The sequence below is a fragment of the Callionymus lyra genome, chromosome 3 (assembly GCF_982586985.1).
Source record: "Callionymus lyra chromosome 3, fCalLyr1.hap1.1, whole genome shotgun sequence".
Lineage (NCBI taxonomy): Eukaryota > Metazoa > Chordata > Actinopteri > Syngnathiformes > Callionymidae > Callionymus > Callionymus lyra.
Genome location: NC_141820.1, coordinates 13,574,738 through 13,646,826, shown reverse-complemented (window position 1 = coordinate 13,646,826; position 72,089 = coordinate 13,574,738).

Below are 72,089 nucleotides of genomic sequence, written 5' to 3'. Positions count from 1 at the left end.
AAAGGATGGAGTGATGGCGGCGGGAAGGAAGACAGGAAGCGGTTTCCCACGGCGACAAGAGCGGCGCGAGCGTCTGAGCGACTCCCGACTCTGATGTACTAATGCCAAGGCATTATCTCACCCGCTCTTATCTCATTGCATTCCCTTCCCTCTATTCTGCTACACCCCCCCCCCCCCCCCACCCCCCTGATCTTTCACAAAGCTATCAGCTTCGTGGACTTTTCTGACTATTTATGTCGGACAAGGTCAGGATCGTTTAAACCGCTCTGCCTCTCTCAGCCACTGCTGATGAGATAGCGTGGATAGGAGGGAGAAACGATCGATTCCCAGCGTCCACGCAGATTTATACCCCCTTACCGCCGTCCTTTATGCCCCCCCCCCAACTCCCTAACTTCTTCCTCACCCCCCCCCCCCCCCCCCCAAAGGGTTACCCAATGAAGGCTTCTGTTAGTGCCGTCCTCATCAGTCTCTTTAACACCCCGGGTGTTTAAAATACCGCAGCAGCCCTTAACCGGCCACTTTTCTCTGCGCCCACAATGAGATCCCGCCGGCCTCATCAATCCTCGGGGGCCGGGTTTCTGAGTCGATGGTCGCACCCCCCCCCCCCCACGATTTAGGTTGATGACGCCCTGCTCCGTATCAGTCACGGTAATGTTTTACCAATTAAGTGAGGCCGTCGCTCAAACGCTAGACTTGATTGCGGTGGAACAAGTCGGAGAAGAATTTATCAGAGGGCCGAGGAAAAATCTGCTTCAAAGGCCGATTCACATCGAGGCATTCATTCTGGTGTCCAAGTGTTTTCTGGGGGGAGGCTCGACTGCTGCGTCCGGTTTAAAGACCTCCACTGGATTTGCCGTTTAATTCAAGAGTGTTAGGCTGGATTTTTTCATTTCATGAAACAGTTGATGAGGTATCGTGATACAGTGTCTTCATTTTGAAAGAACTGCTTCTTTAATGAAGCCTGGCATCATTTTTAAACTGAGAGTGACATCTGATGGTTTGTCAAAATGAAGACACTGTATCATGATACCTCATCAGCTGTTTCATGAAGCCTCGTCAACACATCACTTTAGGATTTAGCAATGCCTGTTAATGTAAAGAAAAGCTACATTTTGTGGGAGTAAGGGGCTGTGGGAAACCATGTCTAGTTTTGCAGCAGGCTTCATGAAACAGTCGATGAGGCTTCATGATACAGTGTTTTCATTTTGAAAGACCACTAGATGTCACTCTCGGTTTTGAAAATGACGGCAGGTTTCATTGAATTAGTAGATCTAGAGCCAAAGATTATAGATCTAGTGGTCTTTTAAAATAAAGACACTGTATCATGATACCTCTCTAACTTTTTCATGAAGCCTCATTAATCCATCATTCATTTTTACTAAAAAAAACAAAACTTTACAGAAAATAACGACAAATGCAGGAGTTCCTTTCAAAGAAAATACAGAATGTAAGTTCGGTTTCTGAAGCTTCGTGAAGCATCATTATCGTAGCTCAGCAACAGAATGAGATAAGAATGGACGACCAGAGGTTATAGAACATCTTGTGAAGCCTGTTAGAAAAACAGATTTTAAGATTGAATTGACTTCACTGTGTCGAAAAAAAAACAATGCACAAGTTAATCTACATTATGACTCGTATAGAAGAAGACTTTGATTGATAAAACACAAATTATGACATTGTTTGAAGCTGGTCTCATGTTCCAAACTACTGTTTCCTCTGTGCGTGTGTGTATATGTGTGTGTGTGTGTGATATCCTGCCACTCATGTCTTGGGTTACTATGTCTTTGGCTGTATGATAGATGGCTTAGCTCAACCTCGGAGCACCCGACCTGAGCTGCCGGACAGCATGTCACTGACGGTTTCCGCCGTCTTAGTGTGTGTGTGTGTGTGTGTAAAAGTGCCGGTGCATTGTGTGTGTCTGTGTGTGTGTGGCTGGCCAGTTCCGACCCCCACAGTGCAACAGGATAGGTGGGTGAGGAAGGCAGCGTTGCGGTGTGTGTGTGTGATGCAAGGTGCCGCGGGTCTGCCTCCTGCTGAGCGTGGCGGCCTCGACCCTTTCCTGTCCAGACCACATGTTCAACCCAGAACTAAATAGGTGTGTGTGTGTGTGTGTGTGTGTGTGTTTCTAACAGCAGCAGTCGTGTTTGTTCACTATTTAAAAAAAACCTGAAAATGATTAGTTTGCAATTTGAGTTTACTACTATTACATGTGAATTAATTTATAATTTAAATTTGAATTAGGATCTAGAGATTCAGTTGGTTCATAGTATCCCAGCTAGTCAGGGTCATGAGACCAGTTTTGTGAATCCCAGCTACACAGGGCAGGAGTTAAGGGTCACCCTGAACTGATCTTCATCAAAATCTAAGATGCATTTGTTTAAACCGCGAAGAACTTTTCTGTCACGTATTTTCTTTTGTCGTCGGCTTTATCCGAGGTCAGATTTGGTGTTTTCTTAAATTGTTTTTTTTGTATGTTTATCTCCCTTTTGATAAACTTTTCACATGATTTTTTTCTTTAATAGTAAAGTAAAATATTTAGATTTCTTGTAGATTTTTTTTTTTCATGGAGGCTTTTGAGCACTTTAGTTAAACTAGTTCAATGTGTAAAACTACATAAAAATGTATCAATAGATGTGCCAAAATGACAGTGAAAACTACACAAAGCATCAAATGATCAATAACATTAATACCATTAACATAAGCAACACTATATAAGAATACATGACACACTTACTTTTTGAAAAAAGTATCATGTTCAGTGAGATTAAAAGCAAAAGTAAGACTTAAGGGCTGACATAAAAACAATAGTACTCGTCTGATCAGCTAAATATTGTTTGATTTATTAGAAAATTAGTGCAATTTTACATGTATGATGTATATGAAATGACAATGGAACTAATTTAAAGGACAAGATGAGATTGAAAGATAAGGAAAAGGGAAAATATATTTATCTTGCCTTCCTACTGGTTTATTTAAAAATTAAAAATTACATGAGAAAACAAATTCTAATCGTTAAACAAGCTTTTAAACATCCATTAACAGTTCTTTTGTTTGAACAAAATACACCCAAACTTTTTATTTCTTCAACATCAAAACGTTTTTCCTGTTTAATAGTTTAAAACATGTATATGTAGAAAAGTTTTACCTTGTAATATTAAACGACATATACGGATATAAATGATTTCCTGTTTAACAAGTGGCAAATAATAACATTGCTAACCATTATTTCTTGTGTTACAGGTCTTTTATTTCGATTATTTTATTTATTTTTTTTTAAAATTTAAACTCATGAAGTAAAACCTGAAACTATAATTTACTTAATGTTTCTCTCTTCGTCAGGATCCACAAATTCACAAACATACTTGTATGTTTATATGATTCAAGCTTCCATCAATGGACTGACCGGGTTGTCCTCCGCCTCTCCCCCTAGGTAGCTGGGCCAGCCTCCTGACCATGGTCCGGTAAATCGCCTAAGGAAGTGTGAGTGACGAACACCTTTTAGATAAAGAAAAATTTCAAGTGTTCATCCTTCAATTATACTTCAACCAAGATGGAGTGGATTTTAAATCGTCCAGGTGTGCTATAATCAGCTATAATCAGTTATAATCAGTTATAACAACCGTCGTCGATTCTTCACTCCCAACGAGTGGCCTCCATCTGACCTTTGACCCGCCTTGTTTCCTATAGATTATCGGGATGGGAAGACGAACGGACGCCACCTTTTTTCGAAAGAGAAGCGAGAAATAAGTAGTTGAATCCTCCCTCCCCTCCCTCTCCTCCCTACATCCTCACCCTTCTTTCCTCCCTCTCTCCAGCGCTGCCAGCAGACAGTGTGTTTCTCAGCGTTGGGGAGATTATAGCCGGGAATGACAAGCACGCCGTCTGATACCATATCCGCTCTGAATTACAGATCAGCCCTTTTTAAATGATATTTTAAATACTTGCTGCAGGCTGCGAGTTTTCACAGGGTCTTATTTCATTGTTATAATACTAGTACCATATTTTTGTTAGAAAATCAGTGTTGGCGCTTATTTAAATGAGGCAGCGAGGAATCCGATACACACTCCAGCGAGCTGAACACTGTGCCACTTTGGAAAAATAGCCTCGCTCCCACACCTACCCCCCCTTTTTCTTTTTTTTTTTTTTTTAATGTGTTCTTGGTGGGAATTAAAAAGCGGGGCCTTGTGAAAAGGACAAAAGAGAAAGGACAAATTGTAATTAGTTTGATTTTTTTTTTTGTGGCACATTAAGGGTTAGATTCTCTCACAGAGAGGCTTTTGATTTTCCCTCTGGTGGGCTTGAAATGAGGCTTTTGCCTTGAATTGTCTCACCGTCACTCATTTTGATCAATGAATTAATAGAATGGGATTTTTTTTTTTTAATGTTGTTGGTTTGAATCGGTTGCAGTTATCGAGTCCGCAAGCTGGGGGGCGCTGTTGCCCAACTGATACCACTGCTTTTTTTTTTTTTTTTTTCAAAATGTGAAAGGTCCCCTGGTTTCAGGCTCAGAGCTCTTTGTGCTTTCATGATGGGATTCTCTGGAGAGCAGAGGATGGAGAACGACACCCCCCCAACCCCTCTAACCCTCTCTGTCTCTCTCCCTTCATCTGCTGCTCCTTCGCTCTCCTCTGGAATACAACCCCAACCTTGACATATTGAGAATAAAAAAAAAGAAAACCTCACAGTTCCACATCTCACGCTCGCTTGTTGACAGCGTTGACACTCCAGTGTGTTTTGATCACAGAAAATCAAGCATATTATTGTGGATTTTTTTTGGGGGGTGAGAAATGAGGTGGTTTTTGAATACACCATCACCACCAGGAAACAAACGCTAATTGTTCGGGGTGTGTTTAAGTCTGAGAGAAGTATGTGAAATACACCCGGGGGAGGAGAATACTACTGCCACTGAACTCGCCATTTTTTTAACCCTTCAAATCTAACCTCTTTAACTACATCCTCTCCCGACGTCCTTCGCCCGTATCGACATCCTGCTGCCTCACCCGTCAAAATATTTTTCTCTTTTACCCCTTAAGCTGATCTCTCACCCCTTTACTGCTGTCTCACCCCCTTGCGTATCCTCTGCGCGACCTTTGGAAAATATCGATTCACGGATGGAGTTTTCCACAAGACTCCGGGCAAAGACGGAAGTTCACGCCGTTCTATTTTTATCGGCGCGTAACACGATGATGTGTACGAGGCTTGAGTCCGACAAAATACCAATAAGGGTCACGATGGAGACCCAGCTGGGTTTGCGTTCAAATTTGAATAGGAATTTCTATTTAAAAATAATCTTATCCTGAAGCAATGTCTGAGATTAGAAACTTTTGTAGTTTTCTGTCAAACCTGACTTTTCAAAGATGAGAAAACGCATTTTCTAGTGTTCTTTACGCATTTAGCAACCATTTATTTGGGAGGGAACTGGTGACCAAATATGTTCTCAAATTAGTCTTCAAGTTTTGTGTGTTGTGTAACCGGTTACACACAGTTGCGCTATATAACCACTACAGGGGTCTCCAGTCAAACACCTCCTAATTCCATTATAACAAAGCCCTTCCAGTAGTTATCAGACAAGTATTTATTCTTGTAAATCCACTTCAAATGGATAATCAATTCTAGCCAACATAACAGATAAATCAAAAAATAGAATTTACTGTATTTTATGGACTATTAGACGCACTTAAAATCCTTAAATTTTCTCAGAAATCAACAGAGAGCCTTGTGAGCCTTATATTTCATTCTGTTTGTAGTTACTAGTTTTTGATAAACTACGAAGTCGCACTGAACGTCGCCATAGCATAAGTACAATAAACAAATATGGTACAACGTACAATTGCTGTACTTCATATATTTAACAATACTTTATAAAAGCTCACGACTCGTTGATTTCAATTAAGTCTTAAAACTTTATCGACACCCCACCAAAACACACGCCTTTGGTCAACAGCAGCTCTGCGACACCTTTTTTTCAAATCTTGAAACTGTACTTGATAATCTTTATCTATTACATACTAATTCAATGAAACCTGGCATCATTTTCAAACAGAGAGCACCATCTATTGGTCTTTCAAATTGAAGACACTGTATCATGATACCTTATCAAATGTTTCATGAAGCCTAATCAACACATCACTAGTAGCAGTCTTTGTTTAAAAGGAATGTAAAGTTTAATCACTGTAAATGTTAATTTATTATGGAGCCCAGTTTACTGTGTCCTACAGAAAATAGACAATACAAAAAAAAAAAAAATTGCTAATTGTTATTGTTATTTTTTTTCCAAGATGTTTTGGACTTAATCTGTGAAAGAACCACATATTCTATAAGTTCTCCTTCTGAGCAGTGACGGCCGTCGAAGCGCAAGTGAGAAGAATTCAGATTTAATGGCTTTCTCTCCTCAGGCCTCGAGGCCATCCATAGCTTTGCTGGGAAAGAAGTCCAGAATGCACTTGCAGGTTCACACCGAGTATAAGTTCCTCAAGTTCTATACATCTCTACACGCTGGCGTCAGAGACCAGGCCGGGTCACACATGAAGAGAGAGGAGGAAATTAAAATAAAACAGATGAAAGAGTGGACGACTTGGTTACATCCTATCATCCAATGAGGAAGTAATTCATCACATTATCTTGTAACTCTGTCGCCTCTCGATTGATTGTGTGTGGGAGGAAACCCGGAGTGCCCAGAGGAGACCCAGTCAAACATCTCACGTCTTCAACTTTTAATAGAAAGCGTTAAGTTGAAACTAGTCAGAAGTCAAATTAAATAAAATAATCATGGAAAAAAAGGGAGGTTATTGTGCTTATATTTTCTTACATAACATACAAATATTAATAAATGATGTTAATCTGTCTGTTTTAGAATAAGGGTCACACACACACGTAACTCCTAAAATATTATTGAATAAATAATAAATAATAATAAAAAACAAGTGTATATACTGTACTTTTTGTTTTAAATATACCAAAAATGTGGATTTTAACTTTAAGGTAACTTTGGCCAATAACAGTTTAGTATCATGAAAATATCATAACTATTACAAGTGTCATAAATACAACACAAACAATTATTGTGTTGTTGACAGTATCGAATACATTTTTAAAAATAAATGTGAATAAAATAAGGTTCATTAAATACAATAAAAATAAATAATACAACCGGAATTAAATTAAAAGTTGAATATGGAATTAAATAAGTAATTCCGAAAATACAATGCATTAAATTAACTTAAATTTCTATGTTCTGAAGAAAAAATGCGTCGAACTGTCTTGAATAATTTATTTCAACATCAAACAATCGAGGAAGCTTCATGAAACGGCTGATGAGGTATCGCGATACAGTGTCTTCATTTAGAACCACTAGATGTCACTCTCTGCTTTATAACCGTCATCATTTTCAAACTGAGAGTGCCATCTAGTGGTCTTTAAAAACAAAGACAATGTGTCATGATACCTCACCAGCTGTTTCATGAAGCCTCATCAAACCATCAGTAATAAACCCATTCTTGTCAAGACTCTTGACTCGACTGAATTCAAAGTTCTCCAGTTTCCTCCACGTCGACGCTTACCTCTTAACAAACTCTACGACGAAAAATCCAGCCCATAAATGAGGCGTCGACTAATTTCTACAGAAGTGGTCATGAACTCCGCTGCTCTTTAGCTCACATCGTGAAGCACAATTTTCATACGTTTGCACGTATAATGGTTCCCATAAGGAAGGAGAGCGGCCAATTCCTAATTCAGGCGGGCAAACGCTGATGGGAAAATGGACTTCACACACACATAAACAAACACGCTTAGATCAGGAGGAAGTGAGCATCATTAGAGCAGGGCCGCGCTGGAGCCGCCGCTTGTAGCTGGCATCGCTTTCTGTCTGGGTTCAGAATCTTTGGACCAAAAAACAACATGAGGAAGGCTCGACCAGCATCTCAGACAAGGATAGATTTAGCAAATATCCATGGATACACAAAAAAACAGTGATAAGGGCCAAGAGTTTTCTTTGGTTATGTAACATGCCAAATGATGTCATTTTGATGAAACACATTGAAAATAAAAGTTTTCAGCTACGGCCATCTTGCTAATCAGGGCTGATTAAAATGGAGTTGGTGACAAGGACTACAAACATGGCCGATGTTGCGGATTCCCAACGATCACACAATCCACTGCTAATTGTTAACTTGAATTAATTGATTCATTTATTGGAACTTTGATATGGGTATCGATGAAAAGGGTCGACTTATGGAAAATTTGAATTGACAAATCATTTTGAGAAGTTTAGTAATAAACTGTAAAAGCAAAAATTATGTTTTTTAACTATAAAGGAAAATGTGAAATCTCCTGACTGAGACATTTAAAGGGCAACTAATGCAAGAACACAACTTTTACTGACTGGCATGTTTCAAATGTCAAAGTCTTCCTCTTGACCATGTTTTAAAGTTATTACTTTATTAAGTTCTGAAATCTGGGCGAACAAGAGGTTACAAGAGCGGAGTCCATTATGACATAATAATGGCTTCACTCCTCCTCCATCCAGCTGTAATCCCGCCCCGCTTTGTTCACACAACGAGTCCCCTGGAGGTGCAGACTTCCGGGATTGATGACGTGCGGTGACAAACCTTGATGCTTGTCCAATCACAGCAGAGTGGGTGTGGTTATGTTAAACAGGATTTCTCTTTTGAAAAATATGTTTGACAAGTTTTTTTGTAATTTAAAAAAGGTTATATAAATAATGAAATAAAGATTTACCTAATCGAAAATATATATTTAATAAAGGTTTTTCCTCAAAGTAATTTCTACTCTACTTGCTCACCTGCAGAGGTATATTTGTGAGTAAATATTCACAGCCTGAATCACTTCGTTCCCACAACCCAACATCCTTTTTTTTTTTTTTTCCCAGCGTCTCGGTGTGCGAAGTTCAAATGAAAGCGAGATATTCATGGCTTTTCTCCTCACATATAAAGACCTGGACCTCCTGCCCCAGTCATTCAATTAGCCGGAGTGGACAGTGTTTGTGTGCGAGCATGTGTGTGTCTATGTGTGTTAGAGTGCAAACTATTGCCCTGTCTGGGCAGCCAACCTCAACTAAGGGCCGGGCTCAAACACCGGCTTAAAGCTAACCAGGTCACAGCTGATGGTGGGAGAATCCAGCGACTGTGTGTGTGTGTGTGTGTGTGTGTGTGTTGAGAAGGAGAAACAGCTCACCTTTTTTTTGGTGTTTTTGCCGTGACGTCACTGACTACACTACCATTAGCCAGCGATACTTGAGGTGTCATAGATGACGTCAGGTAGTTTGTCCTCGTAACATATGTTTCAAGATGTCTCAGAGATAGTCCATGAATTGAAAGTTACATAGATTTTAAAACTGAGAGTGACATCTAGTGGCCATTCAAAATGAATACACTGTATCACGATACATCCTCAGCTGTTTTAATGACGCCTCATCAACACATCGCTAATATTGTCCATTGCTTTGATGCAACTGTTGACTGTAACTAGCGCTGTAAGAAAATATCCATATATTGCGATATTTTTTTTATTCCCAATACGGTATTGATATTATTATACCTTTGAAATAACATTTTATTTTAATTCAACGTTTTTTTATGGTTTATATTTCAATAGTTTGTCTATAAAAAAATAATCATTTGATGTTTTATTTTACAATTAACACACAAATAATCACAGGGTTTATATATTTTGTGTGCTGCAGTTAAACCTCTTGCCACTAGTTGGCAACATTTGTCATTTCCTCCATGACAGAGTAACAACAAAACAGACTTAAAAAGAAAGGACAAATCACGATCGCAAGGATTCTTATGATCACAACGTTTCTTAGGATTACAAAGTTTCTTATGATTACGTTTATTACAATCACAATGTTTTTTACGATCACGTTTCTTACGATCTCAGCGTTTCTCATGATTACGACGTTTCTCATGATTACAACGTTTCTCATGATTACAACGTTTCTCACGATTACAACGTTTCTCACAATTATAACGTTTCTCATGATTACAACGTCTCATGATTACAATGTTTCTCACGATTACAACGTTTCTCACAATTATAACGTTTCTCATGATCACAACGTTTCTCATGATTACAACGTTTCTCATGATTACAACGTCTCTCACGATTACAACGTTTCTCATGATTACAACGTTTCTCACGATTACAACGTTTCTCACAATTATAACGTTTCTCATGATCACAACGTTTCTCATGATTACAACGTTTCTCACAATTATAATGTTTCTCATGATCACAACGTTTCTCATGATTACAACGTTTCTCATGATTACAACGTCTCTCACGATTACAACGTTTCTCATGATTACAACGTCTCTCACGATTACAACATTTCTCATGATTACAACGTCTCTCACGATTACAACGTTTCTCATGATTACAACGTTTCTCATGATTACAACGTTTCTCATGATTACAATGTCTCTCACGATTACAACGTTTCTCATGATTACAACGTCTCTCACGATTACAACGTTTCTCATGATTACAACGTCTCTCACGATTACAACGTTTCTCATGATTACAACGTCTCTCATGATTACAACGTCTCTCATGATTACAACGTCTCTCACGATTACAACGTTTCTCATGATTACAACGTTTCTCATGATTACAACGTCTCTCATGATTACAACGTTTCTCATGATTACAACGTTTCTCATGATTACAACGTTTCTCATGATTACAACGTTTCTCATGATTACAACGTCTCTCATGATTACAACGTCTCTCACGATTACAACGTTTCTCATGATTACAACGTCTCTCATGATTACAACGTCTCTCATGATTACAACGTCTCTCACGATTACAACGTTTCTCATGATTACAACGTTTCTCATGATTACAACGTCTCTCACGATTACAACGTTTCTCATGATTACAACGTCTCTCATGATTACAACGTCTCTCATGATTACAACGTCTCTCACGATTACAACGTTTCTCATGATTACAATGTTTCTCATGATTACAACGTCTCTCATGATTACAACGTTTCTCATGATTACAACGTTTCTCACAATTATAACGTTTCTCATGATTACAACGTTTCTCACGATTACAACGTTTCTCACAATTATAACGTTTCTCATGATTACAACGTTTCTCACGATTACAACGTTTCTCACAATTATAACGTTTCTCATGATTACAACGTTTCTCATGATTACAACGTTTCTCATGATTACAACGTTTCTCATGATTACAACGTTTCTCACGATTACAACGTTTCTCACAATTATAACGTTTCTCATGATTACAACGTTTCTCATGATAACAACGTTTCTCATGATTACAACGTTTCTCACGATTACAACGTTTCTCATGATAACAACGTTTCTCATGATTACAACGTTTCTCACGATTACAACGTTTCTCATGATAACAACGTTTCTCATGATTACAACGTTTCTCATGATTACAACGTTTCTCGTGATTACAACGTTTCTCATGATAACAACGTTTCTCATGATTACAACGTTTCTCATGATTACAACGTTTCTCGTGATTACAACGTTTCTCATGATAACAACGTTTCTCGTGATTACAACGTTTCTCATGATAACAACGTTTCTCATGATTACAACGTTTCTCATGATTACAACGTTTCTCGAGATTGCAAAGTTTCTCACGTTCACATCGTTTCTTACGAACACAATGTTTCTCACAATCACTTTTCCTACAATTAACACGTTTTTCACAATCACAACATTTCTCACGATTATGTTTTCCTACAATTATGTTTCTCACAATCACAACATTTCTCACGGTTACAACATTTTTCACGGTAACAACGTTTCTCCATATATTGCAATATATCATACTTAACTCATGTATCGTGATACGTATGGTATTGCCAGATTGTCAGTTTACACAGCCCTACTCTTAGCGTTCTACTCCACAGACAATCGAGTCGTGAAGTAAAATAAATAGCGTGTGATTAAAACTGTGAAAAGACGTTGAACCCTTTGTATGATTGAGTCCAACCAACCCCTGCTTGTTCACTTTCTGCATAACGTTCTGCAAAAACGATCATTACTTCATGAGCTGTTGAACTACAAAAACAAACTTTTTTACAAGCCATGATAGAACCATCAACTTCTGTCAACAGGGTGTCACGACAGTTCATTCATTAAACGTTGCGTCAGACTCGCCGATATGACGCAAGTCGGCGTCGAGTTCTGGCGAAAAAACTAACTTGCGAGAAGTCGCCAGAGTTCAGCAGCTTCCTCACAGTCCACGTGAGCCGCCGTCTTCTGTGTTTCTATCGTCTGCCATTCCTGAAGTTGGCGGAGTGTGAAGACGTATAATTGCTTCATGAAACCTAACTAGGTGATATGAATAATCTGTCGGTGGAGGAGGCGACGGAGCCTCCATGCCAATCACAGCGGTGTCCCAGAGTAGCGGAGCGTGGCCAAAACCATACCTGTCCATCCGGAAAAACATATCTGTCCCTCACCTTCTTCCCATTCCCCAAACCGTTATCAGACCGCAGGGCTGAGTGTGTTTGGCTGCGTGTGGAGACCCTTTATATGCCCCAATAATCGACTCGGTATCTGATAGAGAGGTGGACAGGGATTGGTGTTTGCAGGTGTGTGTGTGTGTGTGTGTGTGTGTGTGTCCAGGTCAGAGACCAATTCATCACCGGAACCAAACATAACTGCTTTTTATAGTAACTGACTGTTTTATGTGTGCAGTGACATGCGGTGACCATGACAGACTAGCTTTATTTAAACATAAAAATGTAAAAATAGCATGAAGATGAATTGAGTTTGTGAATTATTAAAGCGATAAAAGAGCATTGATATGATATTATATTTATATTAACAATTAGTTTACGATGGAAGATGCAGTCAAAGTTCCTAAATATAATACATATAAAAGCGCAACAAAAAGTAAGACTGTTAATACTAACGGAAGTGACGAAGTGTAGACAATAATCTGATAAATTATGATTAAAAAAATGGATAAAACGAAAGTCCAATGTTGCAAAATATATATTTAATAAGAATTAAAGTAGAGACAAGTACAGAGGAGTATCCTTATTTTCACTTTTTGCCTTTGGATAACAATATAAATATATATTTTACAAGTTATTAACCTCCTGTATTTGATTTCTATTCTATAGTTAGTTAGTAATGAGAACAATAAACACACTTTTTCTTTGTGTAAACAAAAATTAACAATCGATACTATTAATGATTGTTAAATCTTCATACCATGCGAACCAGAGAGACTTTATTTCACACAAATGAACTGACAATTTAAGGGAGCATGTATCTTTTGGTAGCTGCTGTAGAAGTCTTTCGCTGACATTCTTGCCATCTTGATTTTAACAGAATTGGGTTTAATATTTTGATATTACAACAATGGAAACTATGTCAAATAAAGTATTTTTATTTTTATTTATTGTTTTATTGTTTTTAACTTTTGGTCTTCAGATATCAATGAACTCATTTTATTATTATTATTATTATTTCAATAATTATTTAACCTCCTGATTTTAATATGTATTGTTTACTCGGACAAGACTGACCTAATGAAAATATTAAATAAAACGTTTTTCGGCAAGAAATAATCCTTATCGATGCTATTAGTGTTTGTCAATACAGAAGCATATGACTTTATTTTAACGGCTGAAACGAAAAATACAATGTTTCATTTGGTAGCTGCTGTAGAAGTCTTTTGCTGACGTTGCTGCCATTTTCACTGATTTGATTGTAATATTGTGATTTTAACAACAAGATGTAACGAGTAATGTCCCTAAATATGAGTTATAGCAGGAGACTAGTTTGATGTCGGCATTATTTTCGCGGACTGACCAACAATTAAAATAAAAAAAAGCACAACCTACAAAAGGCCATAACAGTACATCTAAGCGTAATGCTCAGTTTCTTTTTTAGAAAACTTGACCGAAATGGCATCTGGAGAAGAGTCACTCTGGAGAAAATCCTTTTAAAAAATAAAACACATTTCATGCAGTTTTTATAAATGAAAAAAAAACTTTCAGTTTCTGTGTGATCTAGTAACAACACTGGTACCAGGTCCAAAGGAAAAATGCACAATAAAGAATGTTTAAATTAAAAAAATATATATATATATTGGGTTAGTTTTTGTACTTATTAAGAAGATTTTATTTGCCGCTTAAAATGTTTTCTTAATATACATGTAATATATGCTTAGTGTTGTTAAAATATTTGTGTATAGCTGGATGTTCCAAAAAAAATATTTACATTAGAGAAATTGTCAAAAATGTAGCATTCTTTGCAATTTAACAGAAACAAAACACATAACCCTTTACAAAACATATATATATATATTATTTTTTAATATCTATTTATTTATTTTACATCTATTTTATCTCTACGTTCATCTAGTGTTTATTAAAGTTTTTTTTGGGGGAACAGTTTTTTGAATTCCGTCACCATCGAAGGACGTCACAATAAATGTGTTTAAGCATATTTTCTTTTCTTAATGTCCTGATGTACCGCATCAAGTCATCAGATGATTGACAGCTGTGTCAACAACAGGAATTCAATAGTTCATCAAGTCTGACATTTGTCAAATTAAAACCAAATGTATTTCTGACGATAGTGAACTGAGAATGTTCTGTTATGGAGGACAACAAGGAAGTGTTCCTCTCGTACAAGTCGTTACATAACGCCACATATCAACAGACTCATCTATATATATACAAAATAGAACGACGTGTTTTGTGTGTCCACAGGATCAGCGACAGATCAGACGCTACACAACAGTACCTGAAGGTCACTGAATACGATTCTTGAAATATCTGCGGGATTATTTGACGTCCAAGTCGTAGGAAATACAACGTTTGTTCTTCTTTAATATCCTCCTTATTAGATTTCACGGTCGTCTTTTGCTAGTTGAAAGTGTACACCTCTTCCCATGATCCCTTGCTTCAACCACGTCCCCCCCCCCCTCACCTTCACCCAGCACATAAACCCCAGTCACAGGCCCGTTTCACCGATCTTATCACCTCTTTTTCATTTACTATGCTGAACCTTTGGTGTCGTTACAGGAGCCCCACGTGAACACACGCTCTTTTCCACATGTGGCGGCAGACGAAAAAAAAATTCTGCATTTTTTTTTCCTCTCAATGTTCGGGTCACAGGATGTGTACGTGTGTTATTGTGCGCCCGTGTGCAGATATGGTGTGTTTGTTTTTATCTGCCATCTTTAAGCTGGGTCATGTGTGTGTTGCTTCACATTTCATCATCCTGCTCTCTTATCTGCGGCTTTCATACACAACTGCTGTAATACTGTTATAACACACAATATTCCCGACTCCCACCGCAGAACGGTAAGCCGGGCGAGAGAAGGAGTTTTTTTTTTTTTTTTTTGTAGGAGGGAGAGCGAGGGGGGAGAAGGAGGACGAGGATCGGTGTTGTTGTTTTTGTTGTTGATGCCGGCGCCTGATGTGGACAGATAGAGGCGGCTAGCTGTCAGCCATGTGAGGAATGAAGTCGCCGCGATCTTGTGATTATTTCGTCCCCAGACGCTCACGCATCCTCCTGCACGCTTCATGAGCTGTTTTGTCTGCGGCGTCCTTAAACGTGGAGGCTTTTGTTTGAGGTTACTGACGGGCCGCGCCGACACGTACGCTAATAGTTTTATATAATGTTTATGTTGTCGTGGAACACCAGGAGCTGAATCCTGACTCGTTTTTACTCCAAAAAATATCATCAAAAGGGGTCAGTATTGGCAAGAATCTTATGATACAGGGTCAATGATATATTGTGATACTGTGGTAACAAGGATATCTTTGTAATATTGTCGAGTACTTGACTCTGGTGTTGCAGTATTTACAGACCACATGACTCTTGACGAAGTCGTAACTGCTTTCATTTGTTGTGAAACCAAAATATGTCCAAACATCAGCTTTAAAAGCTGCTGGAGTCGACTGTATCCTCTTGTCCTCAGTCATCACCGGGATCTCACAGGGTTTAATTGTTCCTTTAGTGGTTAAGGACCTAATGACTGATGCCATCTAGCGGCCAGGAGTTGAATTGCAACACAAAAATGCACAAACGTTGGGAATATTTGCATGTTAATTGTTAACATTCAATTGTGATACGATATGTATCACAATACAGGTGCAACAATACAACATATACCAATACTGTAGTAACAAGGATACATTTGTAGTATTGTCGAGTACTTGACTCTGGTGTTGCAGTATTTACAGACCACATGACTCTTGACAAAGTCGTAACTGCTTTCATTTGTTTTGATACTAAAATATGTCCAAACATTAGCTTTAAAAGCTGCTCAACTGTATCCTCTAGTTCTCAGTCATCTCACAGGATTTCATTGTTCCTTTAGCTGCGGATAATACCTACTGCCATCTAGTGGCCGGAAGTTAAATTGTAACACAAAAAGAAAAGAAAAACGCTGTGAATTATTATTATTAGATTAATACAAATAAATACAATATAATGTTGTTTGTTTCCTCATCAAATTTGACCTTGTGATGACCATATAAACAAACACTTTGCCCAGGACTGGTATAGTATATTGAATTTATAAGTTAGCATCACTTGTGTCGCTCGATGGTTGAACTTTAATCTGCAAGTTCACAAGTGTTCTTACAAAGTTAAATTAAAATCCTGTGTTTTTATGTAACAAGTTTGAATTGTGGATACATTGATGGCAAATGAAGAAAACTGACATAAAGAGAATTTGCACAATAAAGCCCTTGTGGCAAAAGAAAGAAGTATTACATGACAATAACTCTAAGTGATAAACCACTGGAGTCGTGTCAAACTCAACAAATATACATTTAACAAATTATAACAGGAAGTATTTGTCAATCTATCTTGATTATCGCTTTGTTTTTACTACTGCATCAAACACTTCCTTAACACAAGTTAGATCCTATTGGATTTCTTATTATCTCGCTAAGATAAGGGTGTTATCTTAGACACTGTCATCCACATGGAACAACCATCCACCAGGGCCGCATTGAAATCACTTGGCGGGCCAGGTTTGGTCCCTGAAACGGGAGTTTGACACATGATCAAACACAAGTAGAGAACCAAGAACACCCAAAAGATGTTAAGCTCATTTATTTGAAGAAGAATATTTGTAACTTCCTGAAGGTTTAGTTCACAGTATTATTGCAGGTTCAGATTTATATTCAACTAACTTTTGACCGGGGATTTTTACAAGATACAACAACTGCAGAAATATATTTAAATGAAAAATTATAAGGTTGTTTAATTCAGTTTTAAATATTTCATTGTACCTTTAACATGCTTGGATGGACTTGAAAGGGTGCCTGAGTCATTTCTAGGTGATCAGGACAGGTTCGGAAAAATGATGCTAAAGCAGCTAAGGGCTAAAAGAAGGCAAAAGTTTTTTTAAAAGGTTGTAACTTTATTACTATTTGAGCGACGGGGCTCTAATGTAGTTTAAAACATTACTTGGAATGAGTTGAAGAAATTAGCTATTGTAGCACTAATAGAAAGAGACCGTTTCCCGCCTTTGTACCTTTGGCGAAACGAAAATCAACATAGTCGAGACACAGATTAATTCATGGCGGCCATTTTGAGCCCAAGAAGACTTTTGCTGTCACTTTCTTGATTTGGGTTCTGGAAGTGGCAACTGGCCCATAGAGGGCGCTGCCACCGATTTGGCTGTGTTCTTTAATTTCTTTATCTTTAATCTCTTTTATTATTGTTTCTGGAAAAAGCGACCCTGATAGTTGAAATAGAAAATGGTAAAAGTACAGAAAATGTCCCCAGGTCGGTTATCTTACCCAGTACAGTGCACAATTTTTTGTACTTTGTACTTTTTTTGTAAGACGCAAGGCTGGTTCAATCCCCGCCCTTGATATTTTGATTTTCAATTTAAAAAAAAAATAATTTGCAGTGTCTTTGTGTCTGTTTGGGGTACACGAGTAGAAAGTGTCTCTGGTGTGCTGGTGTCCTGGAGCAGAGAACAGGTTGTTAATAGTTTAACTTAAGTTGTTTTTTTTAATAATTTTGTTTATTCTGTATGATGTATGTTCTAGTATTATTATTATGTGTTTTAGTTTGTATATAAACAAGGAGTATAATAAACATAATTATTCATAAATAGCTGTCAAAGTGTTGATTTCTATTTAATATTGTCTCATTTCACTCTCTTACTACTATTTTTGACTGATTCTTTCAAAGTTATAGTGAAGGAAATGAGGTGGAAAAGAACCCCAAAGAGTCCAGGAGATGGTTCGTCCCAAATCCAGACCAGTCGAAAAAAAACCCCACAAGTCCAAAGGTTGAAAAACCAGAATCATAACTTTCATAGTATATTCCGAATCAAAGCTGCTTCTTTAATCATCCATGTTTTTTTCGCGCAGACAACTTGCACAACGCCGACCTTAAAATCAATCCAATCACCATAAAACAAAAGCAATCGTCCTCCGCCGCTGTAATTCGCTCCAGTCAGCTTCCACTTTAGGGTCATTACGGGCTATAAATACACTGGTTACCAGGGCTTGAATGTCAACACTGTTTGCTCTCGTTAAGACACATAATTACCTCATTTACATTTCCTTTCCTCCCTAAAATCGGAAACCATTATCCCCTCCTCCCCCCCCACACTATTTCCCTCCGCCGGCGATTAGGACTCTTCGTCCAATAGGGTTTCTGAGGGAAACACTCCCACGAGTCGCATCGGAACCGGGGGACGGAGGGAGTGGACGAGCGGGGCGGAGGAAGGGACTCATGGGAACTTGGATGCACAGGAAGTGGAAGAGAAAACGGTTCTGGAGAAAGTAAATAATCCAAAGTACGAGACATTTTCAAGAACACGGTTGAGGAGATGAGGTCGTGATGACTTTTGTCTTTGGTCGGTTGGGGAAGTTTGTTTGTCTCGTTCAAATAATAAAACGATTTTAGGTGGTTTTTCATGCCGTTATTATAAACTAGGGATGAACAGATCCGACCTCAACGGTACCGATACCGATAACTGGGCTTTGAGTCTCGGACCAATACCAGTGTTAAAATATGCTTGAAAAAACGAAAGCATAAAAATGACTACAAATGGAAATACAAAGTTGTTTTTCATTCAAATAAAGAAAAAAAAAAAATACAATTTCACTTTGTTCACCCCGTAACCTGCAAACAACAAAGACCTGCCTGTGTAAAAATATACAATAAACAAAGTGACAATTTTATAAGGAACGTTAACAATTCCCAGAATGTGTAAAGCTCTAAAGAAAATATATGCCAAAAACAAAATAATATAAACACTTTTTAAGAATAATTATTATCCTTTACTGAACAAAAATGTCCAAATCAAATAGCCTTTAAATAATATAACATCACTTTTATATACAAATATTTCAGGAGAGCAGATAGTAATGTGGTTCTATATCGTTCTATATGTCAGAGTACAGATTGGAATTCAAGAGTAGAATCTGGAATCCTACTAGTACAGATTTGAATTCCAATTTGTACCAGATCCTACTAGTAGAGATTCAAATTCAAATCTGTACTAGTACAATCCTACTACTGAACTGGGATCTGAATATTGGAATTCCAATCTGTTCTAGGAGGATTCCAGATTCTACTAGTGAATTCCAATCTATACTAGGAGAGATGGGAATCCTACTACTGTATTGTGATCTGAATATTGGAATTCCAATCTGAAGGAGGAATGGGAATTCAACCAGACAACTTCCAATTCTAATAAGAGAAATTTGGATTACATCAAAATAACATTTTCTCAAACCCTAACCATAACCCTAATATTAAGATCCCAGTTCAGTAGTAGGATTCCAATCTGTACTAGTAGGATTCCAGATCCTACTGGATTCCAATCTGTACTCTAATATATATATCGCTCATTTTGAACCACTCCACATGGGATAAGTATTACCTGTAGACCAAAGACGATTTGTAATAATTGTGGAGAATGTCGGAGATTTAATCACGTGTGAATGCTACATTCAGTCTGTGATTTATAATGTAATAAATCCGTCTCACATTATCTACATTATTTGTCCTAACACTGGCGTTATACTAGTCCAGTGCGAATCTGCATCCAAGTGTTTATTATTGTAACTCCGCGCTTTTCCATTTTTCCGTGTATATATAACCTTTCTATTTCTGCATAAAACCTCTCCAACACTGTATGGTTGTGCACCATTGAACATTCATTGGTATCGGGCCTCACCCCATTACAGATATAAAATTTAGTGTCTCGTCTCGAGTCTGGTGCCTACTTTTGGATGTTTATGTTTCGTAGCGCCAGGTACAATGAACGCAGCCATCTTGTCGTGCCAATGTACTTCATATAACACAGAGACCTGGGGGGTAATTTACAAATCACCGAAGGTCAACAGGTAAAACGAATCCCGTGCCAATAGAGCTAATGACTGTCCATCTAAATCAGAGGTCATCAAACTGTGTGATACTCATGTAACCTTTAGGACTAGCATCAGTTTTATTACACACTTCTGAATTAACTTGCCTACCTTTCTACCGTTCTGTTCGTATTCTTTGACATGATGCTTCTTCAGATGCTTTATTAGAATAGTGGTGTTGAATCTCGTGGCGTGACTTCCTGCCATCGAAACATCCATACATAGATCTACATCGCCTAGATCGGCCCCGAGGATTGAACCTTGTTCGCCGATCAAACTTTGACGGAGGCTGGATTGGACCGATACCTGATACCACAGGATCGGATCGTTATACCCTAATATAACCACGTGTATGTACAGAACAGTGGTTGAAATATGTAATCATGTTTTTGGATAAAAAATGCTTGACATGTTTTCCAAAAAAAGAAGTTAGTTCTTGTTTGAAATACATTTCCTGAAGCTGAATTTTTTATTATCTCCAAACGATTAAATAGAATCTTAAAAATAAAGATTTACAATAAAGATTTACAATCTCATTTGAAAATTGAGAGTGCCATCTAATGGTCTTTCAAAATGAAGACACTGTATCATGATACCTCATCAACTGTTTCATGAAGCCTCATCAATCCATCACAAGTCATCTTCATCCTCTTTTTCTGAATTCAAAAAAATAGTCTTAGATCTGTTAAACGAGTGGTTTATTAGACTGATACTTGTACCAGTCCATGAAGTATTTGTTACTAGGTCGCACGGAAAGAAAAAAAAAGTATTATATCTGTTCTATTGATTTTTTAAGCCAAGTTTACTCAAATAAACCTGTGAACTAGTTAAAAAAAAGTGAAAAACAAACACTTTACAATTTCATTTACTGTTTTTATCTGAAGGGCGGTCCGTGACTGTAATGCCGACATAATACCTGTCGGTGGTGCAAAAATCTCTGGGACCCCCCGTGTTAAACAACTAGTAAAACTTGGGGAATGAAGAATGATAGTTTTTATCAGGTAATATCAACAAATGCATTAAGAAAAGGTGGGTTACACTCAAAAGTCATTCAAAACACGCTTAAAAAAATCAAAGGTTAAAATAGAAACCCAACGTAGAAACATGTTTTTACAAGATAATATGTGGAAATATTTTCACGCGCTGATATTTATTCTTTGTTTACTGAAGATGTATTTCAGTCCCGAAAAACACTTGGATTGAGTTTCAGTCGTTCTTGGCTTCTCCGGCAGATTTCAACGATTCCTCTGTTTTGAGAACGTGATAGAAGAGATTAAAATGAATTAACTGAACTGAAGTGCAGTCGAGTCGGACGGAGACGGAGCGAGACTGCGGGCGAAGCCATTGGTGTGGAAATTGTGCCGAGGGCAGCAGAAATGCGTTTTTCTGACAGAGTAAGGGTTTTGGAGTTCACCCCCATTTTCTCTCGTACCTTTATTTCTGTCCGGCGAAGATTAAAAAAAAAAGAGGAGAGAATCCACCAGATGATCCTGCACTGAGGGATTATCATGTAGAGCCTCAGAGGTGATGGTTTGAAACGTTTATTTTCCGTTAACTAACGGTTACTCATGATTCACTAGTGATGGTTTAAAATGTTTTTTCCTGTGAGTAACTAATGGTTACTTCATGATTCAGAGGTGATGGTTTTAAATGTTTATTTTCCTGTGAGTAACTAATGGTTACTTCATGATTCAGAGGTGATGGTTTGAAATGTTACTTTTCCTGTGAGTAACTAATGGTTACTTCATGATTCAGAGGTGATGGTTTAAAATGTTTCTTTTCCTGTGAGTAACTAATGGTTACTTCATGATTCAGAGGTGATGGTTTGAAATGTTACTTTTCCTGTGAGTGACTAATGGTTACTTCATGATTCAGAGGTGATGGTTTGAAATGTTTATTTTCCTGTGAGTAACTAATGGTTACTTCATGATTCAGAGGTGATGGTTTAAAATGTTTCTTTTCCTGTGAGTAACTAATGGTTACTTCATGATTCTGAGGTGATGGTTTAAAATGTTTCTTTTCCTGTGAGTAACTAATGGTTACTTCATGATTCAGAGGTGATGGTTTGAAATGTTACTTTTCCTGTGAGTAACTAATGGTTACTTCATGATTCAGAGGTGATGGTTTGAAATGTTACTTTTCCTGTGAGTAACTAATGGTTACTTCATGATTCAGAGGTTATGGTTTGAAATGTTTCTTTTCCTGTGAGTAACTAATGGTTACTTCATGATTCAGAGGTGATGGTTTGAAATGTTACTTTTCCTGTGAGTAACTAATGGTTACTTCATGATTCAGAGGTGATGGTTTGAAATGTTTATTTTCCTGTGAGTAACTAATGGTTACTTCATGATTCAGAGGTGATGGTTTGAAATGTTACTTTTCCTGCGAGTAACTAATGGTTACTTCATGATTCAGAGGTGATGGTTTGAAATGTTTATTTTCCTGTGAGTAACTAATGGTTACTTCATGATTCACTAGTGATGGTTTAAAATGTTTATTTTCCTGTGAGAAACTAATGGTTACTTCATGATTCAGAGGTGATGGTTTAAAATGTTTATTATCCTGTGAGTAACCAATGGTTACTTCATGATTCAGAGGTGATGGTTTGAAATGTTTCTTTTCCTGTGAGTAACTAATGGTTACTTCATTGATTCACTAGTGATGGTTTGAAATGTTTCTTTTCCTGTGAGTAACTAATGGTTACTTCATGATTCAGAGGTGATGGTTTGAAATGTTTATTTTCCTGTGAGTAACTAATGGTTACTTCATGATTCAGAGGTGATGGTTTGAAATGTTTACTTTCCTGTGAGTAACTAATGGTTACTTCATTTTTCGATGGTTTGAAATGTTTCTTTTCCTGTGAGTAACTAATGGTTACTTCATGATTCACTAGTGATGGTTTGAAATGTTTCTTTTCCTGTGAGTAACTAATGGTTACTTCATGATTCAGAGGTGATGGTTTGAAATGTTTCTTTCCTGTGAGTAACTAACGGTTACTTCATGATTCAGAGGTGATGGTTTGAAATGTTTATTTTCCTGTGAGTAACTAATGGTTACTTCGGTGATTCAGAGGTGATGGTTTGAAATGTTTCTTTTCCTGTGAGTAACTAATGGTTACTTCATGATTCAGAGGTGATGGTTTGAAATGTTTCTTTTCCTGCGAGTAACTAATGGTTACTTCATGATTCAGAGGTGATGGTTTGAAATGTTTCTTTTCCTGTGAGTAACTAATGGTTACTTCATGATTCAGAGGTGATGGTTTGAAATGTTTCTTTTCCTGTGAGTAACTAATGGTTACTTCATGATTCAGAGGTGATGGTTTGAAATGTTTCTTTTCCTGTGAGTAACTAATGGTTACTTCATTGATTCACTAGTGATGGTTTGAAATGTTTATTTTCCTGTGAGTAACTAATGGTTACTTCATGATTCAGAGGTGATGGTTTGAAATGTTTATTTTCCTGTGAGTAACTAATGGTTACTTCATGATTCAGAGGTGATGGTTTGAAATGTTACTTTTCCTGCGAGTAACTAATGGTTACTTCATGATTCAGAGGTGATGGTTTGAAATGTTTCCTTTCCTGTGAGTAACTAATGGTTACTTCATGATTTAGAGGTGATGGTTTGAAATGTTACTTTTCCTTTGAGTAACTAATGGTTACTTCATGATTCAGAGGTGATGGTTTGAAATGTTTCTTTTCCTGTGAGTAACTAATGGTTACTTCGGTGATTCAGAGGTGATGGTTTGAAATGTTACTTTTCCTGTGAGTAACTAATGGTTACTTCATGATTCAGAGGTGATGGTTTGAAATGTTACTTTTCCTGTGAGTAACTAATGGTTACTTCATGATTCAGAGGTGATGGTTTAAAATGTTTATTTTCCTGTGAGTAACTAATGGTTACTTCATTGATTCACTAGTGATGGTTTGAAATGTTTATTTTCCTGCGAGTAACTAATGGTTACTTCATGATTCAGAGGTGATGGTTTGAAATGTTTATTTTCCTGTGAGTAACTAATGGTTACTTCATGATTCAGAGGTGATGGTTTGAAATGTTACTTTTCCTGCGAGTAACTAATGGTTACTTCATGATTCAGAGGTGATGGTTTGAAATGTTTCTTTTCCTGTGAGTAACTAATGGTTACTTCATGATTCAGAGGTGATGGTTTGAAATGTTACTTTTCCTTTGAGTAACTAATGGTTACTTCATGATTCAGAGGTGATGGTTTGAAATGTTTCTTTTCCTGTGAGTAACTAATGGTTACTTCATTGATTCAGAGGTGATGGTTTGAAATGTTACTTTTCCTGTGAGTAACTAATGGTTACTAAATGATTCAGAGGTGATGGTTTGAAATGTTTCTTTTCCTGTGAGTAACTAATGGTTACTTCATGATTCAGAGGTGATGGTTTGAAATGTTTCTTTTCCTGTGAGTAACTAATGGTTACTTCATGATTCAGAGGTGATGGTTTGAAATGTTTCTTTTCCTGTGAGTAACTAATGGTTACTTCATTGATTCACTAGTGATGGTTTGAAATGTTACTTTTCCTGTGAGTAACTAATGGTTACCTCATGATTCAGAGGTGATGGTTTGAAATGTTTCTTTTCCTGTGAGTAACTAATGGTTACTTCATGATTCACTAGTGATGGTTTGAAATGTTACTTTTCCTGTGAGTAACTAATGGTTACTTCATGATTCAGAGGTGATGGTTTGAAATGTTTCTTTTCCTGTGAGTAACTAATGGTTACTTCGGTGATTCAGAGGTGATGGTTTGAAATGTTTCTTTTCCTGTGAGTAACTAATGGATACTTCATGATTCAGAGGTGATGGTTTGAAATGTTTCTTTTCCTGTGAGTAACTAATGGTTACTTCATGAATCAGAGGTGATGGTTTAAAATGTTTATTTTCCTGTGAGTAACTAATGGTTACTTCATTGATTCACTAGTGATGGTTTGAAATGTTTATTTTCCTGCGAGTAACTAATGGTTACTTCATGATTCAGAGGTGATGGTTTGAAATCTTTATTTTCCTGTGAGTAACTAATGGTTACTTCATGATTCAGAGGTGATGGTTTGAAATGTTACTTTTCCTGCGAGTAACTAATGGTTACTTCATGATTCAGAGGTGATGGTTTGAAATGTTTCTTTTCCTGTGAGTAACTAATGGTTACTTCATGATTCAGAGGTGATGGTTTGAAATGTTACTTTTCCTTTGAGTAACTAATGGTTACTTCATGATTCAGAGGTGATGGTTTGAAATGTTTCTTTTCCTGTGAGTAACTAATGGTTACTTCATGATTCAGAGGTGATGGTTTGAAATGTTACTTTTCCTGTGAGTAACTAATGGTTACTTCATGATTCACTAGTGATGGTTTGAAATGTTACTTTTCCTGTGAGTAACTAATGGTTACCTCATTATTCAGAGGTGATGGTTTGAAATGTTTCTTTTCCTGTGAGTAACTAATGGTTACTTCATGATTCACTAGTGATGGTTTGAAATGTTACTTTTCCTGTGAGTAACTAATGGTTACTTCATGATTCAGAGGTGATGGTTTGAAATGTTTCTTTTCCTGTGAGTAACTAATGGTTACTTCATGATTCAGAGGTGATGGTTTGAAATGTTACTTTTCCTGTGAGTAACTAATGGTTACTTCATGATTCAGAGGTGATGGTTTGAAATGTTACTTTTCCTGTAACTAATGGTTACTTCATGATTCAGAGGTGATGGTTTGAAATGTTTCATTTCCTGTAACTAATGGTTACTTCATGATTCTGAGGTGATGGTTTAAAATGTTTATTTTCCTGTGAGTAACTAATGGTTACTTCATGATTCGATGGTTTTAAATGTTTATTTTCCTGTGAGTAACTAATGGTTACTTCATGATTCAGAGGTGATGGTTTGAAAATGTTTCTTTCCTGTGAGTAACTAATGGTTACTTCATTAATTCACTAGTGATGGTTTGAAATGTTTATTTTCCTGTGAGTAACTAATGGTTACTTCATGATTCAGAGGTGATGGTTTGAAATGTTTATTTTCCTGTGAGTAACTAATGGTTACTTCATGATTCAGAGGTGATGGTTTGAAATGTTTACTTTCCTGTGAGTGACTAATGGTTACTTCATTTTCCAATGGATTGAAATGTTTCTTTTCCTGTGAGTAACTAATGGTTACTTCATGATTCTGAGGTGATGGTTTAAAATGTTTATTTTCCTGTGAGTAACTAATGGTTACTTCATGATTCGATGGTTTTAAATGTTTATTTTCCTGTGAGTAACTAATGGTTACTTCATTTTTCAATGGTTTGAAATGTTTCTTTTCCTGTGAGTAACTAATGGTTACTTCATGATTCTGAGGTGATGGTTTAAAATGTTTATTTTCCTGTGAGTAACTAATGGTTACTTCATGATTCGATGGTTTTAAATGTTTATTTTCCTGTGAGTAACTAATGGTTACTTCATTTTTCAATGGTTTGAAATGTTTCTTTTCCTGTGAGTAACTAATGGTTACTTCATGATTCACTAGTGATGGTTTGAAATGTTTATTTTCCTGTGAGTAACTAATGGTTACTTCATGATTCAGAGGTGATGGTTTGAAATGTTTCTTTCCTGTGAGTAACTAATGGTTACTTCATGATTCAGAGGTGATGGTTTGAAATGTTTATTTTCCTGTGAGTAACTAATGGTTACTTCATGATTCAGAGGTGATGGTTTGAAATGTTTCTTTTCCTGTGAGTAACTAATGGTTACTTCATGATTCAGAAGTGATGGTTTGAAATGTTACTTTTCCTGCGAGTAACTAATGGTTACTTCATGATTCAGAGGTGATGGTTTGAAATGTTTCTTTTCCTGTGAGTAACTAATGGTTACTTCATGATTTAGAGGTGATGGTTTGAAATGTTACTTTTCCTTTGAGTAACTAATGGTTACTTCATGATTCAGAGGTGATGGTTTGAAATGTTTCTTTTCCTGTGAGTAACTAATGGTTACTTCATTGATTCAGAGGTGATGGTTTGAAATGTTACTTTTCCTGTGAGTAACTAATGGTTACTTCATGATTCAGAGGTGATGGTTTGAAATGTTTCTTTTCCTGTGAGTAACTAATGGTTACTTCATGATTCAGAGGTGATGGTTTGAAATGTTTCTTTTCCTGTGAGTAACTAATGGTTACTTCATGATTCAGAGGTGATGGTTTGAAATGTTACTTTTCCTGTGAGTAACTAATGGTTACCTCATGATTCAGAGGTGATGGTTTGAAATGTTTATTTTCCTGTGAGTAACTAATGGTTACTTCATGATTCACTAGTGATGGTTTGAAATGTTACTTTTTCTGTGAGTAACTAATGGTTACTTCATGATTCAGAGGTGATGGTTTGAAATGTTTCTTTTCCTGTGAGTAACTAATGGATACTTCATGATTCAGAGGTGATGGTTTGAAATGTTTCTTTTCCTGTGAGTAACTAATGGTTACTTCATGATTCAGAGGTGATGGTTTAAAATGTTTATTTTCCTGTGAGTAACTAATGGTTACTTCATTGATTCACTAGTGATGGTTTGAAATGTTTATTTTCCTGCGAGTAACTAATGGTTACTTCATGATTCAGAGGTGATGGTTTGAAATCTTTATTTTCCTGTGAGTAACTAATGGTTACTTCATGATTCAGAGGTGATGGTTTGAAATGTTACTTTTCCTGCGAGTAACTAATGGTTACTTCATGATTCAGAGGTGATGGTTTGAAATGTTTCTTTTCCTGTGAGTAACTAATGGTTACTTCATGATTCAGAGGTGATGGTTTGAAATGTTACTTTTCCTTTGAGTAACTAATGGTTACTTCATGATTCAGAGGTGATGGTTTGAAATGTTTCTTTTCCTGTGAGTAACTAATGGTTACTTCATGATTCAGAGGTGATGGTTTGAAATGTTACTTTTCCTGTGAGTAACTAATGGTTACTTCATGATTCACTAGTGATGGTTTGAAATGTTACTTTTCCTGTGAGTAACTAATGGTTACCTCATGATTCAGAGGTGATGGTTTGAAATGTTTCTTTTCCTGTGAGTAACTAATGGTTACTTCATGATTCACTAGTGATGGTTTGAAATGTTACTTTTCCTGTGAGTAACTAATGGTTACTTCATGATTCAGAGGTGATGGTTTGAAATGTTTCTTTTCCTGTGAGTAACTAATGGTTACTTCATGATTCACTAGTGATGGTTTGAAATGTTACTTTTCCTGTGAGTAACTAATGGTTACTTCATGATTCAGAGGTGATGGTTTGAAATGTTACTTTTCCTGTAACTAATGGTTACTTCATGATTCAGAGGTGATGGTTTGAAATGTTTCATTTCCTGTAACTAATGGTTACTTCATGATTCTGAGGTGATGGTTTAAAATGTTTATTTTCCTGTGAGTAACTAATGGTTACTTCATGATTCGATGGTTTTAAATGTTTATTTTCCTGTGAGTAACTAATGGTTACTTCATGATTCAGAGGTGATGGTTTGAAAATGTTTCTTTCCTGTGAGTAACTAATGGTTACTTCATTAATTCACTAGTGATGGTTTGAAATGTTTATTTTCCTGTGAGTAACTAATGGTTACTTCATGATTCAGAGGTGATGGTTTGAAATGTTTATTTTCCTGTGAGTAACTAATGGTTACTTCATGATTCAGAGGTGATGGTTTGAAATGTTTACTTTCCTGTGAGTGACTAATGGTTACTTCATTTTTCAATGGTTTGAAATGTTTCTTTTCCTGTGAGTAACTAATGGTTACTTCATGATTCTGAGGTGATGGTGTAAAATGTTTATTTTCCTGTGAGTAACTAATGGTTACTTCATGATTCGATGGTTTTAAATGTTTATTTTCCTGTGAGTAACTAATGGTTACTTCATTTTTCAATGGTTTGAAATGTTTCTTTTCCTGTGAGTAACTAATGGTTACTTCATGATTCTGAGGTGATGGTTTAAAATGTTTATTTTCCTGTGAGTAACTAATGGTTACTTCATGATTCGATGGTTTTAAATGTTTATTTTCCTGTGAGTAACTAATGGTTACTTCATTTTTCAATGGTTTGAAATGTTTCTTTTCCTGTGAGTAACTAATGGTTACTTCATGATTCTGAGGTGATGGTTTAAAATGTTTATTTTCCTGTGAGTAACTAATGGTTACTTCATGATTCGATGGTTTTAAATGTTTATTTTCCTGTGAGTAACTAATGGTTACTTCATGATTCAGAGGTGATGGTTTGAAAATGTTTCTTTCCTGTGAGTAACTAATGGTTACTTCATGATTCACTAGTGATGGTTTGAAATGTTTATTTTCCTGTGAGTAACTAATGGTTACTTCATGATTCAGAGGTGATGGTTTGAAATGTTTCTTTCCTGTGAGTAACTAATGGTTACTTCATGATTCAGAGGTGATGGTTTGAAATGTTTATTTTCCTGTGAGTAACTAATGGTTACTTCATGATTCAGAGGTGATGGTTTGAAATGTTTATTTTCCTGTGAGTAACTAATGGTTACTTCATGATTCAGAGGTGATGGTTTGAAATGTTACTTTTCCTGCGAGTAACTAATGGTTACTTCATGATTCAGAGGTGATGGTTTGAAATGTTTCTTTTCCTGTGAGTAACTAATGGTTACTTCATGATTTAGAGGTGATGGTTTGAAATGTTACTTTTCCTTTGAGTAACTAATGGTTACTTCATGATTCAGAGGTGATGGTTTGAAATGTTTCTTTTCCTGTGAGTAACTAATGGTTACTTCATTGATTCAGAGGTGATGGTTTGAAATGTTACTTTTCCTGTGAGTAACTAATGGTTACTTCATGATTCAGAGGTGATGGTTTGAAATGTTTCTTTTCCTGTGAGTAACTAATGGTTACTTCATGATTCAGAGGTGATGGTTTGAAATGTTTCTTTTCCTGTGAGTAACTAATGGTTACTTCATGATTCAGAGGTGATGGTTTGAAATGTTACTTTTCCTGTGAGTAACTAATGGTTACCTCATGATTCAGAGGTGATGGTTTGAAATGTTTATTTTCCTGTGAGTAACTAATGGTTACTTCATGATTCACTAGTGATGGTTTGAAATGTTACTTTTCCTGTGAGTAACTAATGGTTACTTCATGATTCAGAGGTGATGGTTTGAAATGTTTCTTTTCCTGTGAGTAACTAATGGTTACTTCATGATTCAGAGGTGATGGTTTGAAATGTTACTTTTCCTGCGAGTAACTAATGGTTACTTCATGATTCAGAGGTGATGGTTTGAAATGTTTCTTTTCCTGTGAGTAACTAATGGTTACTTCATGATTTAGAGGTGATGGTTTGAAATGTTACTTTTCCTTTGAGTAACTAATGGTTACTTCATGATTCAGAGGTGATGGTTTGAAATGTTTCTTTTCCTGTGAGTAACTAATGGTTACTTCATTGATTCAGAGGTGATGGTTTGAAATGTTAATTTTCCTGTGAGTAACTAATGGTTACTTCATGATTCAGAGGTGATGGTTTGAAATGTTTCTTTTCCTGTGAGTAACTAATGGTTACTTCATGATTCAGAGGTGATGGTTTGAAATGTTTCTTTTCCTGTGAGTAACTAATGGTTACTTCATTGATTCACTAGCGATGGTTTGAAATGTTACTTTTCCTGTGAGTAACTAATGGTTACCTCATGATTCAGAGGTGATGGTTTGAAATGTTTATTTTCCTGTGAGTAACTAATGGTTACTTCATGATTCACTAGTGATGGTTTGAAATGTTACTTTTCCTGTGAGTAACTAATGGTTACTTCATGATTCAGAGGTGATGGTTTGAAATGTTTCTTTTCCTGTGAGTAACTAATGGTTACTTCATTGATTCACTAGTGATGGTTTGAAATGTTTCTTTTCCTGTGAGCAACTAATGGTTACTTCATGATTCAGAGGTGATGGTTTGAAATGTTTCATTTCCTGTAACTAATGGTTACTTCATGATACTGAGGTGATGGTTTAAAATGTTTATTTTCCTGTGAGTAACTAATGGTTACTTCATGATTCAGAGGTGATGGTTTGAAATGTTACTTTTCCTGTGAGTAACTAATGGTTACTTCATGATTCAGAGGTGATGGTTTGAAATGTTACTTTTCCTGTGAGTAACTAATGGTTACTTCATGATTCACTAGTGATGGTTTGAAATGTTTCTTTTCCTGTGAGTAACTAATGGTTACTTCATGATTCAGAGGTGATGGTTTGAAATGTTACTTTTCCTGTGAGTAACTAATGGTTACTTCATGATTCACTAGTGATGGTTTGAAATGTTTATTTTCCTGTGAGTAACTAATGGTTACCTGTGAGTAACTAATGGTTACTTCATGATTCGATGGTTTGAAATGTTTCTTTTCTTGTGAGTAAGTAATGGTTACTTCATGATTCAGAGGTGATGGTTTGAAATGTTTCTTTTCCTGTGAGTAACTAATGGTTACTTCATGATTCTATGGTTTAAAATGTTTCTTTTCCTGTGAGTAACTAATGGTTACTTCATGATTCTATGTTTTGAAATGTTTCTTTTCCTGTGAGTAACTAATGGTTACTTCATGATTCACTAGTGATGGTTTGAAATGTTTCTTTTCCTGTGAGTAACTAATGGTTACTTCATGATTCACTAGTGATGGTTTGAAATGTTTCTTTTCCTGTGAGTAACTAATGGTTACTTCATGATTCACTAGTGATGGTTTGAAATGTTTCTTTTCCTGTGAGTAACTAATGGTTACTTCATTATTCTATGTTTTGAAATGTTTCTTTTCTTGTGAGTAACTAATGGTTACTTCATTGATTCACTAGTGATGGTTTGATATGTTTCTTTTCCTGTGAGTAACTAATGGTTACTTCATTGATTCACTAGTGATGGTTTGATATGTTTATTTTCCTGTGAGTAACTAATGGTTACTTCATTGATTCACTAGTGATGGTTTGATATGTTTATTTTCCTGTGAGTAACTAATGGTTACTTCATTGATTCACTAGTGATGGTTTGATATGTTTATTTTCCTGTGAGTAACTAATGGTTACTTCATTGATTCACTAGTGATGGTTTGATATGTTTATTTTCCTGTGAGTAACTAATGGTTACTTCATTGATTCACTAGTGATGGTTTGATATGTTTATTTTCCTGTGAGTAACTAATGGTTACTTCATGATTCACTAGTGATGGTTTGAAATGTTACTTTTCCTGTGAGTAACTAATGGTTACTTCATGATTCAGAGGTGATGGTTTGAAATGTTTACTTTCCTGTGAGTAACTAATGGTTACTTCATGATTCAGAGGTGATGGTTTGAAATGTTTCTTTTCCTGTGAGTAACTAATGGTTACTTCATGATTCTATGTTTTGAAATGTTTCTTTTCCTGTGAGTAACTAATGGTTACTTCATGATTCTATGGTTTGAAATGTTTCTTTTCCTGTGAGTAACTAATGGTTACTTCATGATTCACTAGTGATGGTTTGAAATGTTTCTTTTCCTGTGAGTAACTAATGGTTACTTCATGATTCACTAGTGATGGTTTGAAATGTTTATTTTCCTGTGAGTAACTAATGGTTACTTCATTATTCTATGTTTTGAAATGTTTCTTTTCCTGTGAGTAACTAATGGTTACTTCATGATTCAGAGGTGATGGTTTGAAATGTTTCTTTTCCTGTGAGTAACTAATGGTTACTTCATTGATTCACTAGTGATGGTTTGATATGTTTATTTTCCTGTGAGTAACTAATGGTTACTTCATGTTTCAGAGGTGATGGTTTGAAATGTTTATACGAAAAAGGGAAAAAATGTCGGAATACTTAAGTATGATATCAGACGGACCATGTGAGCGCAAAAAAATGTTGCCCAAATGTGTAAAATGTTGCTTTTTGAAGGCTCGAAAAAAGGTAAAATTCGACCGATTTTAATCACTGAAACTTTAAAATATGGCCCAAAATCGACGTGTCCGAAAATGGAAAAAAATGTCGGAATACTTAAGTATGATATCAGACGCACCATGTGAGCGCAAAAAAATGTTGCCCAAATGTCTGACTATAAAACTGCGAAAATACGGTAATGATTACTTCATGATTCAGAGGTGATGGTTTTGAGATGTTTATTTTCCTGTGAGTAACTATTCGCGGTTACCTCGTGATTCACAGTCGTGGAGAACACTTGATTCACCTGAACTCTGAGCTAACCTGATGCCCGCTCTGACACCCCCCTCTCGCCCTTCCTCCCCCGCCCCCTCGCCCCAGACCTCACCCCTCCTGTCGGTCTCTCTTTTCCGATGGCACTCGGGCGTTACGTTCTCAAGGGAAGGGCAGACTGCTGGCGCCGCAGTGTTTGGGCTCGCGCTGTATCTCGATACGCACACACACCGAGCAGGAACACACACCTCTGCAGGTTCACAGGTACACTCGCGGCAAATTAAGTGCATTGTTGTGTCGGGAGCGACGTTTGGAAGTTTTGTTCTTCGGCCCCTTCATGAGGGCGGAAGCCCACCATGATCGCACATTAGAGTTTCTGGAACCTTTTTGCTTCTTGTTCAGGCGCCGATGAACACAAGGGGCTCATTCTCGGCGACCCCTTCCATGTTTATATATTCAATTCTGAAATAAAGTTATATTCATTATTGATGAATTTATTATAAATGTATGTACTATTCAGGATTTGTCAAAATGTGAATATGATACTGGAAATCTGCACAATAAAATAAATACATAAACAAATGTTTCTATCTAAATGTTTTTATTATATTGATAGATAATAAAAATAATATTGATGGAAGAGAATAAAGATGAATTGTGTTTCTTATTTCTACTAATTCCAAGTTGAAGTATCGTAAAAAATAAATAAATTGAAAGTATAAATACATCTATATCTATAGATATAGATGGAAAAGTTTAGTAAAACATGTTTTTTGAATCTATATATGAATCTACGGGGGAAAGAATTCTACGTAAAAATATTTAAAAAGAAGAACTATTGCAAAAATAATTGTAGAGTTAAATTATAATGATGTGTTATAATTATATATTTAAAAAATATTTTCAGAAAAAATATAACCATTATATTATGTTGTTTTTTTATTTGACCGATGTTCAATTTAAACTAATTTTTGAAGAAACTCTTATATTTTAATAACATCTTTTTGATATAATTTATAGAAGAAATAATATCAAATTATTTTAAAAATATATAGATGTGTGTGTATATATATATGTACAAGAAAAGATAATTATAATGCTGCATTGTTTTAGAGACAATAACTATTTACAAAGTTAATTTTAAAGTAGAATAAACTTATAATAATGAAACATTAAACTCTGAGGAAAAAAAGCACAATTTTTATTTATTTAATTGTGGCTTTTAACTACATTTAAAGGTCAATTGATGGAGTCAAATAATAATAATAATGTTGATAATACTGCATAATGAAGAACGTGTCGAGTGCAAATCCCAAAAAACTCACTTTGTTCAGCAACCCTCACAAAAGTTGTTAAAGAAAACTCTGAATTACAAGATGAGCTTCTGTATTTCACCAATTTGAATCAAACCTCAGCGAGTCTTTTTTAGTTCAAACTGTTCTCCACCCGTGAAGTGAAGGAATCTCTGACCCTTTCGACTTCCATGCAAAGTGTAAAATTCAGGGAAATCCTGTTCATCTCGTCTTTCTGGGCTTTTTTCATTGGGAGCTGAACGAGATTCGATCAGTGTTTATGAATCGGACACTTGTCTGGTTCCGAGGGTCTGTAAGTGCTTTCTCAGACCCGGGCGAGAGAGAGGGAGAGAGAGAGAGAGAAAATGGAAGAGAGGCAGTTTAAACGCAGAGAAAATACTCCGAGTGACCCTCGTGTGAATTTCCAGCTCCGAGGCCTCGAGAGTGTTTCGGTGGTTTGTAAAGCTTATTTGACTTTTGACAATAAGTTTAAAATATGGTGTTTAGTTGAGGTAGCGCTGGATTATTTTTACAGCTTAATTTGAAGCAGTAGTACCCCCCACCCCTTCACCCCGTACCCCCCTGACTCCCTCCCTCACCCACGGTGACGGCGAGTCATCCTGATCAGAGGCAGACACTGGGATTTGATGGTAAATTACACAAATAAACTCCGACGCTTTGGATAATATTCCCCTCCAGGTGACCCGACCTGCTGACCCGGGAGACTTTCGGTCCGGGGTCATGACCCGACGGTGGCCTTAGCTCCGCAGATGAGGGGAGGGGTCTGAGGGGGGCTCTTGAGACCAACAGAAAACCCATTATGAAATAAAAAACACTCTTTAAATGGCCCTGAAGTGTGAAAAAAATAAATGTTTATTTAGAGACATAAGTGGATCTTTTGACCGTAACTCCGGGTCACACCGTGTGATTATCATGAATCATCGTTACAAGAATCCACACGTAGAGTTCCTACACGCATGGACGAGGATCACGTCCCGATCCGAGACAAGTCGGGACTTCAAAAGGTATTCAGGGGTTTCCAGAAACCCAGGTATGACCCGGGAAAGGAAAGTCCATCTGGGGAAACTGTTGAGAGTTTTTTTAAAAACCGACTTTAATAAAGTGTTGATATCAGGGTTTAAACGAGCAGGATGGCGTTAAATAATCCATGATTAAGTGTCGACCGTCAGAATATACTGTGTATAATGAACTCTTTTGATAGGAATTTATAACGTTTAGTCGACATCAAGTTAAGAAATAAGTGCAAAAAGAACTGTATCTTCTGGTTCTTTTAACCAACATGATTTCAAGGTTTTGTGCAGAAAAAAATGGAAATTATCATTTCAGAAATTTACCTTTTCCCAGAAATCTTTTTAAAAGTGTTAAAAAAGATTTATTAAATATCAGAAATATTGATTAAATGTTCGCTGAGGTTAATAAATCATAATTGTATTTGGATAAAAAACGACTTGGAAAATGATTTGAAATAATTAATACCATGAAAATAAACTAATAAATACACACACAATACTGAAAAGTTTTAAGATACTTGGTATTTTAGTAGAATAAGTACTAGGATACAAAAAGTAATTGAGTAAAAACACTACTACAGAGATATTCAGTAGCAAAAGTAATTTAGTAAAACTACTTAAGATCAAAATACCGAGTAATTCATTACATTGATAAAAAATAAAACACAAAATAATGAATACAATGTATTAGATTATTTAGCAAAAACAATAAAAACAAATCCAATTCAGTTGATTAAATTATTTTTTAATTTTAAAGGATTACACTATAAAAACATGGAATATAATAACAAATGAAAATTAAAAAAGTTAAAAACTATTTTGATTTAATAAAATATATTTGATTATTTAGCAAAAAAACCTAAACAAATCTAATCCAATTTATTGAATCAATTTAAATTGTAAAAAACAAAAGCAATTGAATAAGTACTTTAGTAAAAACAGTGCTACAATGAAATCTCTGTCTTATCATTTCATTAGCAATGACAAAAAAAGTTTTACTTTATTACCCAAGATAACCTTTTTAAAACAACATTCAGATTATTATTACGTGAGTCGGTCCTAACATGCTCCACGTACGTCGTGAAATGAAGACTTGCAGGACGAACTCGTGGCACGTAGAGGTAGAGTTCGCGACCTTGGCGAGGACAAAAGGCGAAGATGTGCTTCGCTGATAGAAGTCAAGTGATGCACGAAGATGAACCGAGAGGAATGACAACACTTTTCTCGTCTCCATTTCCGCATTTGACACCAGAAGATTATTATTCAAGTGACAGTTTGATTGTCACAGTCGCAGAAAAAACAACTTGAAATACTTTCGAAATTGTTGAGTGTTGATTTATTCTATTGAACACAAGGAAGAAACTTTTTAATACTTGGCGTATGAGTTTTAATATCAACTAAAACAGTATGTCTTCGATAATTTAATCAAAATATTGTATTTTCAATAAGATAATACATTTAAATCTACCTTCATTTTTTAGTTTCAAAGCAAATTTATTTTTTCTATTTATTTTTATTAATATAAATATTTTTGATGCACATGTTTTTTAAATGTTCTAATGATCCTTTTGTGAGATATTTGGTGGCATAAAATATAATTATTATGGTTTTGCCTTAAAGTTCCTCAATTTACTTTTACATTTTTTACTTTGTAATTTTTCGGGATACTTGTGGCCCTTCAAAGTATAATGTAAAATTTGAGATTATATTTAGTTTTTTTTCTTATAATTTCTATTAGTTTCATTAATGCAAAATGTCTATAAATTTTGATTTTTTAACTTTTATTTTCTTGCATTTTTTTCAGAATATTTTGACTCTTGGCTCCACTCTTTTAGTTTGACGGACCCTCACAATGGTCAAAGTATATAATGTGGCCCCTGAGGAAATGTAATGCTCATCCCTGACCCCTTGTAGCAAAAAATGTCTTTGATCTACACTTAAACCAACATTTAAGATATAAAAAACCCATTAGTTTCGTCCCTGGTGGGCAAAATTTCCAGAGGGGCCAGAATATTTAGGTGACTTCTGTTAGGGGCCATCAAGCCCAAATCAAATCAAATAACTACAAAAAAACATAATCTAGCTAGTAGACAAAAAAAAAATCAACAAACTTAATATTAAATTAATTTAAAAATATACTTGTTTTTCCAGAAATATCTTCTGAATATTCACAAAAGTTATTCTAAGGGCCGATAAATATTCACAAAAAGGACAAAAAAATCCAAAAGAACTTAAATAAGTTATATTTATTGTACAGAATAATAAATAAAAAATACAATTTTGTTATCCGTCTTTTTTCCCCCAAAATACCTTCTCAATATTAACTGATTTTTGTTTGTTTTCCTAAAATAATTAAATTCAATCATTTATATATTTAAAAGTTGGGTTTATTTTCATTGAATACTTGATCTAAATAAGTCATATATTTTAAAAGCAGTTGATAAAACTAAGATAAAAATGTTTTTTCTTTTTCTCTTTACTCTCTTGTGAATCTTTCAACTTTTTAAAATGTTAATTTCTTTAAGCATTAAGTTGTTGTTTTTGTAAATAATTGAATTCAATAAATGATATATTAATTAAAAGTTAAAACAATAATAAAAACAAAATAAATGATTCGTCGACACGAGGACATTACCTCGAGCACAAACTTCCGAGTGGCTTATTTCGTCAAGAACAAAGAGTTCGGCCGACGAGATAAAGGCGCGCAGACGTGTTCTCCCTCTTATCTTGTTTACGTGACGGACTTTTTCAAATGCAAACATTTTCTTTTCGATGTCACGGTGGACCTCGGCTCCGAGATAAGAATCAAATTCGAGACTTAATTGCCTGAGATAGAACCTTATTATTCCCATTAAAAGGGATGTCGGCGCTCGACTCCCTGCGTCTCTCTCTCTCTCCCTTCATCCTTCCTCTGCTTTCTACTCGTCTCCATTGTGCGTTTGATGTGCAGATGAAAGAAACGAGAACAGTTGCTGCTGCTAACTTGGAAATCTGGATGTAATAGAAGTGTTTGTAGGTCTCGTCCCCTGATGTGTTTGCTAATGATTTTTACCTCCTGTGGACTGTTCGTCTAAAGTTGTGTGTCTGTACGATGTGTGTCTGTACGATGTGTGTCTGTATGATGTGTGTCTGTACGATGTGTGTCTGTACGATGTGTGTCTGTACGATGTGTGTCTGTACGATTTGTGTCTGTACGATGTGTGTCTGTACGATGTGTGTCTGTACGATTTGTGTCTGTACGATGTGTGTCTGTACGATTTGTGTCTGTACGATGTGTGTCTGTACGATGTGTCTGTATGATGTGTCTGTATGATGTGTGTCCGTACGATGTGGCTGTGCGATGTTTGTATGTACGATGTGTCTGTACGATGTGTGTCTGTACGATGTGTGTCTGTACGATGTGTGTCCATACGATGTGTGTCCGTACGATGTGGCTGTGCGATGTTTGTATGTACGATGTGTCTGTACGATGTGTGTCTGTACGATGTGTGTCCATACGATGTGTGTCCGTACGATGTGGCTGTGCGATGTTTGTATGTACGATGTGTCTGTACGATGTGTGTCTTTACGATGTGTGTCTGTACAATGTGTCTGTACGATGTGTGTCCGTACAATGTGTCTGTACGATGTGTGTCTTTACGATGTGTGTCCGTACAATGTGTCTGTACGATGTGTGCCCGTACAATGTGTCTGTACGATGTGTCTCTACGATGTGTGTCTGTACAATGTGTCTGTACGATGTGTGTCCGTACAATGTGTCTGTACAATGTGTGTCCGTACAATGTGTCTGTACGATGTGTCTCTACGATGTGTGTCCATACAATGTGTCTGTATGATGTGTCTGCACGATGTGTGTTTGTACGATGTGTGTCTCTACGATATGTGTCTGTACGATGTATCTCTACGATGTGTGTCTGTACGATGTGTCTTTACGATGTGTGTCTGTACGATGTGTCTCTACGATGTGTGTCTGTACGATGTGTCTCTACGATGTGTGTCCGTACGATGTGTCTGTACGATGTGTGTTTGTACAATGTGTCTGTACGATGTGTCTCTACGATGTGTGTCCGTACAATGTGTCTGTATGATGTGTCTGTACGATGTGTGTTTGTACGATGTGTGTCTGTACGATGTGTGTCTGTACGATTTGTGTCTGTACGATGTGTGTCTGTACGATGTGTCTGTATGATGTGTCTGTACGATGTGTGTTTGTACGATGTGTGTTTGTATGATGTGTGTCTGTACGATGTGTGTCTTTACGATGTGTGTCTGTACAATGTGTCTGTACGATGTGTGTCCGTACAATGTGTCTGTACGATGTGTGTCTTTACGATGTGTGTCCGTACAATGTGTCTGTACGATGTGTGCCCGTACAATGTGTCTGTACGATGTGTCTCTACGATGTGTGTCTGTACAATGTGTCTGTACGATGTGTCTGTACAATGTGTGTCCGTACAATGTGTCTGTACGATGTGTCTCTACGATGTGTGTCCGTACAATGTGTCTGTATGATGTGTCTGCACGATGTGTGTTTGTACGATGTGTGTCTCTACGATATGTGTCTGTACGATGTATCTCTACGATGTGTGTCTGTACGATGGGTCTTTACGATGTGTGTCTGTACGATGTGTCTCTACGATGTGAGTCTGTACGATGTGTCTCTACGATGTGTGTCCGTACGATGTGTCTGTACGATGTGTCTCTACGATGTGTGTTTGTACGATGTGTCTGTACGATGTGTCTCTACGATGTGTGTCCGTACAATGTGTCTGTATGATGTGTCTGTACGATGTGTGTTTGTACGATGTGTGTCTGTACGATGTGTGTCTGTACGATTTGTGTCTGTACGATGTGTGTCTGTACGATGTGTCTGTATGATGTGTCTGTACGATGTGTGTTTGTACGATGTGTGTTTGTATGATGTGTGTCTGTACGATGTGTGTCTTTACGATGTGTGTCTGTACAATGTGTCTGTACGATGTGTGTCCGTACAATGTGTCTGTACGATGTGTGTCTTTACGATGTGTGTCCGTACAATGTGTCTGTACGATGTGTGTCCGTACAATGTGTCTGTACGATGTGTCTCTACGATGTGTGTCCGTACAATGTGTCTGTACGATGTGTGTCCGTACAATGTGTCTGTACGATGTGTCCGTACAATGTGTCTGTACGATGTGTGTCCGTACAATGTGTCTGTACAATGTGTGTCCGTACAATGTGTCTGTATGATGTGTCTGTATGATGTGTGTTTGTACGATGTGTGTCTCTACGATATGTGTCTGTACGATGTGTCTCTACGATGTGTGTCTGTACGATGTGTCTTTACGATGTGTGTCTGTACGATGTGTCTCTACGATGTGTGTCTGTACGATGTGTCTCTACGATGTGTGTCCGTACGATGTGTCTGTACGATGTGTCTCTACGATGTGTGTTTGTACGATGTGTGTCTGTACGATGTGTGTCTGTACGATGTGTGTCTGTACAATGTGTGTCTGTACGATGTGTCTGTATGATGTGTCTGTACGATGTGTGTTTGTACGATGTGTGTTTGAATGATGTGTGTCTGTACGATGTGTATCTGTACAATGTGTCTGTATGATGTGTCTGTACGATGTGTGTTTGTACGATGTGTGTCTGTACGATGTGTGTCTGTACGATGTGTGTCTGTACAATGTGTCTGTACGATGTGTCTGTACGATGTGTCTGTACGATGTGTCTGTACGATGTGTCTCTACGATGTGTGTCCGTACGATGTGTCTGTACGATGTGTCTCTACGATGTGTGTTTGTACGATGTGTCTGTACGATGTGTCTCTACGATGTGTGTCCGTACAATGTGTCTGTATGATGTGTCTGTACGATGTGTCTGTACGATGTGTGTTTGTACGATGTGTCTTTACGATGTGTGTCTGTACGATGTGTCTCTACGATGTGTGTCTGTATGATGTGTCTCTACGATGTGTGTCGGTACGATGTGTCTGTACGATGTGTCTCTACGATGTGTGTTTGTACGATGTGTGTCTGTACGATGTGTGTCTGTACGATGTGTGTCTGTACAATGTGTGTCTGTACGATGTGTCTGTATGATGTGTCTGTACGATGTGTGTTTGTACGATGTGTGTCTGTACGATGTGTGTCTGTACGATGTGTGTCTGTACAATGTGTCTGTACGATGTGTCTGTACGATGTGTGTTTGTACGATGTGTCTGTACGATGTGTCTGTACGATGTGTCTCTACGATGTGTGTCCGTACGATGTGTCTGTACAATGTGTCTCTACGATGTGTGTTTGTACGATGTGTTTGTACGATGTGTGTCTGTATGATGTGTGTCTGTACGATGTGTGTCTGTACGATGTGTGTCTGTACGATGTGTGTCTGTACGATGTGTCTGTATGATGTGTCTGTACGATGTGTGTTTGTACGATGTGTGTTTGTATGATGTGTGTCTGTACGATGTGTGTTTGTACGATGTGTGTTTGTACGATGTGTGTCTGTACGATGTGTGTTTGTACGATGTGTGTCTGTACGATGTGTGTTTGTACGATGTGTGTTTGTACGGTGTGTGTTTGTACGATGTGTGTCTGTACGATGTGTGTTTGTACGATGTGTGTCTGTACGATGTGTGCAAATGTTTATGTTCAAAAATATTAAAGTTTATTTACCATAGGTTGGCTAATAACACATTTTTTCAACAGATATTTTATAAGAGATAAAATAAAATGAAACAACACATTTATTTTGAATTTATGAATTCAAGATAAATGAACTTTTGAACTTTTCTTATACGTTAAATACTACTACTATCCGAAACACTCTCAGTCAAAAGTAACTTCAAGTTAGCCAAGTAACCTCATAATAACCACTAACTAAAGAAAAATAAAGCAATATATATCTTTTCGGTATATACTAATACTTATGTGTAATTAACGTCCTCTTTTTAAATAAACTCCACTTGACCTTTTCGATCGAATGAATACAATAAGATAAACATTTGTGATGTCACAAAAGTACTTCTGCTAACTTGTATTTAAGCTAGTAAATCCTGTTTTGTAAGGTGTTTATTTCTTATAAACTCTTGGTCTAAGAACATAACTTCTTCTTACTGACTGGGGAGCTTAAGAAACGAAGCAGAATCGACTCTTTTCTTGCTCAGAAGTTCGTTCGTTTGCGCCGTTTCCCCCTCGAACAGTCGGCACCGAGCCGGCATTCCTTCACGGGTTCACTGGCAATGCTCAAGTGGCTCCCTCTTAACCGCCTCCCTAATCGCTCAGGGACATAATCGCAGCCCACTTTGAAGTAATAGACAATTTGCTACGAGTCCACCGTTTAACAGAACTACTTCGCTGTGACCCGGGGGCCGCGAGTCGGGCCCGAGCAGATGGAAAGATACGGCGGTTCTGTCGCCAGGACAAAAAAAAAAATGGCGTCTGATTCGCGCTTGAGAAAGTGTTGATTCCTGAGTAAAGACCGATCGTTGGGGGGGGTTGTCAACGAACGGCAGGTGACGCAGATAAGAGGTAAAAAAAAAAACCCATAATGAGGAGTTCACGGGAAGTGTTCGGCGCCGAAACCCGGTCACTCATCGGACCCTCGGTACTGAATAGAGCAGCTGACGAACGACACACCTGATGATGTCAGGTATGAACGCCGCTCTATTTATTGTTTACTCTGGGTGGCGCCAGTCGGAGAAAAAAAAAAAAAAAATCCAGGAAAACAATGTTTTGGTGCTGCTTCTGTGGTTCTGTAATCGGCATCACTATCAGGGGCCCTGATCGCTTTACAGAGCGGAGGGCGGGGGGGCGTAAGGGGGGGCGGATAAAAGGTATGTTATTCCACACGATACACAAAGACGGAGAGGGAGATGTGGGCGCTCGGCGGCGTGTCTGTCTGACCCCCTTTTTCCCTTCGTTTTCCCAAATTCTTTCTTGACCCCCCCCCCCCCCCACCCCCGGCCCCCCTCGATCCAGTCTACAGCTGACTCAGGGCCCCCGGGTGACTGGGATCGTCTGGCCGTGCCGGGTGGTCGCCCCCCTGCCCATTATAGACCGGATCTGCAAGTACAATCGGGAATTCTCGGATTTTTGGTAGATTTAAGTTGCGAAATAAAAGGTTGGAAAACTTTTATCCAAGACAGGAGGGGGTATTATATTTCTTCAGGGGCCACAATGTACACTTTGACTGTTTTACAGAGAAGGGACGAATAAAGAATTGAATACATTAGTAAATATTAAAATAAATAGATAAACAATAAAAATGTTGCTTTAGTCTATACAATCTGGTTGTATATCATTTTAATTTTACTATTTTACAGTTTAAAAAAACAAAACATTTTACAGTTAAAAATAAAATCTGTCATGTGTAAAATAATTTTTTTATTAAGCCATTCATTACATTTTATATACATTTTATTCCAAGAAAATATGACATAAAAGTCTACAACAAATATAAAACATTACCCATGAAAAGGACAAATAAAAGGAAGGAAAGAGAAGAAAAAAAAACAAATATTCTGGACAAGTTATATGTAGAGAGGAAGTAGTAATTGTTAGATAGCAAGTATTGATAGCAAGTATTATTGGGACCTCATAAGGGCCACAAATATGGAGTCCCCGGCCAAACTTTTCCCAGGAAAAAAATCTAGGACATATTTTTAACGCAAAACTTTGTATGTCATAAATACCTGTCACTAAGTTTTCTGTAACTGACGTAAGATTCACTCCATTAAAAACATTAGTAATATTTATTTAAAAACATTCAAGATTTGGTTTGATAATATTGTCCTTTATATATAGGAAATGATAGTTTAGAGATTTACAGAATTTCTTCAATTTAAATTATACTGAGTATTAAAGTTTTATGGGTGGTAGATGTCACGTCAAAATAAATAACTAGAACTATTATTGACTAGCTAGTAGCTGTGTGTATTAGAAATTAGCAATGATACGATACATTACGATACTTTAGCAACAAGGATATATGTGTAGTATGTCGAGTACTTGACTCTGGTGTTGCAGAATTTATAGACCACATGACTCTTGATGAAGTCGTAACTGCTTTCATTAGTTTTGAAACAAAAATATAATCAAACATCAGATTTAACATCTGCTGGAGTCGACTGTATCCTCTAGTCCTCAGTCATCGCTGGGATCTCGCAGAATTTCGTTGTACCTTTAGCTGCAGTTACAATAATTTGCAACACAAAAATCAACAAACGTTGCAAACATTTGCATGTTAATGAACTGTAAAAAAAAAAACGAGAATTTCTTTATACACAATTTACTGGAATTTAAAAACAAATAAATTACAGTATATTTAAGTGTATCAATATTTTCTTACACACCTAGTAGCTAACCTAGCGACAACAACATGTCTGCTAGAAACCTTGACTCCTGAAAAGGTTTGGAAAGGTGATGTGTATATGTTGATATTTTCAATATGTAAAATGGGCTTTTTTGTAGCTAATAAAAAAAAATAGGATTAATATGGAATTTTGAATTTCCAAAAATGCAGAATTGTTGAAAGAATAGAAATAAATAAAGTTGTGATTTCCATTAATAACAACAGGAATACTTGAGTGAATTTGATATTTTTAACTCAGCAACATAAAGATCTGTCGTAGTAAACATCAAAAGATAAATTATTAAGATAAATGATTTTTAAAGATTTGTTTTGCGTTTTATTTAACCCTTTCTAGACATGATGAAGTATTACTAAGAAATAAAAATGAACAAAAGTATTAAAAGTATTAAAAAGATCCAAACTTTGGATATTCTAGCTGGACCCAGGACCCAGGACCTCCCCCAATGCTCACCATCACTACTCCAAGTCTCTGGTGCATGTTCCGGGTAAAAGCCACTTGTTACCACAGACGCTCTAAGAATGTTCCTCTTTACATGGTGTTTTATTTGGAACCCGTGACTCACGCAGACGTGGCTCCGGTACAGAGACCTGGTGATATTGTCATCACGAGCCGCACACGTCACGCCTCGTGGGCTTTTTACCTGTTCGAACAAAAACCCTAAGAGTGAGGAGGAGGACGACGACATTTTCGCTCTATATTTGAAGCCATTAGCGTGGAATCCACGGCTTCATTCACGCGCCCGACACGAGGAAGTAATGATTCATGAAGAAGCTGAATTGTTCCTCACACACACACACACACGCTCACACACACACACACACACACGCACACTGACACACACACACACACACACAGGTGTTAGAACATCATTACGGCCCAGTTCCAATTGATGGCAGTCATTATACCCACAAATTGATTCCCCTACACGGCGAGATCACCAGAAGAAGATGAAGAAAAGACGCAATCATCGTCATCAACAACTTCATATTCCAAACCATGATATGAAAAAAAAAAAAAGAGAAGCGACGAAAAATGGAGCTCAATTTCCTTCTCTTTTTTTTCTTCTTCTCCCCCACTATCACCAAATGTTACTGATTATCACGGAGACGAGTAAATTAATTTTTTTTTCACTTAAGTAATAATTGATTTGACAGTTTGGAGCACTTCAAAGGCAGTTTGGCCCAAAGGCTCGGCAGTAAATTACAGTATAAAGCAGAGGATTTACCAGTGTCAAGTGTTTCCCCGACTCATTTATCCATCCTTCATTTTTTTTTCTTTCTTTAGCTTCCCTCCGTTTTCTACAGTCATTTAAAGTTTGTCTCCACCTGCACTCGCTTGTGTTGACGGTCCAGGTTATTGTCACTCTATAAAGAGCCGACGTGTTTATCGGTAAACGAGAGTTCCTCCACCATTTTATTTTTTCACTTCCTTGTTTGTTTTTCTCCCCGGGAACTGTCTTTGTCAGCCGCACATGCAGGTGTTTGATATGTCAATATTTCCAGAAAGTCCAGGAACTATCTTCTGTTAGAGCTGCAATGTCCTGTGAAAACTGATTACATTTTTTGTTTTTATTCTCTGTTACAAAGATGGAACCTCGAGGAATGAATTGAAATGCTTATATTTATTTAAAAAAAACGAATTTATGGAGAAAAGAAGTAAATAATAGAGGGAGATATTTATTCTTCCCACTTTTTTTGCATCGACGGGGTGCCAGCCAATCACAGCTAAGATTGCCAAGCAGATTTTACATCTATTTTTAAGTTTCTAGAATCAAATAGCAACATTAAAAGGTAGAATTCAAATGTTAGTATAATTTGTAGCTTTAAATCATCCTAAAGACACCTGTTAGTTCATATGTAAATAAGTAAGTAAATGTTATTTGTAAAGATGTTTCTAGACCAGGGTCACAAAGCACTTTAACAATCAAAAACAATACACAGTTAAAATATATACTTTAAAAGATCGAGACACATAAGACAAACACAGGAGTCCCAGAAAATCAGGGAAAAGCAAAAATAAGAATGTCTTAAGAAGTTTCTTGAAGGAGTCAGTAGAACAAGCCTGGAAGGATTTCTCTCCTCTGGTCCTGAACCATGTTCAAGAACCATCAGTAGATTCTGATCCACAGACCTCAGAGCCCGAGCTGGGGTGTAAGGCTGGATCAGATCACTGATGGAAGGAGGAGTCTGACCATGAATAGATCTGAAAGTGAGAATCAAGATTTAAAAAATTGATCCTGAAAGAAACTGGCAGCCAGTGAAGAGTTTTAAGGTGATTAGATATTGACGGTTAGAGGAGACTCTATCTCTATTTGGTTATTTACGTGTATGACTTCTCATCATAGCTAACTACTTTAGCAACAAGCATGATCCACAAAACTAAACTTTAAGCAACATTAGTATATATTAAATCACTAAATAAGTGGTGTGACTACAGTGACTTAAATGTGGTCATTACTAAATGTTGTCCAATCTTTAGCAACACAACTAAACAAACTGGTAGAAGTTTAATTCCTGGAAAGTCAGGAAAAAACATAGAGTAAAGTTTTCGCAATGAACCAAAATAATTATGTTGCTTTTAATGTCACATAGAATTTGCTGCTTTTACACTCCCTCCTTATTAGTTGCATTTTTTTTAACCTTTTTTATTGTTACATTTTGATGTAATGGAAAGATTCTCATGATACTAAAATTTAAAAAAAGATCAAAAAGAGATCTTTGACCAAATATTAACACAGCAACAACTAGAAGCGTCTTCTAGGACACTAATATAACCAATTAATCTGTCGTTTTCGCTAAGAAATACCTGAAACTAGTGATGTGTCGATGAGGCTTCATGAAACAGTTGATGAGGTATCATGATACAGTGTCTTTATTTTAAAAGACCACTAGATGTCACTCTCAGTTTAAACAAAGCCGAGAATATAACGCACACCTTTCGAAATGAAGACACTGTATCATGATACTTCATCACCTCATGAAACAGCTGATGAGGCTTCATGAAACAGTTTATGAGGTATCATGATACAGTGTCTTCATCTTGAAAAGCCACTGGATGGCACTTTCAGTTTGATTAGAGCCGAGAATATAACACACACCTTTCGAAATGAAGACACTGTATCATGATACCTCATCAACTGTTTCATGAAGCCTCATCAACACATCACTATCGCTGACACTTTATCAGTGTTTTATTAACGAACTACAGGTTCAACCAAAGAAACACATAAAGCGTGATTGACTTCCTGTTGGATATTTTAAGAAGCTTCACACCAGAAACATTCAGCAGAAGTCAGTCGTGAAGGTGACACACACACACACACACACACACACACACACACACACACACACACACACACACACACACACACACACACACACACACACACACACACACACACACACACACACACACACACACACACACACACACACACACACACACACACACACACACAGTTGATTGTCACCTGAATTCATGGTAAGCTGGAGGTGACAAGTATTGTCTTTAGGCCTCGATATGTGCCTGTAAATATGATTTTTTTTCCCCCTCTCTCTCTCTCCTCGGCTTGTGTTTGTTAAGTTATTCATAGAAGAGCTGATTGCAGGCGTCCATCAGAGCTAAATGAGGGTCTTTGTTATTGTGGAGTAATTAGGACAGCCATCATCGTGCTCCGAGATGACAGGGTCAGTTAAATACTTTCTCTCCCTCAGTAGTGCCCGACTGATTATGGAGCTCAGGCCCTCGGAGGAGGAAGAGGAGGTGAGGAAGAGGGTGAGTCCTGGGTGAGGTGGGGGGGGGGAGACAAGCCAGACCTTATCTGAGGCAATTAATCAGAGACGCTCATAATGCAGGACAATTATTCAAAGCCAGTTCCTGTGCAGCTCCACCCAAAGTTTTCTGGCTTCGGCTCGGGCTTCGGTCCCACCTGGACTGGAAGGTCAATGATTTGCTGTGAAGGTCTGAAGGACTTTATTGATCCTCGGTTTAAAAAATAAAGAGGCGATATTTGATCGGTAGAAGAAAGTATGTTGTGAAAATAAATGAAACAAGATCCAGAAGAACCATCTTGTGTATTATTTTGTTGCTTCTGTCATTAATGTTTTGTAAAGTAAAACATTGGCCTTTTTTTTACCAACTTCATCTTTTTTTTTTAACCCTCAAAGATGTTCCTAAGCCAGAGTAAAGCTGTAGACTCTCTCGCTCTGTTAGTGGTACCACTTGATAAAATCCACTCTGAGTCTCTGAAAGTCGACCAAGCTTGTTTCTTATCCGCCAACACAAAAAAGGGAATTTCAAAAATATTTAAAGGTAGAATTTTTTTTCCACCTACAACTTCACCTGGATAAGTTGAATAAACATGTTTTGCTGCAGGGAACCATGGGCTCAGACTCAGACATTACAAACCACCTCCCTCCCCCTTAACTCTCCCCTGTGGTTGTTTAAAGTTCAGCCATTGTTACATTTTCTCCATCTTTCTCCTCAAAATCTACACAAATTACACAAGCTGTGCTAGTTAGAAATAATACAATATACATTTTATTTAGAATGAATGTTACTTTTCGTTTATACAAAAGAAAGAAGTAAAATAATAATGAAGCAAAATAAACATGATAAACAACACACATAGTTTGAAAAAGGAGTAGGAAGAAGTACATGAATAGCCATATACATATATAAACACCCACATAGATGCATGACATACTTATACATAAATATATATATATATATATATATACGTATCATTGTAAACCTAAAAAATATACTGCAAACATATTGTTATAAAAATAAATATACACTATATCAAACTTTATATTGTATACGTGCATATAATAAGCAGATATCCATATAAATACAGTATATAGACATAAATACCACATATTTATCCCTTTAATTATATACAACATAAACTATATATATTGTAAAAAGATGGAGTAGTAGCAGTACCCAAATGTTTCCAAGTTTTCTTTACTCTGTTGTCTTTATAGTTTATGTTGATTTCTTTTTAGTTTATTCCTTTGTTTTGGATCAGTGCCCAAGATATACTATATAAATGATATGATATGAAGGAGATCTCCAGTGAGATTAAAAAAGTCTGATGTAATCTAATCTAAACCAAATAATACCCAATATACAGTAATCCTAATTATTATTACATTATTTTACCTTATACAGTCAATACATATTTGTATTTAAGTCATTCAAATCACTGTTTTTCTTCCTGGTATTTTCGAATGATCTTTTTTTATTCTTCTTGTCCCACATATTTACATACTTAACGGCACACTTTAAACTATTCCTCAGTTTGTGGCAAAAACATTTCTACAAATATGTCCATATAAATACTAAACCACAGAAATATCTATATAAACATATTGTTGCAAACTAAAACTACGTAAATATCCTTATATAAATGTAAATGTATTTATAACATGATTAATTAACACAATATAGTACAATATATATGCATGTACATTATCTTACATCATCTATTAAATACATGTTTTAATAACTATTTTAAATCACTGCTTACTTTCTTGTACTTTTGAATAATCTTTGTTTTGATTAAAAAAACTTGATTAAAGAAAAAAACATGTTCTCGTCCCACATATTTACCTAATTAACATTTAAGGAGATTTGTTATTTTTCCATTTTACAATATTTTTATGGTATAATTTCTTCATAAAATGATTTCCTTTTTAAAAAATGTACAAACAAATGTCAACAATGATTTCTGTTTATTTGTTTCTGTTCATCTATTTGCAGTTGCGTAACCCTTTTCGGTCATTTGGATTTCTTCCTAAAATGGATCATTTTCTCAGCGAAACTCCCATCTGGCAACTGGGTTTTACGAAATATATGGAGGGATCCTGGAGAAAAATGTCGTACACATTCGCGACTCAGATGCCAGATAGTGGAAGCAAAAGTCTGGATGATACATCGGACGATAAAAGAATCCCTTGACAGACATGTGTTGTGCAGACACAACTATATTTAGCGTTGGCTAAAGATGAGCCGCAGCGAAATACCAGCAAATGAGAAAAAAAAACAACAAAAAAAAAAGAAAAAAACGCGCCGACTCTGGGCTGACATTCAAAAGCTTTCATCGCCCTCTTTTTTCCCTTTTTTCCTCTGCACTTGTTCCAGCCCCGACGTGATCCACAAATGTCAGCAGCACTGGTGAGCAAACAGAGAGGAAGACATGGAGGAGGAGGACGGAGAGATGGATCAGTGCATTAAAGAAAGAGAGAGGGGAGCGTCATGAAATGCAAATGAACCCCCTGCTTTTTTTTTTTTCGCCCTTTTTACAAATTAAATGTCAGGACGTAAAATATTGTCAGTTTCATTTTCCTGCCAGCAGGATGACAAATCCATATTCCGCCTTAAATAAAAGTCTTATTGCGGCGGCGGCGGCGGCGGGTAATCATGGCAGAACAAAGCGCTGTGATTAACGATAGCAATTTATTGTATCTGGTGGCCGGCGAGGCGGCGGCGTCGGAGAAGAGAGAGGGGGTACGGGGGGGGGGGCACAGAGACATCATGGTTATCATAATTCATATCATAAATAACCGGGCGCAGCCAATCACAAGGAGGCGCCGATGTCATCCCAAATAACCTTTGATAACAATTACCATAGAAGGCCGTTCAAACCCCAAAGTCACAATGTTATCTTATCCCCATTCTCTGCTTGTAGAATACAACACTATTACCATATAGATTAGACTATTTATAATGGTGCGTGTCATCGCTGCCGCCCGTGTGTAAGGTGCGGCGGCGGCGGGCGAGGTGTGTGTGAAGGTAAAGTGTGCGGGTGGGGGTACCTGTCGTTTTTTTTTGGTCGGAGATTATAGCCGGGTCTTTATGTGAGGCTCAATTGGCCTCTTGCAGTATCACACGGCAGCACATTGCCAGGGCGGCCCCCGCGCTACAATGACGTGGTTGGGGTAGAAGGACCCCGGACAACGTGTGCGTTTGTGTGGTGGGATGAAGTGTGTGTGTGTGTGTGTGTGGAGGTGTAAAGGGAGGGATGAAACCGGAGTGGGAGATATTAGCCGGGAAGCCTTGATAAGTGGCGCAGATTAGTGAAACCGTATCTTGTCCTCGAAGTTGTTCGTCCAACCCCCCCCCCCCCCCCCCCCAACCAACCCCCGTTTTTATCTGCTGATAGAAATTTCCCCCGATGGAAAGTCGTGATATACGGATGCTTTTCCAACCGGCGAGGCCCGCCGACACGACCACCCACCCGTGAGAAAACCCGGGCCACACCAGGAGGTACGAGATGAATTCATTAGCTAAAATTTGATTAGCAAGAAATCAATGTGGGTCAATTGATTGGAAAAAATTCAGGGGAAGATGTTTAAGATACTTTTTAAACTTGTTAAGGGATTTAAAAATCATGATTTTATGGTTTGAAAATTAACTCTTTTTTTTTTAGAAATAAACACATGGTAGTGATGGGTCGATGAGGCCTCATGAAAAGGCTGATGATGTATCATGATACAGTTGCTGTGTCCAAAATCGCGGCCTTCTTCGAGAGCACTGGTTTATAGTACACATTAAGAGTGCACTTAATTGCACAGTGTGCCAATTTCGACAGGGTAGTACTGTCTCAAATCAAACACTGCTGCTACACACTTGACAGCTTCTTCTTGTACTACTTTTTAATGCTAACTGCAACTGGGCCTTGGAACACTATCCAGACACTTTTCGCCAATCAAAACAAGTTATTAAGTTGTGTTTCATTGTGTTATTATTGTTGTTGTGTTGGTTTGTGGTAAAATTATTGGTTTATCGAGACATTTACGTCAGTATCTGCGCCGAAGACGTGTCGTCAGTGACGTAGCTTCTGTTTAAGTAAGATGGCGGCAGTTAAGGGGATGAAAGTGTCCATCGATTCACAGTCAAATTTCTTGCAGTTTATGTGCTCATTGTGCACTACATTTTCGCACACTCATCGGAACGCACTTGTGCACTCAAAATATTAAGTGTAAGTGCAGAAGTAAGTAATAAGTAAGTAAGTAATTTTTATTTATATAGCGCTTTTCCAGACGAGGGTCACAAAGCGCTTAAACAATCAAAACAATATTCAATAAAGTATATACTTTATTTGGGACACACCTCCTGTTATTATGAAAGACCACTAGTCACTCTCAGTTTGAAAATGATGTGAGGTTTCATTGTATTAGTAGAGTCAACGATTTATAAAGCAGAGAGTGACATCTAGTGGTCTCTCAAAATGAAGACACTGTATCATGATTCCTCATCAACTGTTTCATCAACACATCAAAAGCATTTGTTCTCTTATCATATACAGAACAATATCCAATTACAATTTGTGAGTAAATGTTTTTCAGTTAAGAACTGAAACTCATTACAGTCTGAATAACATCGAGCCAAAGTGACCTTCTGGCAGTCACAGGACGAACAAAACATTGATTTACCCAATAGGAAGTCGGATTCTGATTTACATGTAATCTCTTCTTTCTTTGAGGATAATTTTATACTAATTATCTATGTTTTTCATCATTTATCAAACCAATATCAGTTTTACACTTACAAGTGTGTCCCAAAGAGCAGTGTGCGAAAATGTAGTGCGAAAATTGAGTGTGGAACAATGGACCCTTTGCACCCGGCCGCCATCTTGGTGACATAGATGACGCTAAACGGAAGCTACGTCACTGACGACGTGTCGGAGCAGATACCGACGTAAATGTCTCGTTAAAAACACTAATTTAACCACAAAACAACACAACAATGATAATAACAAAATGTAACACAACTTAATAACTTGTTTCGATTGGCGAAAAGCGTTGTAAAGTGTTGGTGATAGCGTTCCAGGCAAGTGTGTAGCGACACTGTTTGATTTGAGACAGTACTACCTTTCAAAATTTGAGCACTGTGCAAGAAAGTGCAATGTCTTACAGTGTACTGTAAAGCAGTGCACTTAGAGAAGTGGCTCGATTCGAGACCCAGCATGTGGTTTTGCCAATGCTTACGTTATGTTAGCATTGTTGTGCTAAGGAGCATTTGGCAACTTTTATGTCGATGGCATCAATGGAGAGAAATAAAAAGCCAGTGAAAATAACAAAAGACATGTTTTTCTTATTTTCATTGACATCTGGTTTTGGGGAGAGACACATAATGACCCGATGTTTGATCCTGTTTTTCATCTCAAGATCCTAAACAGGCACAAAACGCTGAATGACTTATTGACAATTAACAACGTGATTTCAAAACCAGCGACAGACGTAAGTGGTTCTTTACCAAAAACAGACATGAAATCAAATATTCTCCTTTGTCACTGTAATTAAGAATCTGCTGCACAGACTCCAGTCTTCAGTTCAAAGTCTATAAACGGAGACAAAAGAAAAGAATGTTTCCAAAAGGAAGGACGGCGAAAGATGGATGTTCCGAGGTGTGTTTTCTCAAGGACGAGATAAATTCCGACGCGAGAATGTAAAGGAGCCGAGCGAGGGAACGAGGTGAAGGAGAAAGAAGATGTTTCTTAACTTCAGAGAGCAAGAATTTCACTGTTTTGGGCGTCGCTTCAGTGTCCAATCCTGTCATTCCTTAACATATACTCTGCCACATGCAGCTTGAAGAAGATTAGAGAAGATGGAAAAAAAGGGAAAACAAGAACATATCCAAGAAGTCAAGAGCAGGAAAAAAAAAAGGGGAGGAGGACCTCTGAGGACAGGAAGAGATGTTAAACCACTAGTCATTGGTTTTATATCTGTAGTTTTTGGCAAAGATGTATCTCTGTGTGGGCTTGTGCGAAAGATAATCTCTCCTGACAGAATCTTCATCGGAATAAAGATTCTGTCAGCGCGATTTGCTTTTTATTTGCTTAAGAAGAGAACCTGCGGGAGCCTCGCCGAGCGCTTTGACTAATTCTGGTTGACGGGACTGAACGCCGACTTCCTACCTGTTCGTACCTAAAACGCGTCTCCTGGAAACAACTCAGCGGAGCCTGAACATCTGAAGGAGTCGTAGGAGGAAATGGTGAAAGACACCTGGGAGATATCCCGGCGGCTTAGAGGAAAGATTATCATCGTCACAATAATGCCGTCCCTTTCTAGTCACGTCTGAATCTTGATCTTTTTTTTCTTAAACTATCAGATGTTGGTCATTGGAACAAGTCTGGGGTTTTCTTTCAAATCTTGTTGGATTACTTTGCAATTGTAACTCTGTGACGCCTCGATGACTTCCAGGAAGTGCTACATCCTGAACGTCAAAGATTAAAATTGTCACTTCAAGATCCCCTAGAAGTAAAACTGATTCATTTGAAGTGTCAAGTAAAGACGGCACGACCAAATTCTTCTTTGGTCTTTGATCGGGACGTGGGTAGATCAAAACCGCGAGCAAGTATATCCTTAAGACTCTTCAAAAGTTCGTCTCCACCTGAGTGCAAGTATTGTATAGAATAACTTAAGTTGTTATATAATAAGTAGTATCTTTAATTTAGATGTCAATCTTATCTCAAGTAAGAGAAAATAAGCATATCAGAGATCTATGACGTGTTTTCCTCGTCTTTGAAGAATGTTGGTCAGAAAACTCCCTTTTTAATCTAAAGTTCAGTTAAGTGTTGTGTATGGATTACCTTTTGGATCCACAAATGTTTTGAAGGATTAGTCAGAAAGAGAGAGAGAGCCTCAACCTTCAACTTAAACTATAAACACAGCATGCATTGCAAGTCAATAATGTCGCTTCTATTTTGCTGTTGTACCAAAATGTGTTTTGTGTTCAATCAACATTGTTTTTGTTTCGCAAAAGAAGATTCTTCAAGGCTGTCCAAACTTCGCAGCACTGTTCCCAGCATGCCAAGAATAAAAATGCCAAGTGGACGAGTTAAATGTATGCCAATAAAAATAATTAGATAATAAGTTGTCACTTGCTCCTCCTCATGTTTCCCTGAGCTGTATCTCAAATCGCAAACTTTCGTACTTAAACTTAGTATTTTTAGTGCATAAGTGCGTCTCAATTCTTAGTATGCGAAATGTAGTGCTCCATTCACACTAAATTGTCACTAAAACGCCAACAAAACTGAGTATGGATCGATGGACACTTTCTTCCCCAAACGACCGCCATCTTAGTGACGTTGATGTTGTAAATGGAAGTTAAGTTATATATTATATGCATATACTTACAGGTGCATTTACAGCCAGCAGTAGAAGGATGACACGTCTTCGGTGCTGATACAGGCGTAAATATCTCGCCAATATTTCGTTTCTCATATTCCTTGATCCAAACTTGCAAAACTTGCTGCCAGTAGGTGTCAGTGATAGTGTTCCTACAGCTGGTTTAAATCATTGCTAAATAGTAAGGTAAGGTAAGGTAAGGTAAGGTAAAACTTTAGCAGAATAAGAAGCTGTTACATAATTTCCTGTTAGTGTGTAGCAGCAGTGTTTGATTAGAAACATACTATCTGTCGAGAATTTGCGTACTAGTTAGTACGTACACTATCCTGATGCATACTAACCGCCAGTGCACTAAGAGAAGTATGCGATTTGAGACACAGCACAGGGGTGTGTCCTAGATCGCGTACTTCTGCACTTACAATTAATATCTTGAGTGCACAAGTGTGTCCCAATGAGCAGTGTGCGAAAATGTAGAGCGCAATGAACACTCAAATGGCCAGACAATTGAGTCATCAACGACGCGTCTTCAGAGCACATACCGACGTAAATGTCTCCAGAATACACTCATTTTACCACAAACCAACACAACAATAATAATAACACAATGAAGCACAACTTAATAACTTGTTTCAATTGGCAAAAAGTGTTGTCAAGTGTCGACGATAGTGTTCTAACTTCCGGTTGCAATCAAAAAACTTGTCAAAAAGTAGTAGCAGCTGTCGAGTGTTTGATTTGAGACAGTACTACCCTGTCAAAATGTACGTACTGCGCAAGTAAGAGCACTATCTTACAGTGTACTGTAAAGTTAGAGAAGTGTGCGATTGGAGACACAGCACATGTTTGATGACAGTGTTTAAGATAAGAACATAAAGAACATATGTCATTAACATCAACAAAAATACAGAGACTATAATGTAATTGAGTTTCACACTTCACACAGTAGTTTTTTTGATAATCAAATAAATCTCTGTGTTTTTATAATCAATAATAATAATAATCAATATTTTAATTTTTAATTCAGATTTGATATAGTTAAGAAAAAAAATTCCAAACTTTAACGCCCGATTAAGAGTATTTTTCATGATCTCTTTTGGTAGAAAAAAAGGGTCTTAGAGAAGGTTGACCCGTCGTGTAACCAGCGCCGAAACACTCCAACTGACATAATTGAAGACGATGCCAAAGTTGATTTTGAAAAATCTCTCCGGCACGTTTTCGTTTCTCATCTCCTCTCCTTGATGGAATTCGCAAACTCCCTCGTTTCCTTCTAAATCTCTTGATCACTTTAATTTTTTGCTAGGCTGCTTCCCCGCTGTCCTGGGAGAAGAGAAAGGAGAGGGCAGGCAGGATAGGAGGTGGCGTCGATGTGCCAGAGACAGTAAATGAAGCCGGGAGAGTCTGGAGAAAGCCGGGGAGAGAGAAGTATGGAGTTAAAGCTTTATCAGCGAGTGCCCTGAGGTATGTGGGGACGCGGCTGAATCCTGAGAGATTAGGGGAAAATGCAGCACATGGCAGTAAGGGGCTTACGCCACAGCTTGTATTAGTTCAGGTGAAAAGAGTATTGCTTTTACATAAAACCGGACAAATCCAGCCACAATGCCTTTCCCGTCGGACCACAATGGGGTCTCCTATCAGTGGACCTCACCTCCGGTCCCTCGGGTTCCACCTTGGAGCTCCTCTATCTGAGCAGGAGGACCACAGGTGGAGGGGGGTCTCGGACATGGAGTGCTTGAGGAAAGTTTATCGCTCCGGTTCAATAAATCGTTGATTTTGTTTTGTTTATTTTTGTGAAGACACTGTATCATGATACCTCGTCAGCTGTTTCATGAAGCTTCATCGACACATCACTAGAGAACAGGAAAGCTATGAGAAGTTTCGCAATAGAAATGAATGACTTATTTTAAGTAGAACAGTTTTTTTGGTTAAGATTCATTTTTGCTTTTGTTCTTTCAGAAGAAATTATTGAGCAGAACAGCCATCGTCTGTTTCCTTTTGATTCCTCAAATTATTTAAACGCTTGTAAATATAATTCGCCCTGCCAAGGAGGTTATGATCACTATACTATACTATACTATCACTGTACTATTCAAGAGTAGACATCAAACAAGAGTAAAAAAAGTACCTTTCCTCTATGATTTAATGTGAATATAACTGGCTGTGATCCTTATTCTAGATAGCAACACAGTCCATGCTTTTTACTACAAATATTACTTACTTACTTACTTACTATTACGGGTGTAAGAAATAGCGATATACTTCAAGACATTTCGCAATACTGTATCAAAATTCAACAGGACTGCATCGATGTATTATTTCTTATTAACATGCAGATAATCAGTGTTTTGTGTTGCAATTAAACATTGGCAGTCATTACGTCATTTGTGCCAAAGGAACACTGCAAGATCCCGGTGATGACTAAGGACAAGAGGATACAGTAGCTTTTAAAAAGCTGATGTTTGGACATATTTTGTTTGTCTTATTTTATCTGATCTAATATCTTATATCTGCCCTTGTATTTTCATATGTATTATATCGCTAGATTCTTGCCAAAAAACACCCCTTGTATAATTAAAACTGCTGAGCGCATAAATCACTTCTTCAACACCTGCTTATGAGCATGTATGACTTAAAAACTCGACAGTTGTAAAGTTGTAAACTGTGAATTGGCAGATATTGATAAGAACCCCTTTGACATCTTACCACGTATGCAAACAAATGACTTGTCGCTACAATTGTTGTTTTTTTTAGTTGTATTTGGTTCGACCAGAGGATTTAGCACATTGATGTGTGGTTATCGACCTGTGGTATTTTTATATTACATTGAGTTCCTAAATTAAAGTTTATTTTGTCATTCACAGACTTGTTTTCTAGAACAATTTTCCTTTGATAAATGCACTGTAATAAAAGTAAATGACAAAAAACAATGTGTTAATTTAAGTGTGTCTTAAATATATGTTGGGATCTATTGTATCATCAGTATGTGTCTGTTTGTACAGAACAAATATTTATATTATTGCTTCAGCCCCGCCCACTGGAAACACTGTTTTTCTGGAGATTAAATCTTATTTACCATAACCATACCCACTCTGCTGTGGGTTTGTCACTGTGCGTCATCTATCCCCGAGTCTCCACCTCCGAGGGACACGTTGTATAAACAAAGCCGGATGTGATTTCAGCTGGCCGGAGGAGGAGTGAAGCCATTATTACATCATGATGGACTTCGCTCTCGTAACCTCTCGTTCGCCGAGATTTGAGATGAATGCTCGAAAAGAAACAGTGACTCGACCTCACCTGTTGTTAGACTTTTGAAGTTCCAGACTTAAAGTCCTTCAGCTCTTTAAAAGGGATTTAAAAGTTGTCACGACGCAGAAAACCGGTCCGGGTCATTAAGACGTTCGAGTCTTTGGTCTCCACCATAATGGTTCTTTTTATCTAAATCTCCTGTTCTCCGACGTTTGTCTATCGTTCAAACGCGTTCGTCTTCTTCAAGTGATCAGAGGTTTCCCGGGATCTCGACCCGAGCACTTCTTTATCGCTCACCTGTCATGTACAGTAAGCCCCGGGTAACAATAGCGTCTTACATTACATTACGCTCCGGCTCTGTATTTCCCGAACATCCAGACGAAGGCGCCGCCGCCCCCCCCCCCCCCCCCCCTCGTCCCGGCCGGGCCATTATTGGCGAACAATACCCTTAAAAAAAAAAAAGCCAAAGAAGGAGCGAAGCCGTATCAGCGACGGCACTTAACATCAATTTGTGACACGATTAATCAATTTGGACCCTCTTTTTTTATTTTTTTTCGGGGGGGAAACCGTCGTGGCTAAATAAAGAGTGGCTTCTGTTTGAACGAGCCAGGGCTCATCGTGATACGCCGCAGGTTAAGTAGGAGGCACGTGTTTTAGGATAGCGCCCCGTCGCTCCCTCTCGTCCTGAAACACTTAGCTGCCGATTAGCATAAGCTGATAGCGCTATCAGGAGCGTGCCATTGTGGTGACCCTGAAGCCCCCAGTCACCCTCTTTTTACCCTCCTACCCCACCTCCCATTCTAGCTCGCTTCCTTCTCCATCCACCACCTCCTCCCTTCCTCCCTCTGAGTTGGTCTTATCTGGGATGTACAGGGCCTTTGTAGCCTCCTGGGGAGATGACAGAAGAGGAGGGCGGGTGTGAAGGGGGTGTAGGTTCTCGTTGTTAAACGTTCGGTCGTCTTTGGATGTGTCCTCTAATGTTTTTATGCCTTTTGAATAATAATAGTGGATCACAAACTTTCTTTCCCGAGAAGAAAGTAAAAAGGAAGTCAGAGGAACTTCTTCCAAGTATTAAAATGTGATACAAACTACCGCTTTAATGTTAGAGGTTTAAAATGTATTATTTATTAGACTCGATATATGTAAATATCGACAAAAATATATTTATGTGTATTTAGAAATGGCTGAGACACAACTGATTTAAAAAAAAGATTCCCCTGAAATTGAGGATTTTACATTGAAAAATGACGTAGTTGTGTTCTCTGACTAAAAGTGAGCTGAGCCAGAAGACTAAACAAACCTCACTTTGAATTCAGCCAAGGTTCAGGTTTAGGGGTGTGAGATAATATTGATACACCCGTATATCGCAAAAAAAATGTTCGATACTGTATCTGTATTCAACAGCACTGTTTTGAAGTTATTTCGTGGTTTATAATTGAATACATTGTCTATTCATTTATTAAAAATAGTCATTTTTGAACATTTACATTTAATGTGAAAATATTTACGCCTTGTTAATTTTCATTTTGCAATTGAACTTCTGGCTGGCAGATGGCAGCAGTCAGTACATCATCTGCAGCTAAAGGAACAATCAAATCCTGTGAGATCCTGGCGATAACTGAGGATGAGGGGATACAGTGAGTCCAGCAGGGTTTTAGGGCTGATGTTTGGACATAATTTGGTTCCAAAACAAATGAAAGCAGTTACGACTTCGTCAAGTGTGATCTGTAAATTCTGCAACACCAGAGTCAAGTACTCGAGAATATTACCAATATATCCTGAAGGTATCACAATACATCATATCGTTGCCACTGTATTTTCCAATACACTGATAATACACTCCTAAGACGACAAGACTAAACACACCATATTGGCCTCACAAGAACTACGTAAGACAGTTAAGTTACTTTTACAGAAATTAAAATTACATTTTTTTTTATATTTGATATTTCACAACATTTCTTCTTTCTTGTCAGTGATATATTTCAAACTGAAAAACTTTAAAAACACTATCTTGTTTTTATACAGACAAATTGTATTGAAATATATTTTTGACCTACCTTTTAATTAAAAAAAAACAAAACAAAACAGTGAGTATGCCTCAAAACACAAAAGAAAATCTTCTTAATTTTTAAAATACATTTCTACCTAGCATAAATGTTCCAGTGTCCAGATATTTATATATTGTTGACCTTTAAAAAAATGTCCATTGGTCGAAAGAGAATAAAAAAAAGGTATATTTTAAACCCTTACTTTACTCGTACTTAACCCTTGTCAAGGTCACCCAGATGCCTGAAAACAAATGTGTTTGTGGTATCCCTTGTGTTGTCACTGGGTCAAGGTGACCCAGATGCCCAAAAACAACTGTGTTTGTGGTATCCTTTGTGTTGTTTCTGGGTCAAGGTGACCCAGATGCCTGAAAACAAATGTGTTTGTGGTATCCCTTGTGTTGTCACTGGGTCAAGGTGACCCAGATGCCCGAAAACAAATGTGTTTGTGGTATCCTTTGTGTTGTGACCCAGATGCCTGTAAACAAACGTGTTTGTGGTATCCATTGTGTTGTTTCTGGGTCAAGGTGACCTGAAGGCTCGTACTTAACTCTTGTGTTATCTCAGGGTCAAGGTGACCCAGATCCCCGAAAACAAATGTGTTTGTGGTATCCCTTGTGTTATTTCAGGGTAAAGGTGACCCAGATTCCCGAAAACCAAGGGGTTTGTGGTATCCATTGTGTTGTTTCTGGGTCAAGGTGACCCAGATGCCCAAAAACAAATGTGTTTCTGGAATCCATTCTGTTGTCTCTGTGTTAAGGTGACCCAGATGCCCGAAAACAAATGTGTTTGTGGTATCCTTTGTGTTGTCTCTGGGTCAAGGTGAACTGAAGGCTCGTACTTAACTCTTGTGTTATCTCAGGGTCAAGGTGACCCAGATCCCCGAAAACAAATGTGTTTGTGGTATCCCTTGTGTTATCTCAGGGTCAAGGTGACCCAGATTCCCGAAAACCAACGGGTTTGTGGTATCCATTGTGTTGTTTCTGTGTCAAGGTGACCCAGATGCCCGAAAACAAATGTGTTTGTCGTATCCCAAGGTGAACGAACGAGGCTTCCATAAATTCACATACAGTGGTGGAGGTTGTTCACGCCCGTTTTCGGGCCTCTGGGTAACTTTGACCCTATGATTACACAAGGGTTAAGCAGGATGTCGACATTCACTTCATCAGATCTCTTTTGTACGATCTTTTATTTAGCTGTAACCTTTAAAAAATATTTTATTTAATCTTAAATCATCATCAATTATCTTTGATCTCTTTCTTGCCTCTTGAAATGAAGTAACACGTCAGATTTTGAGCCCAGACCTCGACAGCTCACCTCAAACTACACTTTCTTTCCAAAGGCATTCCATCATTTTCACATCAGAATGTGTGTATTTGTCGTCCAAACGTCCCACTTAGAAAACTTCTCCCGGTACTTTGAAAAATTAGCATTTGAAAAAAATAAGTAATCTGGTTTCCCCGAGGAGATCGTTTGTGAATCTAGAGAAAATCAAGGTGCGACTACAAACACAACAAAAACTTTTCTCACATCCGTTTACGCCGCTTTCAGCAGTAGGCGGTCGTGCTATCGCTTCCCTTAAATCACTCCTACGACACTCACGGGAGACTCCTTTGTGGAAAGTGTGATGAAACCACACAACAATACGCACACACAACATCAACATAAGAAAAAACGGTGACACATTTCTTCAAGGTAAGCAATTTCTCCGGCTTAAAAAAAAAAAATCCACGCCAGACCATTCATATCAGTTTCGCCATTATGATGCAAATGATAACACCGTCTCTTTTTTTTTTCCCTCCTGCACTTTTACCAGCGACACTACGGTAGACGACGCACACCTACATGGCAACACTCTGTTGCACATCCCCTCTTTGTTTGAGCCGATTGGATCTCGCCCGTGATCACATGTTTACCCAGAGCGCTATCTCTTTGAGGAAAAACCTCCGTCACGGAGAGTAACGTTCGCCTCTTTTTTTTGTCCCCCTTTTTTATTTGGGCGACGGGTTGCGCACACACGGTCTTTATGTATATATGCTAATAGGCTGGCTAACACCGTTTCACACTGTTTGTTTCTGAAAATGATGCAACTTGCCAGACATCCGGTTTTCTGCTGACTTTTTTTTTTCGCCTTCACAGGGCGGGCATTTTGGCTGGAGAGAGAGTAGGGAGGAGATGAAGAAGAAGAAGGGGATGAGGTAGAGGGGGGGGGGGGTGATGAGGGAGGCGTGTGTTCGGAATCCACAAAGGTTTTTTTTTTTTTTTTTTTGTAATAAATGCATCGGCGACAATAAAAACAAAAACATTAAAGGGAGAAAAGACGTGTTTCTGTGTTAAACAATTAGTGCTGCAGCATTAGAGGCGATCAGAAGGAGACAAAAGGCTCGGCAGCAGCAGGAGGTTTTTACCCCAGACACAAAGACACAAAGACAGATGCTCGGCAGCTCAGCCAAGCTACAGTAGCGCCGCAGCTTCACACTGGGGACGCGAGGGAACCACAGTCGGCAGGTCTGCAGCCTCCGCATCCAAGGCAGATGACCTGGATAGGATGGTGTGTCGTTTAGAAAAAAAACACCGTCGTGAAGCTTTCGAGAGGATCCGTCGTATTCGTGAGAGTCTTTCTGAACAAAATGGACCAGAAATCGACCAGAAATCGACATATAACCTGAACATTTCCAATAAAATAAACTGCTGTGGCTCACGTTACGTAAAAAAAAGGATAATCAGGTTAAAAAAAATCCTGATAAAATAGTAAGTAAGTAAGTAAGTCATCTTTATTTGTAAAGCGCTTTTCCAGACAATGAGGTCTGAATCGGCAGATCTGTTGTGTGGAGGGAGTCCCTCAAGGTTCTGTTCTGGGTCCTTTATTGTTTTTGCTGTACTTGATTCCCCTCAGTAAAATCAAATAGGCTGTACTTCTATTTCTAAAGTATTATTTGTCCTACTTTTATACTGTTTCAATAATTCAATACAGTCAGCTAACCAGGAAAGAAAGTTAGAGTGATCCATCCTTCAAAATACCCGAAGATCCAGATGGTAATGCACACCTCCAAAATGATCCTTTTGTGTACTAATGATTTACTGTACTTACTGTATTACTTTGTATTTTTTATAATCTAACTCATTTTGATGCTCCTTAACCCTTGTGTTAACTCAGGGTCAAGGTGAACAGGAGGCCCGTGAACAAATGTGTTTGTGGTATCCCTTGTGTGGTCTCGGGGTGAAATTTCCAATAAAATAAACTGCTGTGGCTCACTTTACGTAAAAAAAAAGGATAATCAGGTTAAAAAAAACCCAAATAAAATAGGCTGTACTTCTATTTTTAAAGTATTATTTGTCCTACTTTTATACTATTTCAATAATTCAATACAGTCAGTTAACGAGGAAAGAAAGTTAGAGTGATCCATCCTTCAAAAATACCAGAGGATCCAGATGGTAATGCACACCTCCAAAATGATCCTTTCCTGTACTAATAATTTACTGTACTTACTGTATTACTTTGTATTTTTTTTATAATCTAACTCATTTTGATGCTACTTAACCCTTGTGTTAACTCAGGGTCAAGGTGAACAGGAGGCCCGAGAACAAATGTGTTTGTGGTATCCCTTGTGTGGTCTCAGGGTGAAATTTTCAATAATATAAACTGCTGTGGCTCACGTTACGTAAAAACAAGGATAATCAGGTTAAAAAAAAAAAACTAAAAAATAGGCTGTACTTCTATTTTTTAAGTATTATTTGTCCTACTTTTATACTATTTCAATAATACAATACAGTCAGTTAACGAGGAAGAAAGTTAGAGTGATCCATCCTTCAAAATACCCGAAGATCCAGATGGTAATGCACACCTCCAAAATGATCCTTTCCTGTACTAATGATTTACTGTACTTATATTACTTTGTACTTTTTACAATTAAACTCATTGTAATGCCACTTAACCCTTGTGTTGTCTCAGGTTCAATGTGACCCGGAGGCCTGAGAACAAATGTGTTTGTGGTATCCCTTGTGTGGTCTCTGGGTCAAGGTGAACAACCTGTATTTCTGGAAAATAAATGCTATAGCATGGGATTAATAAAATATACTTGAATTAAATTAAATTGTCGTATAAATAAATACCTTGTGTTATCCCAGGGTCAAGGTGACCCAGATCCCCGAAAACAGATGTGTTTGTGGTATGCTTTGTGTTGTTTCTGGGTCAAGGTGACCCAGATGCCCGAAAACAAATAAAATACACAAACAACCTGTATTTCTGGAAAATAAATGCTATAGCATGGGATTAATAAAATATACTTGAATTAAATTAAATTGTCATATAAATACAATAAACAAGTGACATTACATTGTGTTATAAAAAACATTAAATAAATAAAACAAGTGACATAAAATAACAGATTTTATTGCCAACAGATAAACGCTGGAAAGTCCTGTTTGTTGAGAACAGTTCAAGGAAATACATGTTTAAAACATATGTTATTAAACAGCTTTTCAAGGTCAAGATTGCAAGATAAGGAAATATATTTTTGGATCTAATTAATCATGTTGAAACCATTTTTCAAAATTACCATCAGAAAATATTTATTACCAGTATTGTAAGTGGTATTGTTTTGTTTGTTAAAGCGCTTTGTGACCCTGGTCTCGAAAAGCGCTATATAAATAAATATTACTTACTTACTTACTTACAGTGTTTTTATGGAAATGACAGGAGAGAATAAAAAAATGAAATAAAAATAAATGACATAACATGAGATTAATTAAATATAATTAAATTAAATTAAATAGTTGACATTACATAGGTTTATAAATTAAGAAAGAAAAAAAAAAGATACAAAAAATAATAATAAAAGAAAAAAGAAAAAGGAAAAAAAGGAAAAATCAAACTGTCTATTTATTATATTATTACATCTGTCTTCGTTAAGCGTCTTCGGGTATCCAAAACAAAGTACTATGTAATTATAATGTATTATTATTATTTATTCAAGGATGTAATCTATCATAGTGTCTATGATGTACACAGACGGAGATAGTTAAATCTTTAAAAAGCTTTTGTTGATTAAACATATTAGTTGAAATTATACATTTTATCAAGAGAATAACATTACGAGATAACGCTATTAGACTCAATATGTTAACTTCTTTTTCATTTTCAGTTTATGTTTTGATTTAATTACTTTTCAGTTTTCATTATCCAATATATTAATTTATTAAAACAATTTACCTAATTTTAATGCTACTTAAACCTTGTGTTGTCTCTGGGTCAAGGTGACCCGGTGCCTGGTGGCCCGGATACAAATGTGTTTGTGGCATCCCTTGTGTTGTCTCTTAGTCAAGGTGAACGACCTTCACCATGCTACACATGCAGTGATGGAGGTCGTTCACCTTGACCCAGAGACAACACAAGGGATACCACAAACACATTTGTTTTCAGACTACTTGGTCACCCTGACCTTGAGACATAAAAAAGTTTTTTCTCTCTCTCTGTCATCTTTTTGTCTGTCATCAGAGTAAAAAGTTCAAAATGATTATCGTTCCTTCAACAAGTCGTCATCCGACATGATCGTACGTCACAAGTGAGGATCAGTGATAATAGGAAAGTCCCATTTGTGAACACTTCAAGGAAATACGTGTTTAAAACGTATGTAAATAAACAGCTTTCAAGGTCAAATGACAAGATTGCAAGATAATGAAATATATTTTTGGATCTAATGAATCATGTTGAAACTAAAACAAGTCATTTTCAAAATGATGAAACGATGTATTACAATGGTTTTATGGAAATGACAGGAGAGAATAAAAAAAATGGAATAAAAATAGATGACATAACATGAGATTAATTAAATATGATAAAATGAAATTAAATAGTTGACATTACATCGGCATATAAATTAAATTAAATTAAATTAAAAAATAAAAATGAGATATAAAATAAAATAATACAAAAAAAACAATAATAAATAATAAATAATACAAATAAAAAAAATATATATAATTAAATAAGATAGAATAAAATAAACAAATAAATTAAATTACAAAAATAATAAATAAATACATGAATAAATAAAATATCGTGATCCAGACAGCAGACGAGTTATTCGTTCTGAAATGAAAAATACTTAATGAGTTGAGTTCAATTATTAGAAATATTTTTTAATGACTAGCTATTCTCACATGAACCAATATATGCAGTAGAGTATCATTAACTACAATTTATTATCTACAGATATATAAACTAAAAAGAAAAAAGTATCTTAATCCATCAGCCTTTTATATAATCTGAATATTCCTATTTCTTCGTGATGAAAACATCTTCCTGTGACTCAGCAAAGAAAACGTAACTTTTAATCTGTTTCACTCACATGTTGTTGTTGTGTTTGCTGCGATTCCTAACAAAAAACAAAACAACAACCCCTGGTTTGAGATTTCCACACGCCTGCCTACATTACAAGGTGAGCGAGCGAACATGTTTGCTGGTAATTTGGCTGTAGCTGAAGCGATTATTGAGCCACTCTGCTGGAGCTTCCAATTTCATTGTTGTAATTACACAAGCTCAGGATTACATTAAATTTAAATGACAGTCATAAAGCGGCGGCGGTCTGTGTGGTCACACTCTCCTCTCAGCTTAACCGTTTAAGACTTGTGTGTGTTTGTGGGCAGAGAGGTACGACCCCCCCCCCCCACAACCTCCTCGGTGTCTATTCTGTACATTGGACTCAATGGCTCCAGTGTTCAGATGTGTGTGTGTGTCTGCGAGTGTGTGTACGACTATGGCACTTAACCTTGTGACCAGTTAAGGAATGAGCGCCACAGAATCACTGCTGAGACTCTGACCCCCCTGCTGCAGCGCGGCGGTGTGTGTTACCACCCCAGGAGAGGCCGACACACACACACACACACCTACTACACACACACACACACACACACCAGTTCTCCCAGCGTCCAGCACGTCAGTGGTTTTGACGCCGCAAACCTCCGTGTTTAGACTCTTGTCTTTGTTCCTGGCAGATGGAGCCTGGATCACCTGCATGAGGGAGGAAGTTGAGCCGCTGTTTCCACTTTAAAGACAGGAAGTGTTTGATTTTTTCTCGTGAGGACTAAAAGCTCATTTCATCTTTTTTGTTTTTTCTTTCTTTTCTTTTTTACCTACAAACCGCCGACTGACAGGACATCATCACCCCCCCCTCCACCACCACCACCACCTCTCAAACCCCTCTTTGATTCATTTGTTTCATTTAGTCTCACTTGTTGCATGGAAACAAAACATTCACCTGCTGCTGCGTCTGATGTGCGAGCGAGTGACCGGCAGGTGCTGTGAAGAGGTGTTAAAAAACAAAACATTTTCAACCGAATATCAACTTGTTATCCACTAATTAACTTTGTTTGATTTCCATGTTTTTTCCCGCTGGAAATACTATTTAGATGTTTGATTTCTGCTCCAAAAACTAACACAGATTTGAATATTTAAAGGGTTTAAAATCGTTATTAGCGTATTTTAAGAGATAATAATAATAATTAAATATGAATAATCATTTTTACATTGTCCTTTAAATGTGAACTTTATTCCATCCCATCCATTTTTATACAATTTATTACAATTTTAAAATGATTAATTGAATTAACTTTTATTTATTAATGAAAAAACAACCTTATTTGTACTTGCTACATGATATAAACTTTAAAAAAATGTCTGACAAATTATTATTATTTTTTTTAAAACCCTGTTATTTATTTATTTTTTAATAAAGCTGAGATTTTTTATGGTCATAAATAAGTTTGTATTGACCTTGACTTTGGATTTTCTTCTCTGAGGTAAATTTTCTTCTCGCCTTTTCTGCTACAAAAAAAGACATTTCAACTAGCAAAGCACTCAGAGAGTGCAGACCTCCTTCATGCATTATGATTGTCACCCAAAATGATCGTCTATAGTAATGACCATTAATATTATTATTTATCATTGGAGCATCATCAAAATACTACTTTATTTTACTAACATTGAATTCCCAATATTTCCTGAAAGTTTAATTGAAATCCATTTTTAACTTTCCTCATTTGTTTCGGTACAATCATACAACCATTACACATTAAACTTAAACATAAATAATTTTTCAAGTTGTTCATTCAATTTTCAATAAGTTCCAGAAAAAAATGTTTTTGTTCTTATTCTCTTTAAAAAATGTGTCATCTCAGGGGTCAATGTGACCCGTTGGCCCCCGAAAACAAATGTGTTTGTGGTGTCCCTTGTGTTGTCTCTGGGTCATAGGTCAACGACCTACCTGGCTTCCGTAAAGTGATGGAGGTCGACCTTGACCAAGAGACAACACAAGGGATACCACAAACACATTTGTTTTCAGGCCTCCCATGGAAAGCGGGATCGACTTCTAACTCATACGCATCCGAAGCGCAACATAGACTCGTTCAAGCAGGAAATGAGTTATAAAAGTAAAACTCGCCCCGGTTAATGTAAAACGCTTTTAATTGATAACCTCAGTTCATATAGATTTTAAAGAGTGGTTTTAATTGACGTAGTGAGGGATGTTTTATCACGTTCCGACTCAATGGGCGGAGCTTATGACAAAGAAAGCAGCCCATTGGTTTGTTTCCTAACTGGTGTGATGCTGATCCAATTAGCTGGACCTTCACAAACATCGTATCTGTCACCACGTTGTGTCAATAAAGTTTGTTATCGACTTCTGTTGACGCAACACTGGGTTAACTTTCTGTTGGCAACAGGCAAGCCTTCTGTTTGGATGTTGCACCATCAACTCTGATCCGTCAATTAAGTCTCCTAAATAAAGGACTAATCTTCCCCTCATCTCATCCACGGCGAGGCTTCCACGTGTTCCCTACTGCGGATCCTGAGCGACACTTTCTCGCTCCGGGGCTGAATCTGTGACTTATTTTTATCGCGATAATACTATCAAGTATTAAGGAGTTAAAAATCAAGCTGGATCTGCATTGTGGCAGTTGAGTGGCAGATGCCCGGGGGGGCGTCAAAGAGCTCCTCAATCTCTTCTATTCCCAGAGAGAATGTTGACATCATGGGGGACAGAAAGACGACCTACTTGTTTCCAGGGCGGAGGTTAAACTGCTATTTTTGCTGTAGGTTTTTTATTTGTTGTTGTTTTTATCTCAATTGTTTGATCTTTGGTTTGACGTCAGTTTGTTATATATAACGTCTATTATTCCTGCACGAAAGGGGGCTTCAGATAAACACAAGTTGTGAGCTCTTATTTCTCTTTTTCCCCTTTTACGAACGACGCTGACAGACGGTAGCGGTTTTCACTTTTATGTCACGAGGATTGATAAGAGACGTTTTTCCACATGTTCCGATCTCATGCTGCGGTCGCTGTCGACCTCTGGTCTAATGATGGATGTTGAAGGTTGACAACCCTGAACTGGACTTGATAAAAAGGGTCATTTTTTTTACTTAAATGGTAAAAACATACACATATTATTTCATAAACATTAAAAGATATGTTGTATTGTAACGCAATTTTGATGTGTTGATGAGGCTTCATGAAACAGTTGATGAGGTATCATGATACAGTGTCTTCATTTTGAAAGACCACTAGATGTCACTCTCAGGTCAAATAATCCCAGGTTTCATTGAATTATTAGAGAACAGTATCATGATACCTCAACAGTTGTTTCATGAAGCCTCATTAATCCAACACTAGCTAAAGATATGGAAAAATCTCATACCTGGATTAAATTAGAGAAAAAGCAAATTAAAAACATATAAGTTTAATATCATGAAATAGACGTACGCACATATTCACATATTCTTTTTTAATAATCAAATAGTCAGATCCTATCAAGTTTCGAAAAGCAAAAATGGAATATGTTTAAAGTAGTTTCAAATGAAAAAATATACATTTAAACATGGACAATAAACGTAAGGTACTTTTTTTTTTAACAAATATGATCATTAGAAAACCCTATAAACTGTTACAATAATGACCTTAAATTTACTTTGAGTTACTGTATATTAGTGATGTGTTGATGAGGTTTTATGAAACAATTGATGAGGTATCATGATACAGTGTCTTCATTTTTAAAGACCACTAGATGTCACTCTCTGCTTTATAGTCTTTGACTCTGATCTACTGATTCAATGAAACCTGACATCATTTTCAAATTGAGAGTGACATCTAGTGGTCTTTCAAAACAAAGACACTGTATCATGATACCTCATCAACTGTTTCATGAAGCCTCATCAATCCATTGCTAGATAAAAATATGGAAAAAAATCACAGACAAAGCCGATGTGGCGCAAACAATATGAAGTGTAATATCTCAAAATGGATGTAAGTTTGAAATAAAGCGCAAAATCATTAAAATATGGATTCATTTTTTATTAATCAAACATGGATTTATGGACGTAGCAATAAGCAAAGAAGTACGATATATAGATAGGGTTTTGGATGCAACAAATCTAAGATTTAAACACTGCAAATATAA